The 70,852-nt window shown below is 35.6% G+C and overlaps 7 protein-coding genes across 9 annotated transcripts; 1 reads left to right on the top strand and 6 right to left on the bottom strand.

Moving 5' to 3' along the window:
- Nucleotides 1-12,080: 12,080 nt before the first annotated feature.
- LOC125213199 (NC domain-containing protein-like protein) lies at nt 12,081-14,970 on the bottom strand. Its single transcript, XM_048113597.2, has 2 exons — nt 14,811-14,970; nt 12,081-13,013 (listed from the first exon to the last, which is right to left on the bottom strand). Exons 1-2 carry the CDS (start codon nt 14,905-14,907, stop codon nt 12,301-12,303), a joined length of 810 nt encoding a protein of 269 aa, XP_047969554.1. The 5' UTR covers nt 14,908-14,970; the 3' UTR covers nt 12,081-12,300.
- A 920-nt stretch (nt 14,971-15,890) lies between these two features.
- On the bottom strand, nt 15,891-20,968 carry LOC125209633 (auxin response factor 8-like). Of its 2 annotated transcripts, XM_089068053.1 has the most exons (14): nt 20,464-20,966; nt 20,243-20,374; nt 20,060-20,172; nt 19,872-19,984; nt 19,729-19,785; nt 19,483-19,638; nt 19,323-19,407; nt 18,786-18,876; nt 18,528-18,692; nt 18,332-18,454; nt 18,024-18,099; nt 17,589-17,736; nt 16,287-17,328; nt 15,891-16,195 (listed from the first exon to the last, which is right to left on the bottom strand). In XM_089068053.1, the coding sequence occupies exons 5-14, from the start codon at nt 19,750-19,752 to the stop codon at nt 16,066-16,068; spliced, it is 2,040 nt and encodes a 679-aa protein (XP_088924179.1). In that variant the 5' UTR covers nt 19,753-19,785; nt 19,872-19,984; nt 20,060-20,172; nt 20,243-20,374; nt 20,464-20,966; the 3' UTR covers nt 15,891-16,065. The 2 variants fall into 2 exon arrangements, with proteins under 2 accessions (XP_088924179.1, XP_088924178.1); XM_089068052.1 differs by lacking the exon at nt 20,243-20,374 and having other exon boundaries at nt 19,886-19,984; nt 20,464-20,968.
- Nucleotides 20,969-24,474: 3,506 nt separating this feature from the next.
- On the bottom strand, nt 24,475-31,276 carry LOC125213198 (auxin response factor 8-like). Its single transcript, XM_048113596.2, has 13 exons — nt 30,608-31,276; nt 30,269-30,387; nt 30,077-30,175; nt 29,917-29,973; nt 29,654-29,809; nt 29,492-29,576; nt 28,561-28,651; nt 28,311-28,475; nt 28,126-28,248; nt 27,696-27,771; nt 27,231-27,378; nt 24,742-25,703; nt 24,475-24,669 (listed from the first exon to the last, which is right to left on the bottom strand). The coding sequence occupies exons 1-13, from the start codon at nt 30,675-30,677 to the stop codon at nt 24,475-24,477; spliced, it is 2,346 nt and encodes a 781-aa protein (XP_047969553.2). The 5' UTR covers nt 30,678-31,276.
- Nucleotides 31,277-35,222: 3,946 nt separating this feature from the next.
- LOC125209634 (uncharacterized) lies at nt 35,223-35,846 on the bottom strand. The gene has a single exon (XM_048109223.2). It carries the CDS (start codon nt 35,844-35,846, stop codon nt 35,223-35,225), a length of 624 nt encoding a protein of 207 aa, XP_047965180.2.
- Nucleotides 35,847-38,781: 2,935 nt separating this feature from the next.
- LOC125214790 (kinesin-like protein KIN-14E) lies at nt 38,782-49,233 on the top strand. Its single transcript, XM_048115947.2, has 24 exons — nt 38,782-38,909; nt 39,388-39,648; nt 39,800-39,872; nt 39,983-40,114; nt 40,211-40,449; nt 40,623-40,950; nt 42,915-43,011; nt 43,110-43,291; nt 43,469-43,584; nt 43,753-43,855; nt 44,194-44,346; nt 44,461-44,607; nt 44,699-44,908; nt 45,104-45,268; nt 45,363-45,467; nt 45,845-45,985; nt 46,068-46,262; nt 46,428-46,554; nt 47,035-47,237; nt 47,324-47,506; nt 47,728-47,823; nt 47,969-48,166; nt 48,260-48,531; nt 48,687-49,233. The coding sequence occupies exons 2-24, from the start codon at nt 39,506-39,508 to the stop codon at nt 48,877-48,879; spliced, it is 3,801 nt and encodes a 1,266-aa protein (XP_047971904.2). The 5' UTR covers nt 38,782-38,909; nt 39,388-39,505; the 3' UTR covers nt 48,880-49,233.
- Nucleotides 49,234-49,605: 372 nt separating this feature from the next.
- Nucleotides 49,606-52,479, bottom strand: LOC125215334 (putative L-type lectin-domain containing receptor kinase S.5). The gene is made up of 2 exons (XM_048116723.2): nt 51,181-52,479; nt 49,606-50,617 (listed from the first exon to the last, which is right to left on the bottom strand). Exons 1-2 carry the CDS (start codon nt 52,406-52,408, stop codon nt 49,800-49,802), a joined length of 2,046 nt encoding a protein of 681 aa, XP_047972680.1. The 5' UTR covers nt 52,409-52,479; the 3' UTR covers nt 49,606-49,799.
- A 9,003-nt stretch (nt 52,480-61,482) lies between these two features.
- On the bottom strand, nt 61,483-62,294 carry LOC125212555 (uncharacterized). 2 transcript variants are annotated; one of them, XM_089067656.1, is made up of 3 exons: nt 61,918-62,294; nt 61,712-61,828; nt 61,483-61,651 (listed from the first exon to the last, which is right to left on the bottom strand). In XM_089067656.1, the coding sequence occupies exons 1-3, from the start codon at nt 62,215-62,217 to the stop codon at nt 61,550-61,552; spliced, it is 519 nt and encodes a 172-aa protein (XP_088923782.1). In that variant the 5' UTR covers nt 62,218-62,294; the 3' UTR covers nt 61,483-61,549. The 2 variants fall into 2 exon arrangements, with proteins under 2 accessions (XP_088923782.1, XP_047968720.1); XM_048112763.2 differs by having other exon boundaries at nt 61,483-61,627; nt 61,918-62,293.
- Between the last annotated feature and the right edge of the window lie 8,558 nt (nt 62,295-70,852).

The raw sequence follows: 70,852 nt of genomic DNA, 5'->3' as shown, positions 1-70,852 counted from the left end.
CTCAGAAATTAATTAGAAGTATTTTTGTGGGGTCTACCGTGTGGACGTGGATGTCTCTATCTCATTATGGAGGTAGGTTTCCTCAGTTGGACAGCAATGGGAATGCTTGTCGGTTTGATTTTTGTTTTTAGTGCTCATGATTTTCTCATGCTCCCTTCTTCTGCTATTGACTCGACTATTTACACTAAATTTAAATCTATTTTTGAGTATATGTCATGCTAAAATATAGTTTTATTCCAATTATTTACACCAAATTCAAAATTTACACCATTTTTTAGTTTTGTCTCATAAAATTTTTGCAGTAACACCATATTTGGTGTTATTTCACCAAAAAACACAAAAAATGGGTTTGAATTTGGTGTATGATTAAAGAAGATTTCTATATCAAAACTCATTTTTCAAGTATGATTGGAGATGGTCTAGGAGTCCTATTTATGAGTGGTATGGATCTTAGGAAATATGAAAAGTGAGAGGAAAAGAGTTAGTAGAACAGGATTTCACATGTATATATTAGTTTTAAATGAAATGTGAGTGAAATGAGTTAGTAGAAGGTGAGACTCTATTATTATTTATATTAAAAGTGAACCGAAACTCTTATTCGCGGACATACTAAAATGAAAAATTAAGACTCTTGTTCATGGATAAGGGAGCAACTCACAAGGTTTGGGAAGGATCTCATTTTTGTGACGGGACGTCGAAATCTAACAACCATACTACGATGCTAGGTATATATGTCCCGTTTTAAATGAAGCTTATAGCTAGAGTTGCTAATAATTTAATGATGCAATGATGTAGGGATTGGAATTTCTCTTCTGCCGGCTAATATTTATTATGATTTGCACTAAGCATTAAATCTCTCCCCTATAAAATTAACTGAAGATAATAATAGTAGGTTGGAGCTATAGTAGTTGATTTAGCACAGGGGTTGGCTGTGAAATCTACTATCGATATAGATTTTTTTATTATTATTAATAGCAAATGCTCACACCACGATACGACGAGCTATAAAGAGGCAAGTTCAAAAGTGGAACCACCAACAAAAGCGAAATCCCCTACCTCCCAAAAAAGAAATCCAAAACAAGCAAAAAACTGCAACCCCAACAAATCAACAAACCAACCATCCTCTCACTGAGCCAAAACCCAAAACAAAGCCACAAAAGAAAGAAAAAACAACAAGAGCCACAAAAACAACTATCCATATAGATAGTACTAATACTATCCATATAGAGATAGTACTAATAACGAAGAATTTCAATATGATTTGCATGCTCATCGTATACAACATATATAGAGGGGCGAATTTACAACAATTAACATTTCCTCTACGTGTGCTACATACGGAAATAGTTCGATTAAATAGAATTTCTTCCCTCGAGACTTTGAGATTTTTTTGAGCAGATGCAAAATCTTACATGAGGATTGAGGAGTGATAATAGAGTTGTCAACTAGGCTGAACACGACTCAAGCCGAATGTGAGTTGATCCAAGCTTAGCCCATCAGTGAAAAGAATCAGATCTAGCTTGGGCTCACTAATTAAAATAGGTCTATCTATACCCATCATAAACCTATACCAACTCAGCCGGTCCTAGGACCAGTCTATATATGACTAATTGTTGGGTCTCGGTGGCGCACACCCGAACTCCACATTAGTATGATATTGTCCGCTTTAGGAAAAGCCCTCACGGTTTTGATCTTGGGGTACTCCCCAAAAGGCCTCATCAGATTAGGGATGGATTCACTAATTACCAAGACCTCTTTGTTCTTGTACAAGAGAGCTCAGCCAAACTCTCACCCACGCGGCTGATATACACTATTAGAGAAGTGTAAGTGTACAAATGATACAAGAATTGGAACCCTAACTATTACAGATCTCTCAGCCGAAACCCTAGCTGGTTCATCTTCCTTACAAAGAAGACTGCACAACCTTAATAGTTTTCAAACAAGGTCCCATAATAAGCATATCATCCACATACAGCAAAAGAAACACAGGAACAGAATCAAGATCTTTAATATACATGCATGCATCAAACGTACTTCTAACAAAGCCTAACTTATGCATACAATTATTGAACTTGATGTTCCACTGCCTGGGAGATTGCTTCAAGCCATACAGGGCCTTCTTCAATAAACACACATGATTAGGAAACTTAGGGTCAACAAAGCCTTCAGGTTGTTTCATGTAAATAGGTTTATCTAACTCACCATGCAGGAAGGCAGTCTTAACATCCATCTACTTTAATTCCCAATTAAAATGAGCACATAAGGCAAGCATTAATCTCACAGTGGTAAATTTAACAACAGGGGCAAAAATCTCTGTATAATCTACCCCTCTTGTTGGGTAAAGCCTTTTGCCACTAGTCTAGCCTTGTACCTAAGGCCCTCCACCTCATTTTTCAATTTATAAAGCCACCTGCAATCAACCACAGATGCACCAGGAGGCAAAGGTACAAGAATCCAAGTAAAGTTAATTTTTAAAGAGTGCATTTCCTCCACCATGCCTTTATGTCACTGACTCCAAAATTTAGATTTAGTAGCTTGCTTGTAAGTTTGGGGTTCATCCCCATCTGACTCATGAACATTGAAAGCTAAGTTTATAAGAGCAACTAAACCAACAAAGCCATCAAACTTAACAGGTTTCTTAACATTAGTTCTTCTAGCTCTATCTCTAGCAAGCACATAATCCTGTAAGTTAGGAACTTCAATGGCATTCTGAATACCAGCAGGGCTATTAATCACATTTTGAACAGGGGCAGGAGGAAAATTTCTAGCAGGACTATCATGCATATCAAACAGGTTGTTACAAACATTTTGAGCATTCACATCATTTTGAACACCATTTGGGTGTCCTTCATTAGGTGTCTCATCAGGCATATAGGCTGGATAGGTGTTCCAGAAGGACTGCTCCACCTCACTTGAAGCATCATTGAGAGGCTCCACAGCAGTGAGTGAGTCTGTGGACTCCACCTCACTAAGAGGCTCATTGTCCACATCTATGGGATCTGGGGTACTTGTCAATCTTAAGCAGGGGAATTCATCTTCATTGAAGACTACATCTCTGCTTATGATGACCTTAAACCCAGGTTCATCCCTAAGCCAGACCCTATAACCTTTAACACCCTCAGGGTACCCTAGGAAAACACCTTTCCTAGACCTAGGCTCAAGTTTATCAGACTTGTGATGCACAAAAGCAGAGCAGCCAAAGACCCTTAGGTGAGAAAAATTAAGAGGTTTTCCATAGAACACATATTCAGGACACTGACCAACCAAAGGCACAGAAGGAGACCTATTCACCAAATAAGTAGCAATTAATAAAGCCTCACCCCAAAATTTTTTAGACAAACCAGACTTAGATAGCATGCATCTCACTTTTTCAAGAAGAGTCATGTTCATTCTTTCAGCAACCCCATTTTGTTGGGGAGTATATGGCACAGTTTTATGTCTTTTAATTCCAAAACCATCACATAAGTCATCCATCGGATTATTGCAGAACTCCAGACCATTATCAGTTCTAATAGCCTTAATTTTCTTACCAGTTTGAGTTTCTATCAAGATTTTCCAAGTTTTAAGCTTTTCAAAAACATCAGACTTGTGTCTCATCAAAAAACACCAAACTTTTCTTGAAAAATCATTAATCACAGATAAGAAATATACACAACCAGAGTGAGAAGACACAGAAGCTGGACCCCAAACATCCATATGCAAGTATTCCAGAATGCATTTACTCACATTAGCAGGTGCAGGAGTAGTAGGAAATGAAACCCTATGCTGTTTACCCAGCACACAAGAATCACAAAAGGGAAACTCACTTTGGACATCATTATCAGATAGGATGGCATGCTTTTTCAGAATACTCAGACCTTTAGCACTCATGTGACCAAGCCTATTGTGCCACAACATGGTTCTATCATTTTTAACAACATTGGCATAAGCTTTTTCACATGAAAGAGGCACAGCAGTACAGACATATAAACCACACTTTTTGTTAGCATTGAACAGACACATAGACCCTTTGCAGATTTTCATGCAGCCTTCTCCCCACTTTCCCCCCAACCCCTCATTTTCAAGAGCAGTACAAGACATAAGGTTATAACACAGATCTGGAACATATCTCACATCCTTCAAGTTAAGCACATAACCATTTTTAAACTTCAAACACACAGTGCCAATACCAAGAATTTCACATTTCTTGTCATCAACCATTGACACAAAAGTTTTAGTTACAGGTTTTAGCTCAGAAAACACTTCCTTGAAAGGACTCACATGATAAGTACACCCAGAGTCACATAACCAATCATTAGTAGTAAAGGGGCAAGCAGGGGAAGCATTCACAAGAGGCAGATTATGCACCATGAACACAGAATCATTCATGTTATCATATGTAGCCACATTGACAAGAGGTTCAACCTGGGAATTATTATTCTGGAATTTATTCTTTTTAGGTTTAGTGCACACCTTTTTATAGTGCCCAACATCCCCACAGTTAAAACACTTCCTATAGGTCTTAGGATCCTTACTTCTGGACCTAGATCTATACTTTTTCTTGCCATTATTACCTGAGTTAGAGCCACTTCCTGATTCATTCCCCCCTCTAGTTTTAGACCTACCTCTAACATTTAGGACTTTGTTATAGGCATTCTTATCAGCAGCTCTTTCCCTGAGTTCAAGTTTCTTAGATTTTAGGGAGCTAACAATTAAACCCAGAGGAGCAGAGTCTCTGCCATACTTAATGGCAGCTTTTACATCAAGAGTCAGGAATGGCATTCATTAGGGCAATACTAGTATAAGCATCTATTGTGGTGTCACCAGATCTCTTAATATCTTGAACAAGCTTCTGAAATCTATCAACATTGTCATCTATGTCCTTGGTAAGGTCAAGCTTAAACTTAAACAATTATTCAAGCAAATACATCCTTGAGGACATAGAGGTTTCAGTGAACAAAGTATCAAGCAATTTCCACATTTCAGAAGCAGATTCAACATGATCAACTTTCCTAATCACAGAATCAGACAAATTTAGCACAATAGTGGCCCTAGCCAACTCATTCATTTCATCTTTCCTATCCTGAGCAGTATCCTCAGGTAAGGAGTCATCAACAACTTTGAAAACTGTTTGTTGAATCAAAACACACTTCATTTTCTGTTTCTAAATAGCAAAATCATTTTTACCATTATAAGGGACCAAACTCACAGGCTGAGACATTTTTACAACAATTGCAAGAACACAGGAGGCAAGACAGAAACACACAAACTTACACACATGAGAACAAACAGACATTCACCAGCAAATACAAGAATAGGTACAGGGCTTTCACACACAACAGAAAGGACCTCAAATTCTTGACTGTCACGAGCAACACTGGCCAAGGCTATCCCAGCTCGCAATCACTCACTTGTGGAGGGCGCAGGGGGTCACTTGGGCAGTAAAGGTGCTTGGTGGTCAAGTAAAATGAGATCACAAGATCACAGAGCACAAGAACCAGCGGAAGCAAAACAGAAAGAACAGAAAGCACAGAGAGACCTAAGTCTTTGCCAGAGACTATCTACCAGAAAACAAGACCCCAAGCCTATAGTGGCACTAAACAGAGAAAAATAAAGAAACCAGGAGATAAAGCCAATTTACCAGAGCGAACCCTCACTCGAAGGAGGATTCCACTTGCCCACCTCCTTATGCGACTTGGCGTGCCGCCCTAATCCCCCCGTGGCTCTGATACCACTGTAGGGATCAGATTAGGGACGGATTCACTAATTACCAAGACCTCTTTGTTCTTGTACAAGAGAGCTCAGCCAAACTCTCACCCACGCGGCTGATATACACTATTAGAGAAGTGTAAGTGTACAAATGATACAAGAATTGGAACCCTAACTATTACAAATCTCTCAACCGAAACCCTAGCTGGTTCATCTTCCTTATCAAGAATCCTGCACACTCAAGAAGAAGGTCAGTAACTTCACACATGATCCATTCGGATCAGAAAACCAGAAGCTATCACAAGGGAAACGAAATAGATCACAGAAAATGGCTCAGAGCCCGCCACATAGCCCAGATCTATTCAACTAGAACCAAATCCAAGAGAGCATTGATGAATTGACTGGAGATTACCCTCTAACCGTCAATACCTTCACCACATCACCCTTATACACCGGATTAGGTCACTGAAACCCCTTAGATCAGAAACCCTCGTTCTCACACCACAAGCAACCGAAGCAGTTGCCTTCCTACCACTCAACACTTGGATATTCACACAAGAATAGTGAGTAACCCCAAAGAATTAACCAGAGAAGCAATTGGAGAAGTAGAGAGAAGTCAGAGAGCGGTGAGAGAGAGATGAGTATCAAAATTATGAATCAGCAAACCAACCGTCTCACACATCTCATAACCACACATCTCACAAACCCTCCATCCAACGGTCAGGAGACACCATCCGAGTGAAAGGGACACATGGCAGTAATCCAGCTGCTCTCACTTAAGAGATTGGGCTTCTGGGCTTGGCCAATAAAAAACAACATCCCACACAGAAATAAATCAAGCCCAAAGAATAATAGGCCACAATTAATTCAACACTAGTAATCCTATATTTATTTCTACTTTAATTTTAATATTCCTACCGTCCTGTAAAAATAGAGACATTTGGGATAGTATGGATTTTAATGCATAATTCGTAAAATAAGAGAAATAGATAGAAAAAAGTAATAGTATATTAGTATTGTTAATGGAGAATGACTCACCTCAATAAATAGAGAACAATCACCAAAAATAAAAAAGGACTATTGAGACAGATCAAAATAGAAAAACTCTCTAATTTAGTGGGATATGAGAGTATAATTTACCCTAGTTATATTAATTTATATTTTGTAAAATCTCTCCATACAGTTAAGTTTTTTAAAATAATTGCAATACGATCTATTTTAATAATATTTAATATAAACAATAATATAGTACTTATTTCATAATAATTTTAAAACCATTCATTAGATATATATAAACTATCTTTCAAAATAGAAGATCATTATAAATAGTTTAATTATTGATATGAAACTTTATTTATTTTATTTTATTTTATTTAATAAAGTAGTAAACAAATTCTATGAGAAATTAAAAAAATGCATAAAAATAATTTTATGTGCAAGCTGTAAGGTCACTTATAAAATGGATCTGAGTTGGGCCTGGATTTATTAAAAGAAACTAACCTAGTCCAACTCGCATGAAAGTATACCCAATTAGAATTTAATGAGTTTATAAAAATTAGTCCTTATCAGTTGTCCGCTAAAATTAGTCTTAATTAAATTACAACAAAAAATTTCCCGTGTGTTTCGTTTTTTTACCTAGAATACTTTAACCATTTATTCTCTCTAATTATGCTTTAAAATTCATACTAAAATTATCAAAATTACTTTTTATGAAGATAATACTAACACTTATTTTTAGTCCCCACATGTCTTCTATGAGATAGACCAGAATACTACTCCCTTCGTTCCAGATTAAGAGTCACTTTTTGCCATAAAAATTCGTCCCAGTTTCACTTTTAGAATTTCTCATATTTGGTCATATAATTTTACCCCATTCTTCATCAAAATTACATAAAAATGTCATTATCTATATTAAAATAAATCAAAACAAAAATCAAAAGTCAAAAGGGATCTACCTTCAACCAACTCCACCATCTCACTTCATTTATCACACACTTCAACTCTTTCTTAAAATCCGAACCATAACAATAAGTGACTCCAAATGTGGGACGGAGGAAGTAATTCATAGTACTATGTTTTTCAAAACTTACAAGAAATCATTCACTTATATCGTAATGAAAAAAAATACTCCGTATGCAAAAATAACTTAAATAAAAGTGGCTGGTTGCTAATAAGTTGTCTTAATCTTATACTAGAATTAGATATACGAGCTAAGTATATAATGAAATGCCGTGTTGTAGATGACTATAAACGTGTCGGACCTAAGAGATTAGAGTTGCAACGACGACATTCTATCCTCTCTTTTTTACTCCATATTCTATTTTTTGGTGTCTTATTCGTGGTTCATGTTTACCTACTTTTAGTGTAACTTTAATAAATTAGAATTATACCGTTTAACTAGATTATTTACAGTTAAAACTGATTATTAAGATCGGCATATGAATGTTTTAATACAAGTTGCTTAAGCAATCTCAAACTAAAACTAAATGTTAGCCATTAGATTAGAAGATCTAGGAATATGCTATATGAATTATATTTTTAATTAAAAAAATTAATAAATAAAATTAGAGGGTATTAATGTCAATTCCCTCTCATTAAAATCATCTTAAAACTTTAAATTTACGTAACTCTCTCGATTTAAATTATTTTTTCGCAAAAAATATATCAAACTAAAGATAATTTTATAAGGGTTCCAACGAGATCTCAATTGCATATGTTCCGACGACGTTCAAATGATGAAATTTGATATTTTTTATTTTAGTTTTCGTAAATGTTGATAACCAGATTTTTCTCAACAAATACATCAAAAAATCTCAATAAAACCATGTAAAAATCTCAATAAATGTGTTGATATTTTCTTGTACTAGTGTTGATATTCTTATGTCATATTGTTGATATTTGTAATACACTATGTTAATATAAAAAAACATTCACGAAAATTATCATATGATAACATAATGACGATATTACCATTTTGTTGATATTTTGTCTACTATTTATTGATATTCATAAGATTTAATCTCATCCATTCATTTTAAAATCTAAGAATGGAAATTTGATCTTGATTTTGAAATAGGGTGCTATAAGCATTAGAAGATGACCCTTAATATACATATTCATTGAAGTTAATTCTTTGATAGTAAAATTTTATTTTTATAACAAATTTAATATGGGACGTGACTTCAATTCTTTGATAGTAAAATTTTATTTTTATAACAAATTTAATATGGGACGTGGGTGTGAGTCGTGTGACATAAATGTTGGGATAGATTCAAGATTAGCCATAACTAATTCAAATACTATATTACTCGTACTAAGAAACTCATGATTGTAAGCGGCATTCTCTCTAGTGTTTTAGTTTTTAGAGTTAACTACGTAAATGGTATCTGATCTTTCACTTTCGCACGTAAATGGTACATGATCTTTATTTTATATTGTTTTTAGTACCTATAAATCACATTTTTGGTATCTGATGCAATTTTATTCCCAAAATGCCCTTTAAACAATTATATTTCTCATTTATGTCGTATTTTAGACATACATAAAATTAGTACCAAAAGTGATATTATAATATTTTTTCTCATTCTCCTCACTCTGTATACCGTTATTATTAATCAATATTAATATTATTATTTTGATGTTATAAATTAATAATTAATTCATTTTTAATATCATTCAAATGTACTTAAATATGATTATAGTTATAATTATTTTTAATTATTATAATGATATTATTGTTATAATACTAAAAACTATTAGTAATTAATAAATAATTATAGTATAATTATATAAATTATGAAGCACAAAAATATTATGTAATAATAATAATAATAATAATTATTATTATTATTATTATTTTATATTAAATTAGTAACTAATCAATATAGGCTTCATAAAAATTTACATGTTGAATTGTATTCATAATCATATAAAATGTTAAATATTTTTAGTCAGGTGTTTCAACCTTAAAATGGGTATAAAATAATTTAATAAAAATATTTAATTTAATTACTTTATATAATTAATTTATTTAGATATTTTATTTTGTATTTTATATTATGAATGCAATTAGATGTTGTATAATATACTAAAAAGAAAGAAGAAAAAGAAGAGAATAGAAAAAAGAAGGAAGAAAAAACATAAACTTAAGGGAAAAAAAAAAAGAAAAAAGAAAGGAAGATAAAATACTAAAAATAATGAAGAAGAAAGAAAGAAGAAACTAAAGAAGAAAAAGAGAAATAAGGAAAAAAGAAAAAATAATTACATATTTGGTAGTACTATTTAATTGAAGAGTGAACTACAAAAATAGTCCTTGGACTATGCGTTTATCTCGCTAATAAACCCTGGACTTTAAAAATATCTCCAGACAACCCTGGACTAAGTGTTTATCTCGAAAATGGTCATTTTCACTGTTTCGTGACGAAAATACCCTTTTGGGGGGTTTTGAGGGGTTTGAGCAATTTGGTCTTTTTTTACATTTTAAATCTGATATTATTTCAGTGATATACTCAATCTGATATTATTTCAAAATTATCATACTTCTTCCCTTTTGTCATCCTTCACTTTGTTTCTTTATTTCAATATTAAATTTAATTTTATAAAATTAAATTTTAAATTTTGATTTTTAAATATCAATATTTTTTTTTAATTATTAAAATTATTATTAAATAACAAATTAATAGTTTTAATCAATATTTGATAGTGTCTAATATATAATCAATAAGGTACGACGACACCTTAGTTTTAATCAATATTTAATAGTTTTAATCATAAATAGATCATATAACACGATTTATTCCGAAATAAATATGCATCTAATGTATAGGAGAATTTGACTAAAAATATTATGAAATTGACTAAATATTTGATACTACTAAAAATTTGATATAGGAGATTTTTTAAAAAAAAATTCTAGTTAATTTTGATTGTTTTCAAATTAATAAACGAAAATTATATTAGTCTTACATTAGATGCATATTTATTTCGAAATAAATCGTGTTATATGATCTATTTATGATTAAAACTAAGGTGTCATCATACCTTATTGATTAAATATTAGACACTATCAAATATTGATTACAACTATTAATATGTTATTTAATAGTAATTTTAATAATAAAAAATTTATTGATATTTAAAAATTGAAATTTAAAATTTAATTTTATAAATTAAATCTAATATTGAAATAAAGAAACAAAGTGAAGGATGACAAAAAGGAAGAAGAATGATAATTTTGAAATAATATTAGATTTAGTACATTAGTGAAATAATATCAAATTTAAAATGTAAAAAGACCGAATTGTCCAAACCCCCCAAAACCCCCAAAAGGGTATTTTTGTCACGAAACAGTGAAAAATGACCATTTTCGAGATAAACGCTTAGTCCAGGGTTGTCTGGGGATATTTTTGAAGTCCAAGGTTCATTGGCGAGATAAATGCATAGTCCAGGGACTATTTTTGTAGTTCACTCTTTCCAAAAATATCCTCCATTAAAAAAAAATCACATGTTTGGTACCTAGGGTTATTTTTGTCACATGGTACCAAAAATGATATATAAAATAAAGATCAGGTACCATTTTTATGCGAAAGTGAAAGATCAGGTACCATTCACGTAGTTCACTCTAGTTTTTATTATTTAACGGTGTTTCAGTTTAACTATTCATTTCGAACTCGTTAATGATAATCTATAATCTATACGTTTTTGTCATTATGCATTAGAGAGATAATGCATCCCTTTTAGGATCATTAACATTAACAAATAAAAAGGATAAAAAGTGTGTAATGTATTAAATAAAAAGATAATAAATTAGGAGAGGAGGAAAAAAAGAGAAAAAAAGTAAGAGAGAGGATAAAATAAGAGTGAAAAAATGTATTACGTCTTATTAAAAAAAAGACTCTACTACCATAAAACACCTAATAATGGAAAAATGACTCTACTAGCATGAAATGGAGGAAATACTTTCTCTGTTTCCTCCGTTTTTTGTTAATGGAGACACTTCTTTTCGGTAGAGAATTTAAGAATAGTGTTTTATGTGGATAGTAAATAAAATAAAAGAGGATAAAATAAGAGAGATAATTACTTTTGACAAAAATAAAAATGACTAAATTAACTTGAAATTTACCAAAATAGTAAAACGATTGTTTTAATTCGAACTGTGAGAGTATCTAATATGCCCAAAACTCATATGTAGGGTAAAATACGTCGTAATCAAACGAGAAATTTCATTATTAGGGGTTAATTTAATAATGAAATTTCTCGATCAAACCTCATTAGTTTTCTAATTTCTATCTTTATTTTCGATACTGTTTTACTGCCTTTTAAAAGGCAGTAGCCGGCTGCAAAATATGAACCAGCACAACAAAAGCACAAAGTCTCAAACCACAACAAAGAAATATATCAAATCACTACATAAAGTAGACGATGTAATACATTTACATTAACATCAACCAATTAACATCAGAAAATGTCCGTACAAGTGAATGGTTATCAAAGCAGCCAAACAAAGTCTGATTGATAGATGCCATCTTACATCAATGACAGGTAAAATGGGAAGCACCATATATATGCAATGAGATAGAATACATAACACAACTTAGCTGCAACAAGTAGTTTTTACTTTTCTTTGGGAGTTCTGGTTTCAGCCTCTGGCTCGTCAAGGACCGGATGGCTCACAAGGCTTTCAGCTTCAGGCTCGTTGAGGCCCGGATGACAAACGAGCCTCTCAACCGGGATCTTCATCACATCACGTCGTACTCCAATATCAGAGACAAGTCGGCTAATGCAGTAAATGCCACAACCCATTGCTGTGAGGCCAGCAAAACCTGTAGTCAGAAATCGAAGTGGTGATGATACAATGGCACTGGCTGCAGCTATGAACGATGTCGCTTGACCACTCCGTCCTACACTGACAGTTGTGAAGATGAGCAGGCCTGTCTTGCAGTAGATTGCAAAATCCTCACAGTTGTTCTTGAAAATGTTGTAGCCGCCAAAACCATTCTGAAAGAGGTATTCAGCACGATGGATGACATCTTCGGGTGGGTCAGCACGGGCAAGGGTACATGTGCCACCACGAGCTTTAGCAAGAAACACGGCTGGTGTGACACCATACTGAAACTGATAGAGCTCTCCATCGGAAAGGAAGCATTCAAGGCAAGAAGATATGACACCATCATCTTTAGACTGGTCACCGCATCTTGGGCAGGGAGAGTCCGAGGGGTTTGATGGAGAGGAGCTAAATATGAATTTGTCTAACACCGTTCCTGTCCCAATCTCCTGCCCCGCCCCACGAGTGAAATGGATCACATTTCCGTTCCCAACATATATTCCTGATGTTTAAATGTTGAAGGAGAGCATGTCAGTAACTGGAAACTTCCCCATGTTGTACACGCCAAAACTTAAAGTTCTCCATGAGTGAGTGAAATAATTGCATAATTCAAAACAAAAATGAAGGTCCAAGAGGAGGTACCCATCCACAACAAAAAGCCAAATAATCAATGCCAATCTTTAGCCATTTAACAATATGCGGTAAATAAATAATAGGCATATAAAACTTGTTGGCGCGGCATAACACAGAGAAAGTAACTTGAGACAGCTAACTTACAAAAGAAAAACTATAGATTCTGAAGTTATTGACAATAAAGCCCGGAAAGGGGATGGAAGAAAGGATGCTAATCAATCCTCTTCATTCATAGACAAAAACTTGGAGATCGTGGGAAAATCGTATAAAATGCACAACAGCACGTTTCGTTATAAAATACCCTGAAACCATATAAGAGAACAAAAAACAACTAATTGTACGAATAGCGAACTTCAAATATATCCTCAAATCATATAAAATAGGAGTGTGCACCTTTTAGGTCCCTGGAATTTGAAAATTATCACCATAATTCTCTGGAAAATGAAAAATAACACCACATTTAATTTTTTCCTATTTTGCCCCTGAGCCCATTAAGGACATCTTTTTGTTCTCTAATTATTTTAGGTTGAAGATTGTTATAAGATTTGATGGTCAATTAAGAAGAAATAAATTTGATATGTTCTATAATTAATTAAGTATTTTATCATTACGGAAAATATTTGAGAACTATTTTATCACCAAAAATTTAAATAAAGCTTCAAAATATACAGCAACCAAACGGAAGATACTGAAATTCCTGTGTCAAAAACCAATTTGTGTTCGTACAAAATAAGTTTAAGTAAATAAGGACAACAATATAGAACTATTTCAAGGGAAAAAAACAACTAACATAATGCACTTCACATAGCAAGATATATAATTCTCAGTAAAAGAGTTAATCACAAGAGCATCTGGGTTCTTCTCCTAACTGCTCAAAAACAGAATCCTTTAAACTAGAAAAGGTTTCAGGTTCTTAACTCAATTCCTTAATCACTACTAATACAAGAGCAAGGAAAGCAATGGGTTGCATGACTCTGGCCACCACAGTCAGCTAACTGTGGTGATCAACAGTGTGAATGTTCATATTAGGTTAAGTATAGAATGACATACAGCTAGATAACATATAAATATGGAGTATTTAAACATCATTCACTACCTAATATTGGTCCGACTCCATACACTCGATTAACACGTAGTCTCTAGAATGCAACTTATTAAATATACCTGCAATCTGATCTCAGAAACAGGACCATGGGAAATGCAAGAAGTGTAGAATGCCCAATCAACAATTACTGGCGAATCAAGAACACTTTATTATTGGTAAATTCAGACGATTATAGTACTATCTGTCTGCAAATTGCAAGTAAGGTTCAACAACCTGAGATGCACATTGCTAAAAGTATACCTTTAGAAAAATTAAACAAGAACAAGACAAGGTATTATCTTTTTGCTCAAAAACATTGTCATATTTCGCTAACAAATTAATTCCAGCAAAATCCCTTCGATACTCCATTCCTAATACACGATTCCCAAATATATAAAAGTAAACAAATTGACAAAATTGGCATTCTCCTGCCACCCAAATTCATCAAATATCAACAGAATAGTGAGAATCAGACAAAAAATGCATAAAATCGAGAGCTGCGCGAACTGAAATGGAGATTTCATTTCACACACTGATATTTAAAAAATGCATAATTGTAGAGAGCGGGAGAGGGGAAAGGACCGTGGTGGGCGTAGAGATAAGAGTGCCTCCAGGAATAGATATGGTCGCCGGGTTTGAGTTCATCCTTGGCGATCTTGTTGGAGAACAGTGCCACCATCTTTGCTTAAGAAGAAGGGTTTCCTCTTTCGGTTAGAAGAATTTATGTTTTCTGAGAAGAAAATCACAAAGTTTACTTTATCAATAAGTATTAAAATAAATAAACGTGTTGAATCAGCGTTTCTTAATCCAATCACAATGTCTCTATTTTGAATTTTAAGATTAATTACCATTGCATCATAATATTAAAAGGTCATCAACTTTCTTAATTAAAGTGGGCATAATCAGAGCAATCCATTTCTTTGGAATTTAGATTACTTACTTATTTTGATGTAAATTTATACTGCTATCACTTTTTTTGTTTAATTCATATGATCTTAATAAGCATGTTAAATGCTCTAATTGAATTGGTGAATCAGATAAATAACTTTTTCCATCTTTCGTGAAATCATGATTAGAGAAAAAATTAAATAACAAATGGGTTTCTATCAATAAAGTAAAATGTTCTACATTCAGACTCAATCAAATTTCACTATTTCTTATGTTGAAGTGTCTATCAAATTTATAAATAAAGCCTTAAGGCCTTGGTGATTGACTTCGTTAGGCTTGAAGTTTGAAATAAATTCTACATGAATCGAGTATATTGTGAATCTAAATTTAATTATAATTAAAAAGATAAAACTTTTGTAATGTCTCATTTTGCTTGTTGGACATATTTTGTACTCTTTTCGTCCACAATATTGCTCAATTTTACTATTTTTGGTATATTTCACATTTTGATAATATTCACAATTATAATTTTCATATACCTAATAAACGGATCTCACATTCAAATAAATAATTATATTCATATTTAATAATAAAACAATAACCCACCTTTTTAATTATCGAATCTATTTACTAAGTTCAAACTTTTTATACCAACATACAATAATAATAAAATATTTTGCATGAATGATATAATTATCCCGAAATATATCTGTTTCTACTATTATGTCCCTTCACACTAATGACGTATGATATACTCCTACTTGGAAATCTGGATCAATATCACATTCCAACCATTAATTCATGAGATTAGTTTCCTTCCATCATCATATCAATCAAAAGAGTGGTCAATGGTTGCATACAACAGCAATGTATCAAATCTAGCAAAATAGGTAGATATCGTCGATACTACATAAGTTGTGCATTGAAGGAGAGAAACAGAGAAACTCAATCAGTAATGAAGATTGTGAGCATCCCTCTCAACTGAACCAGCATTCAAGGACTCGCCTTCTTGCTTCCCAAGCTTGACTACATCTTGAGGTGAAAGGATCTTTATGTACCACACATTGTTCACAAACGCCCTGCATATTTCCCAAACACTACTAATCAACCCCAAAGAATTCAACTTTACAAACAAGAAGACAACGAAGAAACAAATGCATAAATGCTTACTCCCACGGGTCGTCTCCAAGGAGAAGAATGTCGTTCTCCCTGTCTACGAATACAAGCTGCCAGCCTGATCTCTGAGGATCTTCAACCAACCCTTCAACCCCGAACATCTGACCAAGTTCCTGCCTTAGCTCCTCGTAGCTGCTGAAACGGCCGATATCCACTGACCTACCAACAGATCCTGTTTTATACACCTTCACATAGGTTCCATCGGGCGCTGGTTGGTCCACTTGTCCTGTGTTCTGCAACAAGTTGGAAGAATCTTGCACGTAGTCGTATACAGAGTTCTGGAACCCGGACGACCCTAACCCCATAGGGAACATATCTGCTGGAACCGAGGCAGTAGCGACTCTGGAGACAGTAGTGGGCAACAGGAGACCGGAGTCGATACTGGCTCCGAAGAGAGAGTGATTCTGCACATCTAAGCCGCAGTTTTCTTGTTCCAAGGAAGCATCTTTTCCAGTATATTTTGCCACCCAGGAATGCTGGGGCGACTGCTCATCAAGCGTGGCCTGGCCAGCTCCCGATAGATTTAAAAGATTGCCACTGCTTCCTTCGGGACAAAGTGAACCCAACATATTTTGCACACAAGGATGAGCCATAGGTGCTGCTGAGTTTGAGAATTCTGGTTTTGTAAATGAAGGGGAAGGGATATCTAACGGGTGCCTCACTAAATACGCTTCCGGATAAGTTTGATGATTGTCTTTAGATTGGTTGTCAGCTTGCTGTGGCATCGGCTTCTGCATATTATCCGACAGCATTTGGGTTTGAAGAGGAACTGATGGCTGGATTATATGATGCTGCTGTGTTTGAGGATTGTGGCTTCCTGAGTGTTGAAGATAGGCGACGGGCTGCTGCTGAAACTGCCCGGCAGCCATTATGGCCTGATATTGCTGGTTGAGATCGTTTCTTGAGGCTGTCGGTTCGTACCTCTGCTGCATCCAAGGTAACACTCCGACAGACTGAAAGTTTATGGAATTAAAACCTACCTCACCAGCTTCGCCTCTTAACCACGGCATGCCATTGATTGCTTCAGAGCCAGCATCTGAGATGAAAGCCAAAAACATTATAGTAATGGAGCCAGTCAAGTTTGAGAACTTAAGCAATCACCACAAAACAAGTATGATGATTGATGTGTCATATATCATTGCACATGCATTTCTCCAACAAAAGAGATTATTGAGTAAATGTGTAAATTGTACTAGTACTAATTAGTTTTAGTCATTCACTTTCTTTGACAAACTCAAACAGTTAATCTAAGTTTTAGCCAAATTCTGGTTTTGCATTCGAGTTTTGAACTTATACCTTGATATGATGAAACGCCAGGATACCAGGGCCTTTTTAATCTGAGAGGAAACAGTGAAGGATACATAGGAAACGTTGTCAAAGGCTCGATTTCCCATAATGATACCCTTGGTTGCCTCTCACCTGCTGTCGATTCATCCCAACCAACCTACAAACATACAACAGAGTACATAAACATTCAATCGAAAGAGGTCAGAGCTGTGGCAGAAGTGCATCTTTCGACTATACAGACTTCTGCAAGAAATGAGATCAACCTAATGTGCATGTTAGTAAAAAAATCTCAGTTAACGAAAACTGTATTAGTATAAATCTAAACAGATTGCATATGGAATAAACATAACTTTGAGAAAAAGAAAATAAACAAGCATGTGGCTGCTGCACTTCAAGCAAGAAAGTAAAAAAAAAAAATTTAAGCAAGAAAGTTAAGTTAAATACCTTAACAGAGCGCCAATGAGAATTTGGCCACCGAACAGGATCCAAGTCACCGATGCCAGTAATCGTACCCATGTATCTGGAACATGCACAAAAAGACCAAGAGTTGAGAAAAAAGTTTCCCTAAGTGACAAAAAAAAAACGATAATATTTATTAACCAGGTAAATACTCATTGATTAGATTAGATGCTTTGCAGATCTTCTTTCTACATGGACATACATTAGACATTTATATTGGTTTATTGCAAGTATAGACACAGTGTGAAAATGGTTCGGGAGTAACAGTAGATGTTCTGAACTGATAAATATACCTGCGAACACTAGATTCTTCAGTTTCAAACAGCATGCGGAAACGCATTCCAACTGAAATGCGTGTATGATACACAGCTTTGGCATACTTTGAAAGTGGTATGATGAACTCAGACGGACTAGCCCTGATGTTGCAAGGTTCTATCAGAAGGTGTGCACACGGGAAAAGAAAGAAAGAGGAACACAGTGTATTACCACCTGGGGTTATAGAAAACAGTGAAGCAGCTATTGGTTGCAGCAGCATGAGCTGCTGCAGCAAGTAGTCCGATGTGCATACTGTCACTTGAAAGAACAGAGGACGGCATCACAGTTTGAGGTCGAGTGGCACGACGAATGCCCAATAGGAGCTGATTTTTCTCATTCCTAAAGTCAAATAGATGCAATTTTACAATATCAGAACAAGATCTCAAGTGCATACACTAAAATGTGTACGGTTGAAAGCTATATGAGTTTTACCAGATAAATAAAATGGAATCGCCAGCAACAAGACGTTTGGCACTGACAAAGACACTCCAGCCGGTGGTGAGCAAATGACGCTTGGGCTGGCCTGAGTGTGGAGGTGCCAACATTGGTAATTAACAGGTCAAAATAATTGGAAACAAATATAAAATGATTCATAACAAGTGAACAACTAGCCATGTAATGATCATCATTCAAGGAAAGTGTTAGTTTTTTTCACCATTATCAAGGCATACACATTCAACTCTGTTTGGACCTTCTGGAATTTGAAGGAAACTGAAACATAAGCATATCTTGGCATTTACGTACGTATCTCTGAATGAAAAAATTCTTACAATTAAGTGTTATATCTTATCTTTCTGCCAATTTTATACTCACTTCTGCAGTTCAGGACAATAAAAAGACAAATTCATGCCAAATTAGCTTAAAACCAGAATTACAATATTCACATATAGCAACTATTGTAAAGCAATAACATCAAAGGATTTAACTGTAAACATTAAATTGGTCTGAAGAGTCGACAATGGAACCTACCCCGAAAAATATGCCTGAACTTCCATTCGACATCATGGAGATCTCTTGCCATAAGTTCTTGAGCAGGCGGTGTTTGTGAGAAATCCTGAGGCACCATAGGAAATTGTGAATAACTGTACAAGTAGATTTGCATCGAGGATGATTAGACAAGATAGGATACCAGGGGTGGAAAAACTCTCTCTGCAGCACGACGAGGAACAGAGAAACCTCCATGCGTACTAGTATCACTTGCAGTGAGAGTCTTGCAAAAGTAATTGGTTGGTTGCCTGCTAGGAAATCCCAGCTCCACTGGGAGACATGTGTCTTTTTGTTCTTGCTGCATCCAAGCAGATTCAGGTCAGGTTTCTGGGGAATGAGTAGAAGAAAATAACATTAAAGACTCGAGCGTTCCTAAATAAAGAAATACCGGAGTCAGAGGCTGCAATGTCATCTGAGCATATACTTCATCAGTTTCAACATCTGCCTGAGAATCAACAAACAAACCAACTACTTATTAACGTTCATTCGACTAAAATGATTTAGCTAACAAGATAGGCCATAAACGTCTACCGAAGAAAACCCACATGCATAGTAACATTGTGGAGTTGACAGATTAATTGGGGCGACAAGCTGGGGTAATTTGGTATGTGGGCATCCACTTCTTTACTAGTTGTTGCAGAAACCTGCCAACATTTCACGTTAAGATCTATGACAAATGCATAACCTTAAGCAAGGGTTTTGGAAATATTCAGAAAAACCTGCTCACTGTGACCCTGAGGGAAGTAAACCACACGAGTCCCAACTGTTGGCAACGACACTAAAGGGCCAGCACAAGCATGCCATAGCTCAGAATTCAAGAACTTCTTCTCCCCTTCCATATCCCAGCATCAATTAGAAAATCCATCAATCAAAAAGTAAGTCCAATTAACTAACTAACTCACTGAGTTCTGTTTCTTTAATTGATTGACAAGCACTGAAACTGAGAGCCCATTCAAGAAAAGGACAAATGCATACTTGAGGCGACAAAAGTTTCAACGACAAGGACAAGCTGAACGAGATATATCAAAGGAATTCTACCAAAGAGAAAGGGAGAAAGAGAGTTCAATTCACATAAAGAAATGAAAAAAGTATTTAGATAAAGATAAGACATAATTAGGAGTACCTTCTTGAGCCTGCTGACCCAACTCTGATGTTGAAAGCTTCATGCTTCTTTATCCACACTTCACCAAAATCCAAACTTTTGTTAATATTTTCCTTTCCCTATCAACAAAGTTGTTCGTTATAGTCAAGCAAGACAACCCACAATGACAATTCTTGGAAATTAAAACCTCAAAACCTAAGCCGCCCATGACTCAATTCCAATATCTCTTTCCTTCCTAACTCACTCTTCTTCCCCATATTATAACTTCACTGCATTGCCAAGAAAACTTCAACCCCATGAAAGTATTTTCATGATTATTGAGCAGGGAGAGTGAAAAATGAGAGCTTTTTTGGTGAAGCCTATGGCTATCAGCCTCCACTTTCTCTCAAGAAAATGAAATGAGAGAAAATCAAAAGACTGGCTTTTCCTCTATTTTATAGTCCACCCGACCAAGGTCGACCTGGTGGCAGTCGTTTCAGGGGATGAGGCAGAGATATACAGACTCAGTGAGTGAGCTCTTTGCCATTTGATCAAGAGAGAGAGAGCATCTGAGCCGTGTATTTAAGCGTACGATGAATCGAGCCCGTTGGAAGTGAAATGATTTGACAGGAAGCATGTGGCACCATCATTCAATGGTCGCTGTCAGGGTACGGACAGAAAAAATATTATACTGGCTGCCCATGACAATCACCGGAAAAAGGGTTGAAAACGTGCCCATTCCACTCCCCCTTTTCTTGCATCACCCGTTTGTACACTACGCATATCGATGTTGTACCCGTGGTGGCAGTAAGAAATTTCATGGAATTTTACAAGCACCGTTATTATTAGTGTTCTGCAATAGACAGCACTCTCAAAGTCTGAATATTGCGCTCATTACTTTTCACTTTTTGTTTAATATTCCATACACATCAAGAAACAAGGTTAGTAATGTTTTTATAGTGTTGGTGTTTGAATTTGAGGGAGGGTTTAGGAATTAATGAAAATTTCAAGAAATCGATTGGACCAACTAACTTAAGCCCTTTTTTCCGGGCAGATTTAAGAAATGTGTATATAAAATTTCTTATCAAAACTAGAGTAATTTATAAATGTGGAATCCACCTTCCATTAACTTTTTTTTCCATTTTTTTTCACATTTCTTAAAATCTAGAACGAGACAGCCGTGGATAACATTTTGTGGATAGAGGGAGAAACTTGCCATCAACAGTAAATGTTCCCTCTGATTTGCTTAGCTCAAGGCCTGAAATCATTGGAGTTAGATAATGTTTAGCATCAAGCATCCTGGCTCTTTTCAAAAGCTCTTTAATATAGGCAACTTGTGAAAGTTGTAGGCCATGAGCAATTTTGGACACTTCAATTCCAAGAGCGAAAACTTGTTGTGAAGTTGATCCAGGCCGGATCCAGAAAATGATCATTGAAGGTTCAAAAATACATGTGGGGATATTTAAAGTGTTTGAGGAGGGACATTTAAAGAAGAAACTAATATTAATTTTTTTCTACAATAGAATTTATACATTGATATGAACCAAACATAGAATTTTTTCTCTAATATTATAAATTACTTCTTTCTCCATTTCATAGAAGTGGAGTCATTTCATTTTCGATACTCATTTTAAAAAATGATAAGTAATAAATAGTTAAAGTGGAGAGAGGGTAAAATAAGAGAGATAATGTAGATAAGAGAGTAAAGTAGAAAGAGAGAACTCTTACTTTGTTATTTCTCCACTTTAACTATTTATAATTATTTTTTTTTCAAAATGAATGCAGAAAATGAAAAGACTATACTACTATGGAACAAAGGAAGTATAATTCAATAAAAGAAATTATACACGTAGTATATAATACTATGTTATTTCGATGGCTTAAACGTGACGTCGTTTTGGTTGGCCTCCTATAGTGCCAAATCTAAGCTTTGTTAGCAAAATCTTGATTGATTGCAAAATCAGAACAAATTAATAATTTGATTGAAAAATCAGAACAAATTAATAGTACTAATTTAGTAACTTTTAGACGGATTTTAATGTTAATATACAAAACCAAAAGTTGCAAAAAAAATGAATTTTTATCGACAAATTATATATGTTTGTTGTTTGTCTTTTGATATTTAGTGATAAACTTTTTATCAATTGTCTTTTGATACGTAGCCATATAGTTGAAATAATAATTGTAAAGATGGATAGAGAACTCGGACAGCCCATTTCTTACATTTTCAAACCAAATTACAAACTATGATAATATTGTCATTAGATACTTATGTAGTACTTAGATACTAAAAAACATGAAATAATGCTTAAAAACTTGAGATAATAAAATATGGGAGCCATTAAAATGTGAAAAATCCAATCTTTTCTCATAGCAGTCATAGAAAACTCAGTCCCACATAATTATGCTTAGCTAACAAAAAAGATCAAACATGTCTAACAAAAAAAGGGTGCCGTTGATATGTTTTGATCTTGAAAATTTTTGTTTAGGTTGCTCATCGATTTGTTTCAATCACTTATAATTGTGAGATGAAAATTTGAATCTCAATGTCACCCAACTTAAAAAAACAAAAGGATAAAAATAAGAAACATAAAATTAAGAAGGAAAGAAACATGTGGTTTGGGAGAGAAAAATAATTGACAAAAAGTGGACCATATCCATATGAAGTGGTCCATGGCCTCTGACTGGAAAGGGAGGACCATTTGATTTAATTTGTGTGTGTCAAAATCTATGACTCAAATACTTAATTGAAAAGGAATTTGGGAAATCAGTTAACTGTACAGAAAAAGGGTTTCCTGTTCTTCGATGGAAACACTTTTTTCTTTATCAACAAAATGAGTCCAACCTATTCTGTTTCACATACTTCAATTATAATAGTGTGCTGTCGTGTTACCCATTTACTAGCCCAATTATTATACTACTACTACTATACAGTAATTTTCAATATTTTACATTTATGTGAAAATACCTGTGCATATATAGTAAGGAGTAATTCAAAATTGTTGATCAAAGTAAAGTCCTATTTATAGAATACAAATAGTGCAATTTTATATGTCAATTTCTAACCTTCAGTTAAAATATCATATAATAATCCAATCTAAATTCTGAAAACATGGATCTCCATCAAGTGGAACAATCAAGATAATGATAAATGAGTGAAAACTAGGTTATGGTGTAAGCGCAGATGAAAGACAAGTAGGGCAGTGACAACGGAACCCACACGATAACAATGACGACGAGTTCCAACATTACACAATCCATGTCGAAAGTAGTCCTAGATTATATCATAGTAATATCCTCAATCTCATGGAGTATCAATCAGTCAAGAGATTTTTGCTTCAATAATTACTAGTAAAAGACAGTTTCAGCAATGCCAAATGGGAAACCAAAGTACAACACTAATTCTACGAGCTTCTTGCTACACTCAGGAACACTTGCACGGAATCTACTCCCAGCTGCACGACTGAACAAACAAATTCATGAAAAACATTATAGTGGTGTCCAAAAACAAGGAGATTTGAGGTACTTGTGTTGGAGCTGATTGGCACAGAGCAGGCATCTCAAGCGATCCTAGAGACGGGAGTCCAGAGACAGTTTTGGGTGTTCTCCGCATTGTTCATCCTGTCCTCTGTACCTGTGCTCATGCTCAACGACTCTGCCTCTTGCTTTCCCAGCTTCATCACATCTTCGGGAGAGAGGATCTTGATATACCACACGTTATTAACAAAAGCCCTGTCCACATTTATAACGGTCAATTCAGTAGCACGCAATTTTTCATAAACCAAGATAATCTGATGTTTTGAGCCAACAGCCGAGACTCTGATTCTTGAACACACTCAAACTTTATCATCTTATTTCTATTAGAGACAATATCATGATCTTATGCATATGTGAGTGAAATGAATGGATGATTCTAGATTCTCAACACAGCACATCAAGAGGAATTATCAGACTGAAGGGAACTCATAGCATATCGTATCCTTACAACTGCAGATAATAAAAATGTCGGAAAATGATAATGAAAACCCATAAGGGAAACGTTTCGTGAAAAACTCACTCCCACGGATCGTCTCCAAGGAGAAGTATGTCATTCTCCCTGTCAACGAATACAAGCTGCCAGCCTGATCTTGGAGGGTCTTCAAGCAACCCTTCAACCCCAAACATCTGACCCAGTTCCCTTCTCAGCTCATGATAGCTGTTGAACTGGGTGATGTCCAGTGACCTACCCACAGATCCCGTTTTGTAGACCTATACAATAAATAAAGTCATCAAACTACTATTAAGGCTTGCAGTTACGGAAGACAAATTTCTCACAAGCACCTTTACAAAAGCACGGGTGTCTGTAGGTTGGTCGAGTTCTCCTGTATTTTGCAACACATCAGAAGAATCCTGAACGCATCCATATAGAGGATTCTGATACCCCGACGGTCCTGACTGCATATCAGCATGAACAGTACCAGCGACTGACACAGTGGTTGGCAATAGGATTGCAGAAGAGTCGATATTAGCACCAAAAAGGGCTTGAGTTTGCACATCCAAGCTACCACTTTCCAGCTCAACAGAAGCATCTTTTCCAGAAAACGGTGCACAAGTTTTCGGACTGGAACAACCATTTGCTGGTGACTGAGTAAATCTTGACATCCAGGATTGCTGCGGTGACTGCTCATTGAGTACCGGCTCACCAATTCTTGAGAAATTTAGAAGATTACCACTGCCTTCGGGACCAATCGAGCTGAGTAGATTTTGCATGGTAGAATGACCCGTTGATGAAAATTTATTGTTTGAAGTTGCAAAATCTGGTTTTGAGATTGAAGACGATGGAATATCGAACATTGGCCTTTGTTGGAGCTGATTGTGTTGGGCGAAGTATGCTTCCTGATAAGTATGTTCTTGCTCGCGTTTTTCAGCTTGATTGTCAATTTGCTGTTCAAGTGGTCTCTGCAGATTATCAGTCAGCATCTGAGGAGAACCCAATGACTGGGGCCTGTGCTGCAGCTGCGTGACGGGACTATGGCCACCTGTACTTGAAAGGTAATGAACAGGCTGCTGGAATTGCATTAATTGGTTTTTCAGCAACTCCCCGCTCCCAAAGTTTTGCAGCCCTCCCCCAGCCAGCATTGCCTGATACTGCTGAGTCAGATCGTTCCTTGAGCCAATTGGATCAAACCTTTGCTGCATCAACGGAATCATCCCAACAGACTGAAAATTCAAAGAGTTGAATCCTTGCGGACCAGCTTCACCTCTTAACCATGCCATGCCATTGATAGCTTCATTACCAGCATCTGAAGAGCAGTGAATGAATGCTTGGTAAAAGACTATACGAGGAGCATAAAACATGCAACTGTGTTCAGACTTATTACACATTCAACATGGAAACGGCAGAATAATTTAACAAAAGCAAGTGCAGATTCATCCTTAAATGTTCATGCTAATAGTGTCTATAATAAGGTGTGGCAGGCAAACACATTGTGGCTCCAATAGTGTGTAGGTATCTCATAAGTTCTACCATCCCTTTCTTTAATTCCTCGTCTTGGTTTTGATTGATTGAAGTTGAGCCAACAATAAATAAGGAAAAAAATATAAAGATAGCGAGGACTGAGATAAAGGAATTTGGCAAAGAGAAGTACTGACCTAGAAACTTGATTCGGACTTTTTCTTATGGGTTTAAAGTTATATGCATTTCTTTTAGTTATCATGACTAAGCTTTTAAATATATAATTCAGATACTATGAAGCCAATCACTAGGACCTTCTAAGTAGGAAATATTTCAAGTGGATATTAAGATATCTTTATTAATTAATTAAGTGACAGGCAACTAGGTCCCATCGAGGTATTTCAAATCAAGGTTGAGGATCTGAGAGGGAAAATTTTGATGTCCTTTCACATTATTCATATTATTATTATTTCAAATCAAGCCTCTGCCTTGGGGGCGCAAGTCTCTGCAGCTTTGCCAATTCACAAGTATTATTGATTTATATGTATCTTTAATACCATGTTTAAATGTATGTGGATAATTGTATTGTTCCTCACTAAGCATATAGGAACGACTCGCCCTTCCTATTTCAAATTCTAAGGTGACATCACAAGTATTATTTGTTTATAAACATGTATTTAGTACCATGCTTACATGCATGTGGATAATTGTATTGTTCCTCACTAAGCATATTTAGGAATGACTCGCCCTTCCTATTTCAAATTCTAAGGTGACAGGTGGAATATGAAGCAGACATGGAGGTCAAGAATGACTAATGCAAGGATCCAAGTCATGCAAATTATTTATCTTTCTTTGTTTCAATTCTTTAAAAATTAGGATTCTAAGTTCTTTTCAGTATTTTCATAAGGGTGCTCGGCACAATTATAAAATGTCATTAAGGTACTAACCTTGCGAATAATGATACAAAATCTATATGAAGTAGTACTAATAATCTACTCCCTCCATCCCACCATAAGTGAGTCGTATTCCTTTTTGGCCGTCCCACCATAAGTGAGTCATCTCCCTTTTTAGCAAAAAAAAAAACATGTTTACCTTCTCTTACTTTATTCTCTCTTCACTTCTTTGTTTTATTCTCTCTCCACTTAACCCACTAAACACTATTTTTCTCAAGTCTTGTCCCCAAAAGAATGTCTCGCCTATGGTGGAATGAAGGGAGTAGTTGATTAGAAAACTAGGTCTCAAAAGGCAACTATCAAATTACATATACAATTGTTGAAACGAGACTACCACTGGAGATAAAGAAAAACAAACGAGAAAAACTAATCATTCCATAAACCAAGGAAACAAGAAAAGCAATATTTTGGTGGTCATATACCTTGGGAAGATGATTGCCCGGGGTACCATGGCCGTTTCAGTCTCAGAGGAAATAATGAGGGGTACATGGGAAATGTTGTCAAAGGTTCAATTTCCCATAATGATACCCTTGGCTGCCTGTCACCTGCCGTTGATTCATCCCAACCGACCTACAAATTTAGAGAAAGGGGGTAACAACTAGCAAGTGATTATTGGGTATTATCTAAGTCAATGAGCCTCTCGCACATGCATGCACAGAATGATTAATTTAGTCTAACCATATCCTAGGCCCGATGCGAAAAGCTAAAGTCACTTTATCAACATATATACTAGATAAAACTAATTAACTATGTAATTTATAATGGTGATCATTATTGATTAATGATTTCACATTATACATATCTATTACATATTTACATATGATAGTATGTTCAAATAAACACCAATATTAAAAGTTAGTGGAGGTAATACAATATATGCAGTTTACCTTTACTGACCGCCAGTGAGAGTTCGGCCAACGAACAGGATCCAAGTCACCAATGCCAGTAATCGTGCCCATGTATCTGGATATGTGGTGATTGACGTGTAAGAAGACCAATAATTCATAAGACGAAGTTCATTAAAACCAATCTTAGGTAAGTAGGGTATTTTGGACATATTTAGGTCTAAGTGCCATTTTAAGTGAGTCAACCAACTGTTTGAGCCCAGAAATCTATCAGCAGTGAATGATGATACGAGTAAATAAGGTGAAGAAACAAGCCAGATATCTCATCTTAACATGCTAAATGACTTTGGAGTTTGGACATTGACATCCATGCAGAATACATACTAATCAACTGCCTAGATAATAGTAATATATTTTATAAGAGTTATAAAGATAAAGGCGTTGTCATATTGACCACGCATGTACTAGATACCTGCGGACACTGGATTCCTCAGTTTCAAACAGCATCCGGAAACGCATTCCAACAGAGACACGTGTGTGACATACTGCTTGGACATACTTTGAGAAAGGAATTACAAACTCTGACGGACTAGCCCTGATGAGAAATGCTTTTGTCAGATATGCTAAAACAAAAATTTAAGGAAAAACTACTATTACCTCGGGTTATAGAAAACAGTGAAGCAGCTATTAGTAGCAGCAGCATGGGCAGCAGCAGCAAGCAGTCCGATGTGCATACTGTCACTTGATAGAACAGAAGATGGCATCACAGTCTGGGGTCTAGTGGCACGACGGATACCCAGAAGAAGCTGATTTTTATCATTCCTAAAGCCAGGTCGGCGAAGCAAACATTGAATTTTTTTTAGTGCAAATTTTGAAAATTGGAATTGGAAATCAACAGTATAAGTACCATATAAAAAGAACAGAGTCTCCAGCAACAAGACGTTTAGCGCTGACAAAGACACTCCAGCCAGTAGTCAGCAAATGACGCTTCGGTTGACCTGAGAGAAGCAGCAACCACATTATAAAGTTTAGAATTTCCTTCAATATCAAATTGTCTACTGAATAAAGTTAAACTTATAGGGTTATGGCACACAAATGTAAAACCACATGACATCACTCATCAGCCAAGAAATTACGGCATAATTAGTGCGGAGCTTTCCCCACACTAATCCTACCAGTAATAACACCAAAATTCTTAAAATTTTCCTTTATTGGAAAGGGTTATTTGTACTTCAGAAACAAAACGTGGTACCCTGTACAAAATTTTTACACTAAAATATTGACTGCCGAATTGATCAAAAGCCAGAGAAAGGGTCACCTCCCTTTATCAGGTTGAAACCAAGACTCTGGCATACCATTGACCATAATCTTGAAAAGAGAAGATGTTTAACAACTTAAGACCAGTTCCCCCAGCTCATGTGTATGGTGTCCTAGTAAATCCTGACATGGAAACATTTTTGTAGTGATTAAGGAGTACCATTAGTTATGCTTCTTTCTAGTTTTCCAGTAAAATTTTAAAACTATTGACTTTAAAGCTTAAACCATGTTTTTAAGCAGAGAGATGACTGAAAACTTATTACCTTGTGTTGAGAATTAAGCTTATTGTTAGTTTGTAGGACTCCAGTTATGATTTGGCTGGGGTTTCAAGATATGTTTCTCTGAGAATGAATGCAAACACCACAATTTCTAAGTCCTGGCCAAAGCAATGCTACATAAAGAGATCTCTAGAATTTACATAGGCAATGCTAAGATAGGGTTGCAATTGCATTTCGCACTAAATCTCCAAGCATCAAATTCCAACAGTAAGACAGTTTAACAAGTCAATGGCTAGTATTTACCCCGAAAAATATGCCTAAACTTCCATTCCGCATCATGTAGATCCCTGGCAATAAGTTCTTGTGCAGGTGGTGTTTGTGAGAAATCCTGAAGCACCAATGAAATTATGAACTGTTTAATGCCGGAGTTTCTATTAGAGCAATCAGACACTAAGATAATGGTACCAGAGGTGGAAAAACTTTTTCTGCAGCTCGACGAGGAACAGAGAAGCCTCCATGTGTACTAGTATCACTTGCAGTCAGAGTCTTGCAAAAGTAATTAGTTGGTTGTCTGCTGGGCATTCCCAGCTCCACAGGAAGGTATCCATCTTTCTGTTCTTGCTGTATCCAAGCAATATATATTATGCTTACAAATTCTGAGTCAACAAGTAAAGGACACCAATGTTAAGCAATCAAGCATTCTATTATAGTTTGAAATTTGAAAATACCGGAGTCAAGGGCTGCAATGTCATCTGGGCATATACTTCGTCTGTTTCAATGTCTGCCTGAAATTAAACAAAATAACAAAAAGACCAACTTCTAATTAAGGCTTATAAATAAGCTTTGCCAACAAGATGGGACCACACAAATCTACTGAAGAAAACCTACATGCATTGTAACATTATGGAGTTGGCAAATCAACTGGGGGGGCAAGCTCGGGTAATTGGGGAAATGGGCATCAACTTCTTTATTAGTTGTTGCAGCAACCTGCACAGCATTTCCAGAAAATATCTATTAAATCTAACCTGAACGAGTACTTGATGTAAAACAAACATTCGGTGAAAGAAGGTTCCGGTAAACCTGCTCGCTGTGACCCTGAGGGAAGTAAACCACACGGCTGCCTACCGTTGGCAGGGACACTAACGGACCAGCACATGCATGCCATAGCTCCGAGTTCAAGCACTTCTTCTCCTCTTCCCCTACCAATCACAAATTAATCAGGCTAATCTGCTTAAAGCAAGATGAATTTCTCTTGGACAGCAAACATAAGAGTCCTTCCAAGAAAAGAAACAATCTACAATTTCATGCATAGACGGCTCAAGACTAGACAAAACCGAAAAACATTGTTTTAAAAAGATTAAAAAAAACACAAAAGGGAAATGAAAAGTAAGCACGAGAAAAAGAAGAACAAATAAGCACCTTCATGACCATGTTGCTGACCCAGCCCTGATGTTGAAAGCTTCATAGTTTTATCCATGACTTCACTCATATAAAAAGGTAGTACTTCAACAATCACTACTAACTACTACAATAAACCTACAATCCTACTCATCCCTCTCAAACAAAACCCTCACTTCCAACCCTCAATATCTCAGCCCCTAAAAATCCAATCTTGCTAAGCTCCAACACTCCCACGCTCCCAATTCCACTCCTCCCCATCTCAATTCCTCGCTCACATTCCACTCCACACACCAAATTCACCACAAAACCCCTAAAACCAACCCTAAACCTCATAACCCCAAATCCCCCCTAATCATCAAGACTCAACAATGAAGAACACATGAAAATGGGAAATTCCCCTCTTTTTTTCATATTCTAAGTAAGAGCTAGAAAGTGGGTAACTTTTGATGGTCAATCGCTATCAAGCAACAATCTTCGAGAGCGAGAGAGAGAGAGAGTAAAAAACCGAAAGACTGTTGCAGATTTGTTGAGTTTTATATCCCGGCCGACCGAGGTCGACCTGGTAGCAGGGGGTATGATATCTATCGAGAGAGAGAGAGAGAGATGGAGCGTGTAACACAATTCGTGTATCTAAAATGCTAGATACGGTACTGCTGATACAATGCAATGTGGCTCAGTCGCTGTCCCCCTCTCTCTTCTCTCTCTCAAGAGATAAAAAGAAATGGGGAAAAATGTGAGCGGTTGATTGGATCGTACGGCGGAGGGTGGCCGTGGAATGGAAAAAATGATGGTGACAGGAGCATGTGGAGGTGGGGCCATGGTTGCTCAGGGAGTACGGACATTAAAATATGATGTAGTGAAAGTGAAAGCATTGCCACTGCACCTATCCCCATTTTATCCTCCATTTTTATTTCACTCTTGGATCCAAATCTGTGCATCTCCCTTTATTTCCTCATATTTTCATTTCCTCATTTGGAGACAAGAGGAAAGCCGATTTGCTGATTATATGTTGAAATTTTTTTAATTGAGGTCTGCTCAAATGAGGTTACTCATTCCCCTCTAATTATCAGTCATATTTTCAAAATTAATTTAGAATCTAGGATAATTTGGTTCATATATCCGGCTGATTTGATTGGAAAATTGCAGTTTTATTTATTTTTTTTATCTTAAATTTGGGAATTTAGGATTGGTGAAGTGGATGTGTGTAGGTGAAGTCAAAGTGTTTGCATGTTAAATAAAATACTACTACGACTTTAATTAAATAAAAAGATTTTTTCATAGTTTATAGGAGGAGTATTACATTAACCAAAATTGGTAGATTTAATTTGTGTTCATTTTGAAGACCAGATTTACAGCAATTGGAGGTGACAGACACATTAGTAAATGGTGTTGTTTCATATTTGAAGCGAATAAATTCAATTTTGAAAAGTATGAACGACCACGTCATCTAATTTTCTCCATGATTCTAGAATATAATTAGTATTATTTTTATTATCTATTCCCATAAGTTGTTAGGATTATAGTATTTGATTTAGTTTGTTAGTTCCTTTATTTTAGGAGATCCTTTTGTACACACGTGTTATAAATATGTTTTAAATATATAATATATAATTAAAAATGAAGAATTATATTATTTTATTATTCTCACGTTGTTTTTCTCAGAGAGAAACCGCTTCTCTCTAAAATTACATTCCCGTGGAAGCAAATTCTCCATAAAATTCTAATGTTTATATCATGAATAATCGTCTTACTTACTTTGTACAATTACCTGTGAAACAAGATGTAAAAATAGAAGAACTAGGAGTATTATTTTTTGTCAATGAATGGAACAGCGATAGATCAATTAGTTGTCCTATTTTCTAACCATACCACATAATACGAGACGACGCAGGAATATATATAATTTTGCTTAATAGTAAAAAACTATCCCTAAGTTAAAAAGAGCAATTTTCACGTAACAACTAATTTAGAAATACCGTATTTTACCTTTTTAAAAAAATATATATACTCCTATAAAAGTATAAATTCAATTTAACATGTTAGATGGCCTCTAACCAAACATATGTCTATGGCCACAATCTTGTTACTACTATTAACCTCGACAAGATAATATTGAGAATACCAGCAACAAGTGATAATATTCAAAATAACAAATTCGTCTCCATTATTGGTCTTTTTTGGATGAAAATTATCATTCCATTCTTTATTTTTATATTTCATTTTTTCTTTTAAGGAAAATCCCAGGCCTTGAAATTATTCATACTTATATAAGATGGATGAAATGGCCCATGACGCCGCTAGAGTAGAGAGGGGGACCAATTTATAAACAATTACATAGTATATCGTCACGGGCCAAATTCTATGATAGGCATTGCTATTGGTCCATAAGTTTCTGAACCCATGTTCTTGGATAGTCAATATAGTTACCAATTTTTATTAAAAAATATTTCCTTCCCTCCAATTTTATTATTTTAGTCGAATTGTATGTACCTAAAACTCACACAATTAGCCAGTTCCCTACCAAACACATCTTTTTTCAAAGTATTAAAAACAATGAGACATAATTTTTTATCACAACAAAATGACATCATTGTAACTAAATTTACCGTAAATATGCCATTTTAGAAGAACTTAGAAGTTAATATGTTTTGCTTCACTTGATAATATATATGATACCAATATGGATATTTTGTAATTCTTCTTGATGATCGAAATTAGAACATTGTCCAACATTTTAAAGTTAAGCATGATGTAGTACTTCCTCTGTTCCCTCATAGTTGAAGCGGAACTTTTCGGCACGGAGTTTAAGAAATGAATGTTGAGTGTGTTAAATAAATAGATAAAAAAGTTAGAAAGAGAGAAATGTAGAGAGAATAAAGTAAAAGTGAATAAAGTAGAGAGAATAAAGTAAGAGAGAGTAAAGTAAGAGAGAGGAAAATGTTACTATATATGGAAATGACTCAACTATGAGGGAACTTCCCAAAATGGAAAAATGACTCAACTATGAAGGAACGGAGAGAGTATTTTTTTACTACTAGTATTCAATCACATGCTTTGCGACTTGCATTTAACTAAACAATACACACTTTAAACATCAAACATTATTATTAACAATTATCGTTTTCTTATCTTTGAAATAAAAAGAAAGCCTTAAATAGAATTGTCAATTGGGTCGAGTCGATTCAGTCCTGCATGATCCAGACGTGTATGAGCTCATAAGTTGAAGTTAGTTTTAATTAGACCGTTTTTCAAACTCAAATCCATTAGAAACCCAATCCAGCTCATGCACAAACATAGCTCAGTCCATCCCAGACCTAGGACGGGTATAGTCTAGGCCCAAATAAAACCCATAACCATAAATATTTTAATATAATTGTTTCTCCTTAGTTTTAACATACCTTTTTTTTTCCTCCACAAACTCCATGTATAAAAAAATTCTTCGTCTTCTTCTTTATGCTATAAAATTCTTATGCTGACAAAAGAGCAATAGCCATCCATTTTGCCTCATGTTGTGAAAGTGAGTACACATGAACTATATATAGAGTTTTAAATTCTTGAATATTTTTTAGTGAGCTTCGTGGGTCAATATATCTCATGTTTATCTAAAAGGATGAGCAATGAAGGTTGGAGTTTCTAAAATTGATAGGGGCTGCATACTTTATTTTATCCGTACACTTGTTGGAGTTTCTTGCTGCCACTAAAGTAGTTTAAGATATACAAATTGTTTTGATCTCGTTAATATAATAATAATATGATATATTAATTCCAATTTATGAGTTATTCGGTTTGAGTAATTGATTTTGCATGAAATAATTCTTGAATGATTAATATCTAGTGGGGCTCACCAAAATGTATGTATCTGCATGATAATCGTGTAGGGGTAAGAGAAACTACAATACCGAATACTACGTTCGAAGAAGATGGTCTTCAACACTCTCGTCTCCTTCTCTCTCACTTCTCACTTCGGCGACTAGCGCGACAACTGAAGTCGCGGTTTCTAAACTGCCGTAACTCTCCATCTATCTCTCATGACCCTCCGTCCGCTGCTGGTTGGATACCATCCTCCCCGACGAGGGCTGCAGCCGAGAGCTTAGAGAGAGAAAGAGCTCCAGCTTGTTCAGTTGAGAGTGATTTTGGGGAACGCCAATCTTGGGGGATTAGAATTTTTCAGGGGCAAAGAAGTAAACTCAATACCATTTCTTGCTCCACTGTGTGAACTGTGAACATAGAAACTAATATCAACTAATTCACCAGAAATGATTTAGGTGATAGCAACCGTGCGGGCTTGGGGGTTTTCGTAGAATTATGTACTGAACACCGAACTTGTATAATTGTCAAGTTTTCAACCCAATTCTGCCCATTTATACGAGCCCTAAGGGCATCCACAATGGATGCCCTAGTGCATGCCCCAGTGAGAGCCCTAGTGGTTGCCACGTCAGCATGCCCTATCTTTCTGCAATGGTGGAGCCCTAGTGCATGCCCTATCTCTTATCCACTTTTCATTTCAATTTTAGTTTTAATTTTTTTTATGTTTACCAATTATAAATAGCAAAATTAGACTTCTAAATTAAAGAACTAGCAAAAAACATACATTACTTAATTTTTTTTTAAGTTACAAAAAAGAGGTACAATTTCAACGACCACTACGTGTCCAAACTTTTTCAATCATGTCGTTCATGAGATCAAGATGGGCATGTTGGTTGCGCATGCTCTCATGAGCTTGTAATCTCTCGTTGAGTCCATAGGGTAAACCTCGAACGACCGGCGGGGCTGCATGACCTGCGCTCGGAGCGGCTTCATCGTCGGACCACTGGCTAGCTGCACGACCTTCGTCGTGAATAATCATGTTGTGCAAGATGATGCACGCGTACATGACATTGGCGATATGATGCCTGTACCAGAAACGAGTCGGGTCTTTCACTATTCCCCAACGCGCTTGAAGCACACCGAATCCTCGTTCCACGTCCTTCCGTGCAGCCTCCTGCTTTGTCGCAAAAAACTCTCTCCTCGCACCCGTTGGACAAGAGATCGTCTTCCAGAAAACTGGCCATCTCGGGTAAATGCCGTCGACTAAGTAGTACCCCATATGATGTTGTCGTCCGTTGACAGTGAAGCTGATAACCGGACCGTTGCCATTGCATTGCTCGGTGAAGAGACTGGACAAGTTCAGCACATTGATGTCGTTGTTGGACCCCGCCACGCCAAAGTGAGCATGCCAAATCCAAAGACTGTGGTCAACGATTGCTTCAAGGATCATCGTCGGGTGGGTACCCTTATACCCACTGGTGAATTGGCCTCTCCACGCTGCAGGACAATTCTTCCACTCCCAGTGCATACAATCAATACTCCCTAACATTCCAGGAAAGCCGTGCACCGTATCGTGCATCCGCAGCAGGTCCTGGCAGTCTTGGGCATTCGGCTTGCGCAAATATGTGGCGCCGAAGGCGTCAATAACGCCCGCACAAAAATTTACCAGACACTCCCGGCCAGTTGTATCCCGGACGTGAAGATACTCGTCGAACACGTCCGCCGTAGTGCCGTATGCCAACTGACAAAGCGCAACAGTGCACTTCGTCAGCGGGGATGGACCCTTTCTATGGGCCGCATCTTCCCGCCACTGGAAGTACTCGTCGCGCGCCTCCAACGCGTGAACAATCTGGAGAAACAACTCTCGCCGCATCCTAAGCCGTCGGCGAAAAACCGGCGCGCCCCACCGGGGATGTTCGGCGAAGTAGTCCTCGAACAGACGTTGATGAGCTAAGACATGCTCTCGACGGACGGATGTCCGTCGGCGGATGGGCCTCGGGACCTGCTCTTGGGCCTACTGTTCGGCTTGCTCTTGCTCATGTATTGCACGAATACCGGCGAGAATCTGGTTCCCGAAAGCAAACATTGCGCGTTCCATAGACCGACCAATATCTTCCCCGGGAAACATTTTGGAAAAGTGAGTGAAAGAGATATTGCTATGGAGAGAGAGAGTTGAGAGAGATGTGTGAGAGTTGTGTGAAAAATGAGTGAAATGAAGGTGTATATATATAGAATTAAAAAAGAAAAAAAAAAAAAAAAATCAAAAACGCGTGATCGGGCTCGAGCGTGATCGGGCGCGCCTCAGCAATGGGCGCCCGATCGATCGGGCTCGGGATCGGGCACGACCGAACTATCGGTCGCGCTCGGGCATGACCGAGGGCTGCAATGGATGCCCGACCACGCCCGAGCCCGATCTCGGCCGATCGGGCGCGCGATCGGGCATCCATTGTGGATGCTCTAAGGGCTTCACTTAGATTGCATTTTCACAATTGTCTATCACTATCACTTATTTCATGGATTTTGCATGTTATGCATGAGAATAATATGCATGGGACCGCGGTTTGAACTTACAACCCTTTGTGCTACAAGGATGGATCGAGAATCTAAATGACATTGCACAAAGATCTTCTTATACCAATAATATATCACACAAATACTCTTAGCTATATTTACTCTTCTTGCGTAAATAAAAACAATAAAATTATTACAGTACATACTTTTATTTTAGGGGATTTTAATAGTGAACTTTTATTAGTCGCATTTGTAGTGTGTTCACGTATACACAAATTTGCGATCCAAATTCGCTCTGCAGTAATTTTAGGGAAAATGTCTAAATAACTCATTCACACATATTTGAAAATTCAGATATAATCTCATTGACTTACGGAATGTTAACATTTTCGAACAAATGAAATGCAAAATGCCTTTCTTTCTTTCTTTTTTATTTTTTTTTTATTTTTGATTTAATCAAACACCTAAAGGTATTTGAACATTGTATAAGCACTATGTTTGTACTTCGCAATGTTGCATAAAAATTACTCCTTCGATTCCCACTTCAATGCGATATTATATTTAGTTACTTGCATGTTTCATTTCAATATCCCACTATCTAAAATTAAAATCCAATGCATAACATATTCAAATGTAACTAAATATTGTTTTCACAACATGCCATTGAAAACTCTTTTAATTTATTCACTCTCTCTCTCTCACTTTATTATTTCCATTTCCTACTTTTGAACAACTACTCTTTTAACAAGAAGGTATGCTTATAATGTTATACTACCGTCTGAAATTTGAGAACCATTGTAATGAAACTTGATCATATATGATTAAACATAAATCCACCAAATATACTTAATTTTATACTAGTATTTTGTATTGTATTTTTAGAGTTGTGCAATCATTGTGGAAGCATAAATGCTAGTACTCTGTACTCCTACTGGATGACGCTCAATGAGTCAAATACTTCCTACTTTTATTTTATTAATTTTTATTGATATATATATATATATATATATATATATATAGATCTATAATACGCCTATGGGCTAAGAGCTTTGAATCCTTAAAAAAAAATATAATTATAAAGTTAATATGAAGTTAATAAACAGATATTCGTTAATCAAGGCATTAAGTGCATAATTATTTGCATTGACATTCTTTCGTATAAAGGTGAGGAAAATAAATTGAAGTAAAGAACTTTTTACTAAATGACATTAAGAAACAGCCAAACATGAAAAACAAACGAATTTTCATGTATTCATAAAAAAGGAAAGTAGTAACCCTATTTTATTCGGGTCATAATTTAAAGATATAATGTCTTTGCCGGGATTAATTTGTAATTTTATACTTTTATTTTTAATTAATCTATAAATCTATAGTATTTTGTGCATAGACCTTCTTATCCTCTACCACCTAAGATTACAGTAATCTTTTAACCAAAAATAATATTTCATCTATTACAATAAAACATACTAGTACTATATATCGTAAGCAATTTTAATTTCCCCCTTTTGGATTGACAAATATAGTAGTTAGTAAAAATCTTTATTAAATTTTTGATTCACATTATCTCAAACACACATTAAAAGTACAAAAATTTAGAAGAAAAAAAAACTCTTTCACCTATGTGCTTGGATTTATAATTAATTTTGTTAGTCATAGACACATAGATATTGTGCTTCAATATTGTTTTTTTATTTATTTTAAGTGTGCTAATCAATAATACTATCTTTTTCTATAGCGATACAACATATTCACACAATTTAGTTTGAAATTTGAATATCTATATTGTTATACTGCATTGTGAATATTGAATAAATTTGTAGGAGTACTACTACTATTTTTATAAGAATATTCAATTGAATTTAATTTTAAAAAGGACAAATGTTATCGTAGAAGAAAAGAAAATTTAAAAATCCAACCTTTACCCACCTTCTTCTTGCTTCACTCTCCCCAGTTGGATTTGGGCAACCGAAATTCCTCCATCAGACATTGATTAGCTCACGCGGTACATTCTGTGCTCTGATTTACTTATCGCTATTCCTTGTTTCACTAGATTTGTTTCGTGCATTGACTTAACTTCCTTCAATTTGGGCATTTGCGGAGTGTTTTTCCTTCACTTTCTGCTGCCATTGTTGGCGTTTAGTGCTTACTATCGTCTATCCGTACTTCATTCTAGTTTAACTTTTGTGATCTTAATTTTTTGTAAATTCATTCGGTCTTCTCAGCTGCAATTTTCGTAGTTAGATGCTGTTAATCCACTGTTTTATGTCTGGAATTTGTGCCGGATCTCAGAGATTGGGGTTTATCAAATTCTGATCTTAAATAGGGTATTCTTTTTTGTAAATGCGATTCGTTACTTCTGCTTAGGTTCTAGTCTGTTCCTCATTTCTGGGCTACTTTTAAAAAAATATAAAATTCGGTAGCTTTTATTATTGTTATTGTTGGGATTTATATGCTGATTGTTCATTGTTGTTGCTGTACAGAAATTTTTCCCGAGATAGACAAAGGGCTTGATTGATTTAATTCTGATAAGAGAAATAGAAAAAGAGAAAGAACTATGGTTTGAATTGATCTATTGGGCATTCGTGCTGCTTACAAGAAATGGCAACTGATATGGCACACAGTTTGAGATCAAGCAGGTCTTCATTTGGCTCTAGCAATGGGTTGGGGACCCCTTCACACAACTCTTTTGCCACCTCAAACGGTGATGATTATGACTCCGATGGTTCCAATTTTGCTCCACTGTAAGTTATTTCATTTCATCGCATGTGCTACTTTTGAATTGCGTTTATATGTTTTTGGTGCGTAGTGAGAGATTGAGTTGGATGTAAATCTAGATTTTTAAGATTACAATGCGGTTACGCCAACCTTACTGATTTGTCATTTGAGTTGCAGTACACCGAATACACTATCTTCAGCTATGCCACCTGAACTTGCTGGTGCTTTACCACTGATTGACAAGTTCCAGGTGAATATACAAAAGTTTCTTTTTTTTCAGATATTGCAATGAATGATACCCATTGTATTTGGGTGTGGATATTCAACCTCGTTAGTCTGTAATGATTTTTCTTCATTTAGGTGGAGGGATTCTTGAGGGCTATGCAGAAGCAGCTTAATTCAGCTGGAAAACGTGGTTTCTTCTCAAAAAGGACATCTGGAACACAAGTTCGAGAAAAGTTCACCTTTGAGGATATGCTATGTTTCCAGAAGGTATTGAGCTAAAATATTTGTATAGCTAAAATATTTGTATATTAATGTTCATCTTTACCATTTTGTGTGCTAAATGTAGATTATACCTTTTGACAGGAACCTATACCAACTTCGCTGCTTAAAATAAACAGTGATCTTATTGGCAGAGCAGTTAAGCTGTTCCAAGTCATCCTGAAGTATATTGGGGTTGATACCTCTGATCGAGTTTCTCCAATGAGCTTAGATGAACGCATTGAGCTTGTTAACAAACTATACAAGCAAGCTTTGAAGCGTTCTGAACTTCGTGATGAATTATTTATGCAAGTGTTGAAGCAGACAAGAAATAATCCTGATAGGTTTGTTTTTAGATTCCCAATTTGAAGTTCTCAAATTCTTAATCTAGTTGTTGTTACTCATCACCCTAGTGCTTTTATCTAGGTGCCAATACTGGTTGATACACTCTCCTTTATTACCATTGCTCCACGCAGCTTGCTGATATGTAGTTGGTCTTGTGCTGTGTTGTAAACAGGCACTCATTAATTAGGGCATGGGAGCTGATGTGTTTATGTGCATCCTGCATGCCCCCTTGCAAGGAAATCGGTGGGTATTTGTCCGAGTATGTACATACTGTGGCACACAGTATCAGTAATGATTCTGAAGTACACGTCCTTGCCATGAACACATTGAATGCATTAAAGCGTTCTGTTAAGGCTGGACCACGGCATACAATACCTGGACGTGAGGAGATTAATGCTGTGCTGACTGGGAAAAAACTCACAACTATAGTTTTTTTCCTGGATGAGACATTTGAAGAGATTACATATGAGATGGCCACAACTGTTGCTGATGTTGTTGAGGTACTAATCACACTTCCTCATGTGTACACTGTACACATACATTTCATATTTGTCAGTCGATGTTTTTATTTTGTTTAAACAAAAAACCAATTTCTCTACTACGATCTCTCATGAGGTTATTAAAGGATCTTCCCAGCCTGAACTGTTATTCACAACTTGGCATTCATTGGCTCTTTTTATTTACCTGCTTGTTAGTGATAGAGCGAAAGACGATTGGGACAGTAAACAAATGAACTTGACTGAATGATGTAATGATAAATAATATTTGACCTACTGCCCTAGTGTCCCTGCTGCCCCCCGCCTTAAGTGAATGATGTAACGATAAACAAAATTTTGTTATTAAATAATAATAATAAAAATAATATATAGTAATAATAAGAATAAGTTAATATAATCAATAATATTAAAATTATATTAAGATTTTCTTAATAAGTTGGTAGTATTAGTTTATAACATATAATCATGAGAAATAGTATAATAATGTTTATAGTTATTAATTAGTATTATAATTGAATATAATTCATAATTTCAAATTTTCATTAAAATTTTATTAATTAGTTTTTACTAAATTATAATAAAAACATAAAATATTGATAATAATTATTATTATGATGATGATGATGACGGCTTTATATTTTGAAATTTGAACTAAGACTTTAAGTATTAGGCATATTATATAGTACTAATGACTTTATGCTTTCTTTATTGTTTTAATAGTTGATATATTACATTTTTTTATTATTTTCTAATTTTTTGAATTGATATATGTGTATATTAATAATATTTTATTAATTTATTTATCAACCGCCACACCGATGCGCCATATCCCTTTCGCGGTTTTTCAGCTGGCCGCCGTAAGCCGCCATACGCCATCCATAACATTGTTCTTAAGCTAGTAGACACGAAATATGAGATTCACACGTGATTCCATATTTGGGTTTGCCAATATGCTTATTTTGCTTTCACCTCGTGCAATTGTGCTCTCTATGACACAATAAGCAAACCTTTATTGTACCCTAATTTTTAGAAATGTAGATAGTGTACGGAATTGTTCTGGCTTATTTGTTTCATTGGAACAGCAATTCTACTTCTCACTGCATTTATATTGCAAATTTGAAGCCTGCAGTAGTACAAGCACTTCTACTTCCTTTGCCTTCATCTGTTCATCATTGTCCAATGTCACTAGGTAGTTGTTTTGGAAGTTATAGTTTATCACATAAACGTTCTCTCTATCCCTCTTTGTAGAGAATGGAAAGTTGTGTGCATACCAAGAGATTTTGCAGATGATGAATCATGGGATGACACAATAAATAGTGTACATGATTAAGAGAAGATTTTCTTTGGGGCCAATGGGGCGTGATAAAGAAGAGCATAGTATGGTCTACCGACCACATAACTAGTTTTTCTCTTATTGGATAGCAACTCTCTGTAGGGTAATTAAGATGATTTGGTCACAATTGATCTAAACTTATTGACGTATATCCTAAAAAGCCAATAGGACTAAGATATGTTTAACTCCATGAGGATTAAATTACATCAGCATAGGCAATCAATTGGATTCAAAACCTTGAGTAATCCAATAACACAGATGACAGACCAAGATAATAATATCATGCTTCTCTTGTGGTGTATGTCCTCTATGGGAAGATTGCTCATAATATTCAAACTATTAGTACATGATGCTTCTTGTCTAGCTACAAATATTATGGGCCTCTCTCTCCCTCTCTCTCACATTCAGCGCACGGAAAATAGATATAGTTGGTAGTTCTTGATACAATACAACATGAGTATACAGATATGTAAGTCCTTTTTTTTAATTTAAAGTTTATATTTTATTAAGTGTAGTTTCTGATTTTGGAAGCTGGTTAATTTTGTTATGAATTAGAAATGGGGAGATATTTATTTACTTTTTATGGTCAAAATGTATTCTTTACCAACTATTTGTCGTTAATTTAAACTCACAGGAGCTTGCTGGAATAATCAAATTATCGCCATATTCTAGCTTCAGTTTGTTTGAGTGTCGCAAGGCTGTTGTTTCAAAATCAGCGGACCCTGGAAATGGTACTCATGTTGATGTAATTTGTTTAAATTATCAAGGAAAAACGTGCTTCTAGTTATCCATCATAAATGCTAACAATCCATTCTCATATGTTCTGTAGAGGAGTATATAGGTTTGGATGATAATAAATATATTGGTGATCTACTTGCTGACTTTAAGGCTTCAAAGGACCGAAGTAAGGGGGAAATTTTACAGTGCAAACTCATACTAAAAAAGAAGCTATTTCGGGAGTCAGATGAAGCTATTACAGACCCAATGTTTGTGCAATTATCATATGTCCAAGTATGTCCCCTCTCCTCATATCTGTCTTTCTAAATTTGATTATATTTATATACTATATGATTTTTTATTGCTAATTCACTTGCTTCTTTTGTTGAACCTGATTGGCTCAATTTCAAGTGTAATGCTAACTAATTCTTGACAGTATCTTCCTCTGACATTCTTTGTTCCTTTCTACAGCTACAACATGATTATGTATTAGGAAATTATCCTGTGGGAAGAGATGATGCTGCACAGCTATCTGCTTTGCAAATTCTTGTTGAAATTGGATATGTTGTTTCTCCTGAAACATGCACGTCAGTGGGCTGACTCTGTTTCTCTTTCCCTTTGACTTTGTGTTTTTAATGTTTCTTGATTTAGTCTTCAACTTGTTTATTTATCGTTATTTAACTTGTAATCTTGTAAGATATGGTTACACTTGTTGCTTAATTTTTTCTCTTTTGTTTGTTTATTCACATATCCAGAGATTGGACATCGCTTTTGGAAAGATTTCTCCCAAGACAACTCGCCATTACTCGAGCCAAGAGAGATTGGGAGCTTGATGTTCTTTCCCGTTATGGTTCCATGGTGAGAAGGATTATTTTAATTTCATTTTTCTTGACTACCAGTAAATATTGTCTTTTCTTAAACATCATTATGCTTTTCTACATTTACAATGAATTGGGTAACTTTAGGCATTTGTAGTATAAAATGGACAATAATATGCTTATAATTTTTCTACTTATCAATAGCTTGCGTAACTTCATTCTCTGCCACGTTGTATCTCCGGATTATTCAAGTCCTTTACAATATTCTTTATTTCATTTACTTTAGATTCATGCCATAGGTATTTAGGGGTATAAGATTATACTTTTAAATACTATATAAATGGCGTTTATATTGTTGTAAACTGTGTCAAACTTCAGGAAAATTTGACAAAAGATGATGCTAGACAACAATTTTTGCGGATCCTGAGAACACTTCCTTATGGGAACTCTGTGTTCTTTGCTGTCCGTAAGATTGATGATCCCGTTGGGCTCCTTCCAGGGAAAATTATTCTAGGCATTAATAAGCGTGGGGTAAGTCTGATTTCTAATGGTATTTAATACCACAAGTCTGATTCCTATTTCAAAATGGCATTTAATACCACAAGATGATCCAATGCCTAACTATGAATGCTTGTTTCCCCAAAGGTTCATTTCTTCCGTCCTGTGCCAAAGGAGTATCTTCACTCGGCTGAGTTAAGGGATATAATGCAATTTGGAAGCAGTAATACTGCTGTATTTTTTAAGATGAGAGTTGCAGGTGTCCTTCATATATTTCAGTTTGAAACTAAGCAGGTCAGCTGTTCGCGATTTTTGTTCATATATTTTGTTCTTTGTATTCCTTTGTGTTGTTACTCAATTATCTCTGTCAATCTTATCGAATCAGGGGGAGGAAATCTGCGTTGCCCTTCAAACACATATCAATGATGTAATGCTTCGTCGGTACTCCAAAGCACGTGCAGTTGCTAATGGTTCAGTTAATGGTTCGGTCAATGGAAGCCCTTCTAATAATGTTCGACCTCCTTTGGACGCAAATGAGAAGCGTGTTCTGGAATTGTCAAGATCTCTTCAAGAATCCGAGAATAAAGTTAATCAAGTGAGTTTGTGAATGTCTCAAGTAATTGCTAGTCAACTCTAACATATTGACTGTATTTGTTCCCACGACTAACTTCTGCTATTTTTTTCTTGAAATCTCTGCTTAACTAACACTATGTTACTCATTGCTATTTTACATTACAAAGTATCCTATATTTCTCTTCAAACTCAGACAATTCATACTTTTGGTTTTCAGTTGCAAAAGGATCTGCATGAAATGCAAAAGCAAGAATTGGAGATGAAAGAAGATTTGGAGGGTCTGAAAGGCAGACTAAGGTCTGAGAAAAATTATTTAGAAGAAATCATCTGTGAACGTGACAAACTGAGAAACTTGTGTGATGAAAAAGATTCAGCAATTCAGGTAGGAATCTTTGAGAAGAATGTGCTCAATCTCCATTGATGTTTGCCCAATCTCCATTGATGTTTGCCAAATCTCATCCTCCAATCGCCTGTAGGCTGCTTTATTGGAGAAACAGAAGATTGAGGTGAAGTTGGCAAAGCTGAATAGCCAAGGGGCGGAAAACAATATGAGGAAAGAGTTGCTTGAAACAAATAATAAGGTATACATGCGTGGCTTTTCAATATCTTTTTTCCCCTAAGAGTGTTCTTTTTGGTTGCAAATATATCATATGAAAAGGAGGGAAATTTTTATCACACTAATACCTATGATAATAATAATATTATTAGGAATCGGAGTGAACAAGAAGAGGGAAAATGGGCTGACCGGGGAAATTTTTTTCTATCCTAGGGAACATGTGAAAAGAGTAGAAAATGAGTGAAAATATATGTTGCCCACCCTTATCCATCAAAGAGAACACACCCTAAAAGTGTTGTGATTACATGTTATTTTATTCACTTCAAATAATTGGTCAATCCAATTTGCTGCATTTGATTTATTCTTCAATATTGACCATCTTGTTTTGATTTTTATGAACAGGTCTTGCATAAGATTCAAGATGATTTGAAAGCACGCACAACTGAGTTGCATGATGCAGAAGAAACCAATAGAAAACTTGCGAGTGAAAGAGCATCTCTTGAAGAGAAACTTTCAAGGCTTCATAAGAAGAATGCTGATGAGGTAACGATATCGTATTTTTCTTTATTTGGACAACTCTTTATAGCTTAAATGACCTTAAACTGCTGTGGCACTTCGAATGCAGATTGCTATTTTTGAGAGTAACTTTGAACAAGAACGAAAGAGCTTGAAGCTTCGCGTTTCGGAGCTTGAAAGGGAACTGGAAGTGGCCACGCAAAATTTGGTTGCAGCAAAGTCATCTCTTGCCCTTAAGGACACAGAGATCTCTGCAGTGCAAACTAATCTCAGAGAATTGGAAGAACTTAGAGAAATGAAAGAGGTGGGATCTTCATGTCACCAGTTTTTTCCTTTATTTAAATTCTGAGACTTGTTATGTGTGCATGAGAGGTATTTTTATGAGTTGATATTAGTGTTGCATTATTCAAAAGATAATAGACTATAATGTTACATTGTACATACATTTAACGGTTGGTTCCTTGAGCAGGATATTGACAGAAAAAATGAGCAAACTGCTGCAATTTTGAAGATGCAAGGAGCTCAATTGGCTGAGATGGAGGCACTTTATAAGGAGGAACAAATTATGAGAAAAAGATATTTCAACACGATTGAAGGTACCACTGACACTCTAGCTATTCTTGATTCTGTCCTCTGGCATGTTTCCGTTAAAGGAATAATATTCAACCATGCACACCCATATAATCCCCCTATATGATGCTGTTGAGCTATTCCTATCCTGATCTGTTTTGTGCTTGGATTTAATATAAAACTTAAAAATGTATAGTTTTTGTGTCATTACTCTTCTGCCTATAAAGTCTTAGATTTGAGAATTAGTTGGCTTCATAGTTCATACATTAGTTTAACGATACAATATTTTTCAGAGGGAAAATTGCTACATCTTAGATGAAACTATAACATCCCAGAACCCAAAAAAGGAACTTGAGCATGTTAATATAAGAAAAAAGATATCTAGTTTTGTTTCAAAGTTTAGTGGTCTTCCTTTGGTGTCAAAATGTCTATGGTATTAGGAATGTCCTTTTCCAATTTCCTTATTTTGTCAACGACTATGCTTTGACACTTCTCTTATTATCCAGATATGAAAGGAAAGATTCGAGTCTATTGTCGACTAAGGCCTCTCAGTAATAAGGAAATATCTGAGAGAGAAAAAGATGTTCTGAGAAATATTGATGAATTCACTGTAGAACATACGTGGAAAGATGACAGATTGAAACAACATTTGTATGATAGAGTTTTTGATGGATATGCCACTCAAGATGATGTTTTTGAGGACACCAAGGCAAGTCTTATAGAATTTTGTGTGGTTGGCTGTGACATACATTCTCACTAATTTGACTAACATGGTTGACTTTTCCTTTAATGCAGTACCTAATACAATCTGCTGTGGATGGATACAACGTTTGCATATTTGCATATGGGCAAACTGGTTCTGGGAAGACATTTACAATATATGGATCCGAAGAAAATCCTGGGCTAACTCCACGTGCTATATCAGAACTTTTTAGAATTATGAAGCGGGATAGTAAAAAATTCTCATTTACTCTAAAGGTAACAAACTTTGTACTTGCAGATGGAGTTTTCCATTCAACAAAATATTGTCCATTAATAGAACCAAATTGTGTGATTGTTTTATGTTTGAATAATCTGAATGATTTTGTAGCTGATTTCTTCTTAATAATAAAACAAAATCTGAAATCAAAAGCAAGAAGCATGTATTACCAATTTGTATTTGTTGTATCATTGTCTAATATATTTAAGAACATATGCAGGCATACATGGTGGAGTTATATCAAGATACCCTAATCGATCTCCTGCTCCCAAAGAATGCAAAACGTTCGAAATTGGAAATTAAAAAAGATCCAAAGGTATTGCTGATATATGCATAAATGAATCTAAACTTAACTCCTTATGTTTGGAATTTATGATTTTCTTTCATGCTACATTTAGATATATTTCCTTGGTTGATATCCTGAAGTTGTTTAATGATTTTGTACTGTTTTTTTCTAATAGGGAATGGTTGTTGTCGAAAACGCGACGGTCTTATTAATTTCATCATATGATGAATTGAGAAATATTATTGAAAGAGGATCTGAACAGCGTCACACAACTGGGACAATGATGAACGAGCAAAGTTCGAGATCTCATTTAATCTTGTCCATTATAATTGAAAGCACCAACCTTCAAACTCAGACAATTTCCAGAGGAAAGGTATTGTATGATTGTATCAATCTGATTGTTCTAATTGTGTAAACTGATCAACTTTTTTTACTAACGTTAATAAGCATCCTAAACTTCGTGCAGCTAAGCTTTGTTGATCTTGCTGGATCTGAACGAGTGAAGAAATCAGGTTCTTCTGGTGACCAGTTGAAAGAAGCCCAAAGTATAAACAAATCGCTTTCAGCCCTTGGAGATGTTATTGGTGCTTTATCTTCCAGCAATCAACACATCCCTTACAGAAACCATAAACTGACCATGTTGATGAGCGATTCACTTGGTGGTAATGCCAAAACATTGATGTTTGTCAATGTGTCCCCCGCACAGTCCAATCTGGACGAGACCTACAACTCTTTAACGTAAGTTAGCTTTTGCGCCTTACTTAACTAGGACAATATTATCTTGTAAAGAAAGCAATCTAACAACTCATGCTTATTTCGTCTGTGTAAACTACCTTCATTGATAAAGCCACAACGAAGTTAAGTCTTGACACTTGTGATTCCTTGTGCTTCAGGTATGCATCTAGAGTCCGTTCAATTGTGAACGACCCTAGTAAAAATGTGTCGTCTAAGGAAGTAGCTCGACTGAAGAAGTTGGTAGCTTATTGGAAAGAGCAGGCGGGCCAAAGATGCGACGACGAGGAGCTAGAAGAGATCCAAGAGGAACAGACCCCCGGAAACAAGTCAGATAATCGCCATTCTATGTGAGGTAGGTATTTAAGCTCTATGCAATGCTTTGGCAAAGTTTCCCGTCTCGTTGGCTAAGGATATACGTATTCTTGGAAATACAGCAAGTGATACATCTCGTAGCATAGCTTGTCAATAGTTGTTTGCATTGCTTCCTTGCTGGTATCTACGTCCTCAAATTTTGTTGTGGCAAGAATGCTTTCTGTAGGGATACCTACCGGATTCCTAGTTTTGTATAGTAGAGATGTATGTATATTGTTGAGATTGCTACCAATATTTGGGACTACGCCTTCCTATCTCTCATATCATTGTACTCAAAAGTTGTAAATATGATATCCTACAATTATTTATTCTGACCGACTCAAGTTCATTTAATTCCCTCAAACTGTCCACATGAATATTAATATACTCTATTATGCTTCTGTAAGGGTTAACGAACATTTCAATTATTGGTGATTGCATTCACTGAAGTGATAAAAAATGTCAGAATTCAATGTCATTATAAATTCTTAAAGAATTGACACCCCACTTAGATTTAGGTATTTATGGCTATACAAAATTTAACGAATTCATATTCAACGAAACATGTTATGTAGTTTGAAACAGAAAATCGTTATGTTAGATTTGACTTAAGAATGGTGCAATGGTTTTATAAAGGCATCACCAAATTTATCTAGGGGTGGGAAGGTTTCGATAATTTTTTTAGTACGATAAGTGAAGTATCTCAACAAGTATTGAATTCTCAGATTTAACTATGCACATGTGGTATTTTATCATACACATTCGTCAAAAATATACGTGTTACATGACAACATGGACTGCACTTTGACTGCTGCTATCTGGATAGAAAATCTTGGGATTTCCCATCCAACAACAAATTAAACTAACAAATTTGTATGCTAAACAAACAAGAGATAGAAAGAGATCGCTCATCCAATGCACTAGACCAAGGAGGAGTCAGTGTAGCCAGTGTAGCTCTCCCTGCTAAGGTACTGCCCACTCCACTCGGACCCCAAATGTGAAGTGGTCTCGGTGGCGGAGCCCGTGTCCAAACCCATGGGCCCCGCCGCTGCAGGCCACACGAATGCTGGCTTAAACGGTGGGACCACGGGGGCAGCCACCGTCCCCGATATGATCTGCACTATCGCCTGCGTCTTAGGCCTCTCGGCTGCGATAGGGTGCGAGCACGCCAGCCCCAGCAGCAGCAGCCTCTCCGCCTCGGGCCCCACAAAGTCTTCCCCCAGCCTCGGGTCCACGGCCTCCAGCAGCCGCCCGTCGCGATGCAGATACCACACCCAATCGACCAGCAGCTGGAACCCGCCGATCTTGGCCCCGGGCCGCCTCCCGCACACGAGCTCCAGCACCACAGCGCCAAACGCGTAGACGTCCGACTGCTGCGTGGCCTTGCCCATGTGGAAGCACTCGGGCGCGATGTACCCCATGGTGCCCAGCACCCCCTCTGCCTCGGCGTAGGACGTCTTCTCGTTGTCTAGCGCCCTGGCCAGGCCAAAATCACCGAGACGGGCATTGAAGTTGGAGTCGAGCATGATGTTGCTGGCCTTGAGGTCGCGGTGCACCACCCTCTGTTCGTACTCGTTGTGAAGGTACTGCAAGGCAGAGGCCACGCCTGATACGATCTTGTAGCGAACGTGCCACCCCAGCGGCTGCACGTCCGGCCCCACGAACAGGTGCTTGTCTAGGCTGCCGTTGGGCATGTACTCATACACCAGCAATAGCTTCCCATACTTGTGGCACCACCCTAGATAAATTAACATAACACAATCATTATTTACTTTTTTTTTACATGGTAAATTTATGGTAGCATTTCGCCATCAAATATGACTCACCGTTCACGACAAAAACACAATATATATTGCAAGTTGAAATATTTAGGGGGATGCACGTTTGAATAATGTCAAGTTGTTGGTTGAAGAGTATGAAAAATAGTCGCTTTCGATGTTTAGTTTTGAATAATTTGGTTTGGACCAAAAGAAAGGAAGGTTCATCAAAATTGGATGAGGTCAGAGGATTTGGTCACCATGACAAGAGACGACAACATGGGCTTTTTCATAAATTTTGACATTCAAGACATTCCTATTGTTAACCATTAAAATCTGAAAAAAAAAAACCTGAAATGACATAAAAACCAACTAATTTTGTTATGAAATAACATCAACTTATATCAAGAAATCTCATAAACATACTTGGAATCCTATTCAAACACAAAATCAAGTTGCAGAACATCACATCATTGCATATTTAATTTTCAGATTTTAAAAAATGTGGGACTAACTAACTAGAATATGACATTATTGTACGTACCGAGTAACTTGACAAGATGGCGGTGGCGGAGACGGTTGATGATGGTGAGCTCGGCCAGGAAATCGTCCTGGCCTTGAAGGCTTTCCCTGGAGAATCTCTTGACGGCGATGTCGAGATTCTCCTTGGCCAGATTCCCCCGGAAAACCTCGCCGTAGCCGCCCTGGCCGAGCTTGTTCCTCTCGTCGAAGCTGTTGGTGGCCTTCTTCAAGTCCTTGAACTCAAACTCCTGCGGCGTCCCGGGAAGGCTCCGCAGCGCCCCCACCAGATTCGGATTTGAAATCGCCCGCCGCTTCCGGCAGTAGTAGACCAACCCCACTGCGCCCAGCGCCAACACCACCGCCGCCCCAATCCCCGTCCCCAGCCCGATCACCAGCCAGTTCGGATCCTTCTCAAAGTGCTGCACAGTCAGATTCCACCTCCGAATACAGTTGAGCTGCGTCATGTCCCCCGTCGACGCCGCGAACCCGAAATACGAGTACTGGCTCACGTGCTCCGTCAGATTCAGATCGCGCTCGATTATCGCGTCCCGTGGCTTCAGCGGGGTGGAGGCGTTCTGCCCATGCTGCTCCGCAATGTAGACCTGGATGCGACGGCCGTCGTATTCAACCCAGACGTTGTAGAATCGGGGGGTGAATGAGGCTAGCGTGATGTGGTGCGGCGTCAGAGGCTTCGCCACCACAGATCTGACGCTGTGGAGATTCAAACCGATGTGGTTGCTGTCTGGATCGAAGCCTTGCTTGGAGGTGTCGAGCTCGACGGCGACTAATTGATTAGCGGTGGAGTTACTGTCAGTGGAGGCGTTGGTGAATCCGAGATAGCCGCCGGTGCTTCGTGCCGGCAGGCCGGCAGGGTGGTCGGGGACGATGACGAAGGCCAGACCTCCACCTTCAGTTCCAGGATCTTTGGGAAAAATGTTGACAAGGAAGGAGGTGCTGAAGGAGGGCTGGCGAGCTCGATCTTCCCAGAGGCGAAAGCGCTTGTTGAGGAGGATGCGACCGGAGAGATTGGAGATGTTGACGACAGCGGTATTAGCGGAATCCTTGGTGACCTGAAGAGCATCAAGGTGGATTGATGCATCGCCTTGTTGAATCAAGGTGTCATAGTCTCTAACCGGGTCGAATTTATCGTAGCTTGTTTTGAACGTTTTCACCTTTTTGCCTTGTGCAACTACGGTGGCCAGCAATATCACTACAACGGCGGCGGCGGCGGCAGCGGCGGAGGAGACCATATGGAAATATTTGGAATCGGAGTTAGGATTTTGGTTTTAGACTGCACTATAGTTTCATATTTTCTATAGTATTCATTTAAATAAAGTTGAATGGGAGCTAAAGTTTGAAGTTGCTATAAATAAATTAAAATACAGTCATTGGTCGTCTCACTCTAGCCTGCATTTGCTTGGAACTTGCTATTTTCCAGTTTTTTTTAAATCTGGTTTTGTAATTTGCAAAGCTGACTTTCCAATATATTTCGTAACACAAGAAAATTATACAGTACTAGGAATTTTTCTAATTGAGGAATACACATTCCGTCCCACGCACTTTGACCAAGTTTTAAGAAATATAAAGAAAAGTTGATAAAAAAATTTAGTGGAATGTGAGACCTACTTTTTTATATTGATTTTATAATAAAATGTGAGTGAAATGAGTCAGTGGAATGTGAGACCTACTTGTAAAAAATGAAGTGCTACTCTTAATTGGGGACGTACCAAAATGGAAATTAGTAGTAACTCTTATTCGGGGACGGAGGGAGTACTTATTTGTACAAAGTGAAGTAGTCCGGGTCCGGATCTTGGTCAATCACATGCTCAACTCGAATCTCATCTGATTCACGAACCGTTATACGTTGGTAAGATGTATCTATAAAATACTCCATTTAAGCTAATAAACTCAAAATTAGGTTAGACAATTTTCAACCTTGTTCTTTACGTTATAAGATATAGAAATACTCAAACTCAAAAGGAGGATTGGTAAATCACAGTAAATCTAAGTAAATATAAGCATGTTCTTAAAAAAAATAATAAATCTAGCCCGTGCACAAAGAGAGTCACCACAATGATGAAGCGCGCACAAGCCATATTACAAAGCCCGATTTCAAAATAACTTGATTAGATATAGTTTTTGGAAATATGATACTCCTTCAATATATCAATAACTATCTCATTTTTACCGGTTCAGATTTTTAAAAAATTGTTTAACTTCTTAAAGAAAGAGGTAGAAAAAGATAGTAAAACATGCATCCTATTTTTATATATTCCCTCCGTCCACCCAATATAGAAGTTTTTGAAATGACATGCATATTTTAATGCAAAATTGGTAAAATAAGAGAGATATAAAAAAAATTGTGTTAGTGAAAAATGAGTCTCACCTTATTAGAGAGAAATAAATATCCTAAAATAGAAAATTTCTATTTTTAAGAACAGATCAAAAAGAAAAGAGTTTCTATTTTTAACTGACGAAGGAAATATTAATTATATAATAAAATATGAATTAAGTGAGTTATTAAATTGAAAGACTCACTTATAAAAAATGACTCCACTAGAAAAATGGTTATTTATAAAAATATATACTCCACTAAAAAAATGGTTATTCATGAGCGGACGGAAAAAAAAGGGATAAATGAGATATTTAATGATTGAATAGGGAGAGCAGAAAAGATTAGCAATTCAATCTACAAGGACGGCTGATAGATTTATTAGAATTTTTTTCTAAGACAATTACCGTATTAATTAAACCTATTTGGTTGTTTGAAGTTACTATATAAGAATATAGAATGATTTTTTTAATCGCGAGTACTTGTGAAAGTTGAAGAGTTGAAAACATCATTTATAGAAGAATAATTTCATAAACAATAGGAGTAGATCTTTTGAGATACTACGAGTATATATAAGCAAGCATCGATTTTATTTGATTTCGGATTCCGACATCGCCATCAATAACGCATAATTAAGTTTCTTTACTAACAAGGCTTATCTTCTTAGATAATTAAAAAATTAGCCTATAGGCTATAAATACTTTTTTAAAAGCTTATCTTTACATCTCAGGACCACCAATGGAATATAAAAAATTCTTCAACACTAGTGAAGACCAGGCACAGATACTGATATTAATTATTCTTGCACATGAAATCACAAAAAATAATTTATTTATATATGGAAGGGTTGTTTCGTTAATTCGTTTGATGCTTGTCTAGAGACAACGAAAAATCATTGTTTCTTAAAAAAAATTAGTAGGTTATTTTTATCAGTCAATGACTAATTAAACTGATGATAATACATTACGTAGTGTAACAGTGTTCATTCATTCTTTTCCTCCTAAATTGAAATGTCAATTAGTATATTAATCAAACTATTTTTACAAGAGGGAGAAGGTAGTAATATAACAGTAGTATGTTTCATTATTTATACGCAAAATATTTTCTTACATTACAATTACATTTATATATATATTCACCATCATCATGACATGTCATATCACCATGTCTATCAAGCATGAAAATAAAGGGAAAAGAAAAGGAAAGTCGAAATATCCACTTATCTAGATGGAAAATCCTAGTCAATATTACTATTCAATTAATTTGTAAATTACCAAATTGTATAGTAGTGTAATTACTGATTAGACTATTCAATTGAAAATATATATTGCTTCATTATAATTTCCCAACGCGTTAAAAAATAATCTCTGACTTGAGACAAGTGTAGACATGTAACTACGCAACCGTTATTAACAGTGGAGTACTGTTTAAGCGTGGAATTCCATAATATTAACATATTTTAATTATGTTAGGGGGTGTTCGGTTGGTAACACTAAATCTCATGATTAAATATGTATCATGTTTGGTTCATAAGATTTACTCCCTCAACTTAATCCTAGATGGTAGTCTTATGATAATTAATTATAGTTTTTCTCTTCCAACTAAAATAATCCCACAACTTAATTCTAGATGGATAGTTCTATGATAATTAGTCATGACAACCGAAAACCACCTTAATATATTAGGACATATTATTAAGTCTATACTGTTAATTAAATTTAGATGAATTCATCCATGATCAATTTAAAGGTAGTAGTAGTACCATTCTTTTACGAGATTAATCTAGCTTAAGACATCTAATTAAGATAAAAGTAAACGGCTAGCTTTTATTTCTAGACAATGGAATAGTATTAGTACCTTCCTTTTATGACGCAGGTGCATTACATAGAGTGAATAGAATTATTGAAGTATATATATTAGACGTGATGTAATCAATTGCTAACTAATTACCAATTCTAAATTGAGATTAATTTTCAACCATTAGATTAGAAGATCTTGTGGTTAATATGACGTCAAGTGTAATATATTTTAAATTTAAATAATTATCAATTAAATTAAAAGGGTATTAATGTCAAATCCTATATGTAGTAATTATAACTAAGTACTTTCGCTCTCCTTAAAATCATCTCAAATCTTTAAATTTACGTAATTCTCTCAATTTAAATTATTTTTTCGCAAAAAATATATCAAATTAAAGATAATTTAATAAGGATTCCAACGAGATCTCAATTGCATATGTTCCGACGACGTTCGGATGATGAAATTTGATATTTTTTATTTTAGTTTTCGTAAATGTTGATATCCAGATTTTTATCAACAAATACATCAAAAAATCTCAATAAAACCATGTAAAAATCTCAATAAATATGTGTTGATATTTTCTTGTAGTAGTGTTGATATTCTTATATCATATTGTTGATATTTGTAATACACAATGTTGATATAAAAAAACACCCACGAAAATTATCATATAATAACATAATGACGATATTACCCTTTTGTTGATATTTTGTCTACTATTTATTGAGATTTGTGAGCTTTAATCTCATCCACTCATTTTAAAATCCAAGGATGGAGATTTAGTCTTGATTTTGGATTAGGGTGCTATAAGCATTAGAATAAAACCCTATATTGGATATATATAAATTATATTTACACACCATTCAATCATAATAACATTGGTTAGACTGAGACACATACATATGAACATAACCTTGTGTTTGCCATGATTTTATGCACATTTTAAGAAATATTTTAAAGTTCTAGGAAGTTTTGAACTTCTTATTAGAAAAAAGTGGCATTTAGGATGAAATCATGAAAAGGACGGAGAGTTGTTTTTTTTTGTTAGACTAATAGTGTCAATTATGCATTAGAAAAAATGTCACTATGAAAGTGATATATTCACTCCAACATTAGTGTATGCGAGACAAGTATTAGAAATGAAATGAGTCACTCACTTCTTAAATGCCCTTATAAAGTGGAGGGTTATCCATATTTTTATAGATGAGCTAGGATCGTTACTAAGTCGATGTAGAATAAGATTTAAGAGTTTTTAACATGCCCCCTCACGTGTGGGCCGGAATGACACAATGGAACTTCAATCACATGGGTAGGCAAGAGAAGAGATAAAGAGATATAATCCATCATCGACTTGGGTCATACTATATTAAAAATGAGCTACTCACCCCTTAAAAGAACTTATGAAAAGGAGGTTATCCTTATTTTTATAGATAAGCTAGGATCGTCACCAAGTTGACGTGGAACAAGATTTAAGAGTTTTTAAAACAATAAGCTTAAACCTGAGCATATAAACCAAACTTCGAAATATAGTTAATTTTGAGTATCAGATTTGCGTGGAACTAATAAACAAACATTATAGCATATTAAAATAGATATTCTTGATCATAAATTTTTTACTAAACTTATATTATACGTATAAAGGATGAGTATATTGAAATAGAAAGAGAGAAAAAGGGACCAAATACACCACTTTTCTTTACTCGGTGAATTATTGGAAGCTTTGGTTAGTGGATGCTATTATTATTATTATAGATTAGATATTTAATAGTTACTTTTATAAAACATGCAACTTTATTCGATCCAGCCACAGCCAGTCTTCACATGTCATTTATAATCATTTTTTTGCTGCAATTCCTATCTTTTGAATTTGTCTTCTTATTGATTGAAAATGACAACTTTAATCATTTTATTTATTTTTCTTTCAATAATGTCGGATAAAGCAAGGATTTGAAAATGAATCGCAAATTCGTAGTACCCGAAAATTAAATGGGAAATAATATTATTTTCTCTATATGGACACTTTTGTTTTTTATCACTTAATTTCTGTTCGAAACTAATATTGAATCCGCCTTATAAATAAAATATTATAAGGAGTTTCTAGCTAGAATGTAATTTGTCTCCGAATTGTGTTAAATATCTATGCATTTTTAGTTTGTGAAAGGTTCCATGCGTATTTAATTACATAGTAGTACTAATAGATTTAATGGAGAATGAGTCGTATTAATAAAGAGAGCACGAGGATTATACTTTAATACATGCATACACGATCAAGTTAATAACATAAAATTTGTGACACGACACATCTTTAAGTCAATTATGCTTTATTTTAAGTCAATTAATTCAGACGTAAATTATTTTGTGGATTTTGACAATGTTGGTGCATTGTCTCGCGATCCTTCAAAAGTTTCGCTTCGATTAATTGCATTTTATATTAAATTAATACATAATATTATATTAGTCTAAAAAAATAGTTTTGGTAGTCGTAGATACGAGTTTTAATATAAATTTGTAAAGTAAGAGAGATAGAGAAAAAAAATGGTAGAAGTGTTGTTAGTGAAAAATAAGACCTGGCCACATTATTAGAAAGAAAAAATTACTATAAATATACTAATTTTAATGGATGATCCAAAAATAAAAAACAAAATTATTTTTCATTAACGACTGTAGTATATATGTTATGATAAAGCGATAATAGTTGAAAGTATCTATTGGATGAATTATGAATATGTTATTAAATCAAAGGGGATATTTTGGTTGACTAGAGAAGGAATTCTAGAAGGATAGTAGTATACTAGTAATATTGAATAATGTAAGCTGTAAGAAGAGTTGTTAGGGATCCGATCATAACTAATTATCGTTTGAACTAGTTGATTAAGAAAATTGGTTTAAAAATTTTAACCAATCAAGGCTAAGTCGACTCGACTAGCTAAACATAAACTAAACACGTATTTTATTGTTTAGTTTTAAATCATTTTCAGAAGAAAGTAGGAGTATTTTTTATTCTCTCAATCAAATTTTATGGGTAGCAAGAATAAATATTTGATCTTGAAAGTGAAGTGAAGTTACTTGACATTTAACTTGCATCCAGATCTTGTACGTTGAAAATCAGTGTTTATTTCTTCAAAAGACTAGATGCTTGTTTTTTCTTCTTTCCCCAAAAGAGAGAGTATTATTGATATGAGACTACTTTTCTGTGCCTTTTGTTAATTAGGTAAACATGTCCACTTTTGTTAATTAGGTAAACATGTCCACATTCAAATAGTTAAATATTTTGTGTAGTGGAGGATTATAAAGAACATCTTAAGTCTTAACATAAGGCATAAAACATGTGACTCATAAATTAAACGTCACACACAATATTTACACTACAATTTTACTCTCTTACATAATCATGTAGCTAAGTTAAATGTAGGGAGTACTTCTTCTTCTCAGGGAAATGTTAGCATAGTGTATTAGTGCATGTGACATTTTTGAGCGATCTTTCCACAAATTTCGTGTAAAATTAAATTGATGCAAATTGTCTAAAAAATAATTTTATCACATGGGAGAAAAGATTTATGGAGTAATATTAATTCTTCGAGGCATTGTCCAAAATTAAGTACCCAATCAAATTAATGGGGCTTAAGTCATGTTGAATTCATAAAACGAACACACAATAATAATACTCCTACTACTATTATGGAGTAATATTTAAATACAAAAAAATTATCACAATCTTTATACATTATTAAATGTTATACTAATTACTAAATCTAAATAAATATTCTTTCTTCACTAGTAATCACTTCAGTTTTTTAAGATCAAACCCAACAAAAGAAGGTATGGTCAAAGAAGACTGGTGGCCGAATTTCAAAGGCTCCACTCACTCTCACTCATGTCAACTGGCTCCACCATTTATCTTCATTTACCCACGAGTTTAATATTTATAATATTATATACTCCGTATTAAATATAACAAGTAGATTCGCGGAAAATGCGTCGAATTTATTTATTCGATTCCACCAAAAACAAAACCAACTCGATTTCTCCAAAAGAGAGAGAAAGACCCTTAAATCTAAAAAATCAAATCCTCAGAATTCCAATAGAATATCTAAAAGAAAAGAAAATGAAAGAAATGTCGAACCCACAACCATATTTACTAGGATATGATTTGATACTTTGCAAGGTTTTTGAGCATGATTCAGCAATTTGTAATCCTACAGAATTTGTGCTTGATCAATGCTTATTTAATTGGAAATCTTAGTTTTGTCAATTTACATATAAGAATTCATTAGTAAATAAATTAATCTATAACAAATTGAAGTGTAAGTTCAAGTCAAAACTAGAAAACGAGGATTCAGAGTCAGGAGAGATAAGTTTGGACAATGAGTCATAAATTCGTTAAATAATAAATTAGGTAATAAACCAATCGAAATTGGAGATTTCATGTTTTAAAATTTTAATCAGAACATTATTAATCTTTGTGGAGTTGGGCTCTACACCTAGTAGCTCCAAAGAATAAAATCCTTCGATACTATTGTTAATAGTAGTAATTTTTTAAGGTAATAATGCTCAGTATATTTCTTGGTTATAATTTTGTGTTATATTCCTTGTTTCTTGTTTATTTCTTTGTACTTCTACATGTTATGGCTTTGTTGATTTAGGATGTAATCTGTCTTTTTTTAATTTCATTTGCTCTGTTTCTAATAGACGTATTTTTTTTATATAGTTTGGGATTTATATGTGTCTGGCAATAGTATTTTTAGCTTTTATACTTCCTCCGGATACGGTAGGAAATTATGTTTTACTGAAAGTCTTGTTAATGTGCTCTTTTTATCCGTTGTTGAATTTCAAGTCACTAATAATTTCGAATTTGATTATTTTGTTCTCATAAGATAGAAAACATATAATCTATGACCGAGGGAGATTGTTGTGTTGAAACTAGAAAGCATGCTTTGCATCTTATCAATAGTTCTAATCTCATATTGTGTCAAGGACTCAGGATCGAAAAAAAATTGGTTATCACTTGACACTTATCACTCATAGTCATAATTTGAAACAAAAAATAAAACCATCAATCTCTACGAACATATTGTAAAATTGTTTTTCTATAAAACACAAAGTGAATATTTATCGTATTTTTGGTAATTTAAAAAGTGTTTATTTTTTAAATTTTTATCTATTGATTTGGGATACAATTGTGAGAAGGGGCAGGGACGGAGCTAGACTTTCAAATAAGCCAGTGCTGAAATCTTTAAAAAAAAAACAAAAAAAATTGCAACATTAATTCTTTCTTGATTCAAATAAGCCGTAGCCCCGGGTCACTAACTATGTTTTTCGGATTAACTTCAACATTGACTCTTTCTTGATTCAAAATCGCACTCTGGTCATTAACTATGTTTTCCGGATTAGCTTCAACACTTGAATCATTCCTTGATTTTAGTAGGAGACCTCTGATATGATTTTGCCGTTGCTGACCTGTTGTAAATTGCGGTGCGTCTCTGATGATTTTAATAGGAGAAGAAAATTAATTGTATTATAAATTTGGGCTTCGATGTTCAAGTAAGGCTATTTTAGTTTTTCTATCATATATTAAAGGCCCAAGTTTTATAGTCTAATATACAATATAATTAATGACCCAGTTAGAAGCCCAATTTCATCAATGTTGTCTTCTCCAAATTGGGATCTGCTCAGACTACTCTTTTCCAGTTTTGCCGTCGCAGACTCGCAGAAGTTCAGGCCATCCGAACTCCGGGTCACGGCTGCATAGGGGTGGGTATGGGTCTGGTTCCGGCCAAGCCCCCGCGGCTGCATAGGGGTGGGTATGGGTCTGGTTCCGGCCAAGCCCCCGCTGGAGCGGTGGCTTGGCCACCTCCCTGAGAAGGGGTGTATTGTAATAATAACTTTTCTTGCTAATTTGCTAACTCATCGACGCATTATGCAGTGTATTGAAAATGTCAACATGATCACGTTAAAATATCAACTAGAATTAAGAAAATCAGCAACAAATCACACCTCATCCTAAGAAAGTACTACTACTATATAGCACCTACCACAATTCCTCCTCCACCCACACGAGCATGTGTGATGGACCCCACCATCAATCGTGTAATATCTCTGTCTATAGTAGTCTGAAAATTTCACAGAGCAACCAACAATGTTAAAACTAGGACAAATCTTGAGATGGGTGAATGCAAATCAAAATGGTGGGAATGGGATCGAATGCACAACAAAATTGATATATTATGGTATATACATCCAGCCAGAAATACAAGTAAGTTCAGAGAAATCCATCCCTCCGATCTTGTTCCTCCGCCTCTTTATTAGCTGCTTCAACCGATTTGTACCAAAGAAATGCCTGCATTTGAATCATCAACCAATTCTCATAATTTATTATACGGAGTACCATTTATGTTGAAAATTGAAATCAAATTTAACTCACCGAAGTGGGGATGCCAGTGAATACAAAGAACCCCAGCACAGGCGCATACAATACACTGTCCGAACTCAATACCCCAAACACCGGCTTCTCATTCACGTACTCAAAAATTGACCCAATCTGTACAAATCAGGATAAAATTCTAACTCCAAAAAAGAGCAATCTTGATTCAATTCCAAAGCAAGAAAGAAAGAATGTAAGTAAAGTACCGCAGCAATGGCGGTGATGCTGGATGCGATCAAGTAAGCGTAGAAGGGAACCTCCACGCCCGATGAGCTCTCTTTCTGGGTTTCTTCTCGGGCCCACGGTGGAGGCTCTTCCGAACCGGGCTGGGCCCACTGAGGAATTGAAGGGTCTTCCACACTGCCATCGTCTTTCCCTTTTGAGGCGGCCCTCACTCGAATCCCAACCTTCAAATTCTGTTTCTTTGGATAGGCGAAAGCTGGTGACTTCAATAGCTGCCGAGCTGCTGATAAGTGGAGACAAGAAGAGGCTAATGCGGCGGCCATGCCGGAATTTCAACAACACAGGGGAGCTTTCAGATATTTCAACTTGTGGTTGTGTGAAACTGCCAATGGATAAATTATGATATTCAGATATAAATTCAAAATTATTTTCGATTTAATATTATTCAACTTACAATATTAGTACAATGATGGGAGATATAATAGGCAGTCATAAAATGCAAACTTTATATATTGTACAAAATAGTAGCAATAGAAAGGTCAACACAATATCAACACCGTATTAAAATGTATTGATATTTTTTGTTGGTATTAAATAACAATCCAAATCATAATTTAAAATTTGTACAATAATTAAAGTTTGCATTTTATACATTTCTATAATAATATCCTTTGTTCTATTCATTATATGATTCATTTTATGCAATAGTATTTTACTATTCGTTGCTTCCGATAATTTGTAAAGAATACTCATAGGCCATGTTTGGTTGCCAGGATTCTGTCTGCGAAAGTAATCTGATTCCTTAAATTTTAAATTCTTGTGTTTGTTTCAGTTTTTAATCAAACTGGGAAAGTAATCAGAATCCGATAACAAGGAAAGTTAGTACAACTTTCCAGGATTCTGAATCCTAACTTTTTTTAGGTATTCTTTTTCCCAGTTTTAGGATTCTTACATATTTAAGCAATATAGTATAATTTTATTATTAATAATGATAATAATAATAACATAATAATAATAATAATAATAATAATAATAATGTTTTTAAAATAATTTAAAATTATAAATCATACTTAATTTCACTATAATAAAAAAACTATAATTAAAATTATCATAATTATAACTTATTTTATAATAATTCATAATAATAACAATAATTTATTAAATAATTAAAATACAATTAAATAATATAAATTTTATAATAAATAGTAAATATTTTATTTTATAAATTAACAATTAATCAATAAAGGCAATTTTAATTTATAAAATTTAGGAATGATGGTATAGTGTTACTTTAAGAGATGTTGACATTTTAACGCACCTTTATCCATAGATTATTAAGTTTAATAAACATCTCTAATTGGGATGAGCTTCTAAATCATGAATTACTCTATCCTTTATATTTTAGAATGCAGTGACATCTTATTCAAAAGCTTGTTTATCTGTTTTATAACAATAAAAATATCACTTTCATTCTAAAATTATGTCAAAGACGATACTAAACACCAAATACTCACCGCTAAAAATGAGATAAATACTTCAAACAACATTTGTAGTTGAAGAAATGGCTGCAATCCTACTCTTTTCTTTTCCTAGTTCAAAACAAATCTATCCACGAATCAGATGTTGCAGACCGAAACAAATAGTATGAGACACAAAACTTACAAATAAGAATATTGATAGTGGAAATACGAGAATTATAATAAATGTACAAGTTCTTTTATTGCAATAGGATGATTTCGTAAGAGAATAACAAGTTATAAAACAAAGTAAACTCAATAATAGTAAAAATACGAAAAAAAGCCCAAAGATGATCAGAGACTTAAAATTCGCACTGTGGCCATATAACTTCTTTTAGCGAGCGAAAAAGAAAATTTAGGTTGCTTGAAATTTGCATGGAGGCCATATGACTTGAAATTTGCACGGTGGTCATATGACTTGAAACATCATATATGTATTGTTACATCAACATCAGAAACGCGTAATTAAGTTCTTCACTAACAACAAAATTGTTGCTTGGTTATTTATGGAATTATTTTTCTATATTTACCAACTTTTCACCTTCGATGAATAAAAATCGATACTGTTTTCAACTTTTCAAAACCAGATAAAAAGAACTAGCAAATTCAAGAGACCAATGATGTAGAGGATCCAAACACAAACACCCCGAACGAAAATCCAACTCCATATGGTGTACTTCGCCGCTGCCGCCGTTTTAGTCATATGCTTGGAAGTCGTGGTTGTGGAAGACACAAATATGAAAATGTTCACGGGAAGCTACACTAATTTCGATGCAGCTAGAGACAAGGACACGTTTATTCAGGAAGGCAATTCATCAATCCACCTTAAAGCTCTGCTAGTAAGTGGTTCCTATATCATCATCACCAATCTCTCCAGCTGCATCCTCCTCAGCAGTCACTTTCGCCTATAGAAAGATCCAGCTTGCCAACCCTCATTAAACACATCCTTCCTTCGTTTTTTTATGTGGGGAATATGTTGGGGATAATCGCAGCGGAAATTGCAAAACAAATAAATTCACAAAAGAATCTATTTAGGTGATTATGTGGATCGATTCAATTTCATGCTTGAACATGTAGAAACATATAATTGCGCAATTAATCACATAATTTAATTTAAATTATGTTGTTAAATACTTACAACAATGATTCTCCAAAGAATCGAAGTGGCTTGCTACTTCTCCACGTGTAGATCTTGAAGCTTGATTATGAATGCAAGACCAAAGATCTTCTAACCTATGACCCTTAACTCTATAGATCTAAATTCCTTGTGGGAGGAATCTCTTAGAAATTATAAGAATCTTGAAGGAGAGGACAAGAAAGCCAAGTGTGGAGGCTAGGGTTTGTGATAACATTTGTCTCATCTCCTTACATTCTTATTTATAGAGTTTATGATGGGCTAGGTTAGGGATCTATGGGGCTTGGATTGAGCCTCCCCCATTGGACCTTCTTTACTAATTAAATTATAACCCATAATTTAATATAAGGCCAATGGAATATTTCTTGTGCCACTATAGAAGAAATATTGACCGCCCATCCAATCCGTGATTACAAGCAATCCGGGTTAACCTCTTTAATATATTATTTCCCGTGTCTAAGACTTTCTATATCCATTAATTAATTTGTAGTCTGCTATAGAGTTTAAATTAATTAATATCTTTATTTCCAAGAGTTTGTCTAGTACGAGATGTATATTAAAAATATACTTTTCCTTTTCTATTTATTCTTGGATTAAATCCAAACCGGCCGGGTTTCCGAATAATAGAACTTCTCTCGAACACCTCTTGGGGATATAGTCAAACCGCGCAGGCACACGATTCAATGTAATAATAAAACTGACACCATACTAGTTATTAATTACTACTACCCAAGATATCAGGAATATTGGGTTACGAAAAACCCGCACCTATTGATAAGTCAAAGCAGCGTATGATTAAATAACGCGTGTCCTATATTATTACAAAGATTAGGAAATATTAAATCTCCAAGACATCGTCTTACAGTAGATAGCAACAAAGACGTGTCTATACTTTAGATCCATTCAATGCTATACCACACCAGTGTCACTAGTCATTCTCAAGGTAAAGACGACTTTTCGGATGGGCACTGCAACCTTTCACGATAGGTAGCCAAAGCCTATCTAGGTTGTGAAAAAGTTTTACTTCTACAAGGTACCGGTTGGGCCACCTACTGTGATGACCTGTTCCACGACCCAACCTTCAATGTAGAAGACTTAGACTGATTTTACTTTCCGGCGCTTTAATTATATATAATTTAATATATAATTAAATACGGTCAATACCCATTAAAGTAAAATACACAGTGTGAAGAAAACATTTATTATTCTCATTAAATGAAGAGTGTATACAATATACAAGCAATTTATCAAATTCAAAAACTCGAAAAATGCTTTTTAGTATATATGTTCCAACAGAATAAATGTTGATCAGGAATATGTTGAAAGAGGGATTTTCGCTGAGGCGAAAGCGCTTGTAAAGGAAGATGTGATTAGAGATATAGGAGATGTCAATAATGGAACTACCAGTATCGGTGGTTACCTAGGTTGATTGATGCAAAGCCTTCCCGAATAAATGTGTCTTTGACTGCATTGAAATCCTTATAGCTTACGTCGCACATTGTCATCTTTGTACCCTCTGCAACCACGGCGGCCAACCATATAGAAATTTGGAATTGGAGTTTGTTTTTGCATCGGGTGTTTGTGTTTGGACTGCTCATCATTTCATATCACTCGTATTCAATTAAATAGTACTAGTAAATTGTCTTTTCACTCCCTAAACGATGTCATGTGGTCACCATCCGAATTTCAAGTCATATGGCCACCGTGCAAATTTCAAGCAACCTAAGTTTTCTTTTTCGCTCCCTAAACGAAGTCATATATAAGGCCACCGTGCGAACTTCAAGTACCGTGCAAATTTTAAGTCATTCTGATCATCTTTGGGCCTTTTCTCATGGATGGAGAGAGTGTGATGATAGGAGCTCCGATCATACAACAACATCGTCACCCTTCCCAATGACCACGTCACCGCAAAGCAACATGGACAAGCAACCAAACAATACCGATAAGCCTCCAGCCACGGCCTAAGCGACACATTTGGATTGTCTGGTTCACGCTTGAAAAAAGCCCGCCCGCTTCATGGTCGATAACTTCAAATAGTTAGGATCGTTCATGAATATCTTTTGTAGGAGTATTATTTTATTGTAATTTTCATTTTAATATTTTCGTTACGATGCGAGATAGCGTTGAGTCATAGTTTATGTCTATCCTTGGTTTTTCTTGACGTTTATTTCCCGAAATGAACTAGAAAGGTCGAACCGTATAGGATTGTGGATTCTATAAATATTAGAATTTCATAGGAAAATATTCATTGAGAAATGCTACATCTGTCCCACAATAAGAGTCACATTTTGTCATTTCGGCCTGTTCCACAATAAGAGTCACATTTCACTTTTACCATAAATGGTAATTAGGACTCACATTCCACTAACTCACTTCACTCACATTTTTTTATAAAGCCAATATAAAAAAGTGGGCCACATATTCTACTAATTTTTCCAACCCACTATTGTTTACATTTATTAAAATTCGTACTCACACCAAATGTGACTTCTATTGTGAGACGGAGGTAGTAAAAGAAATACTCCCTCCGTTCTTGAAACTTTGTTACTTGTTTCCATTTTCGTACATCCCTATAAATTTGTCACCTTTCACTTTTACCACTTTTGGTAGTGGACCTCATATTCTGCTGACTCATTCTCATTCACATTTGATAAACTCGTTATTTTGTGATTTCTGAGCATTGAATTGACTTGTTTATTGTCGAGTTTAGTAACTTGAAGCCCATATTTGTGTTAATTATGCAGCAATTGGTTATATGATGAGTTTGTTGAGGAAATGTTGAGAAATAGGTGAAAAATGGATGAAAAATGGTGTCAAGTATCAAATGAAGTCGAAGAAAGGAGCCCCGAGCGGCCCGCTTAGCCGAAAACCAAGCCCCAAACGGCCCGCTTTGAAAGGAGTCGAAGCAGCCCCATTCCAGAGACATGGAGCGGTCCGCTCCAATCCAGACCAACACCTCGAGCGGCCCGCTCCGGAGTGCAGTCAAGGCAATCCCAGGCAGAAATATCGAGCCTTCACTCCTGTGCCGAGCGGCTTGCTCCGGAGAGGCGGCAAAGCACAAATTCTTTCCATATTTGCGGGATTTTGATGCCTATTCATGTTTGGAAACTTTGGGTACTGGGAGATTTTCACATCATTGGAGATCATTCCTACAATCCGAGAGGCTGAGAGAGAGGGGGGAGGGGGAAGAAACAACTTTGAGAGCAAGGACTCAAGATTAAACTTCTCCATTTCATTCCAAGGTTTGAAGAAGGAGCTTCCAATCAAGATTTCCCAACTCAAGGGTGTAGTTAGTTTAGATTTATGATGTTTCATCCCTTTTGTTATTTGACTTTCATGATGAACATTTGTGGCTAAACCTTCCATAGAATTCTACAAGGGAGATACAATGATTCTTATGTTTAATTAAATTCTTTTTCCTATGTCTTGGCTCACGTGGTTATTTTGATTTGTCTCGTACTTATACATATATTTGACTGATCACCTTATATATTATGCATGTGGATTCTACTACAATAATCGTGAGATAGAGTAGTTTAATTTGAAAGATGAGAAATTGACGTCTTTGCCAATATAATCGAGAGATTTGAGCCTTTGAACGAAGCTAAGTATCTTAGGAGCTTTTAAGGGTTGTTGCCTTAGTTCTAGGAAGGAGACTTCGGTTGTAGGTAGCAATCTACAAATTAATTGTATGCTTGAGAGAAGATATAGTTTTACCTTAGTGATAGCTTAATAACCCATGAGACCCTTTGTTGACATAGTTTGAAATTTAGTTGAGCATATGATAGTTGTTATCAAACTCGTAGGATTCTACCTCTCCAATTCTTGATCTATAACCTACATCTTTTTTTTGCTTTCCAAGTTGTTTTTATTTGATTTTGTTATTCAAATTATTGTTTATGCTTTTGCTTTCAAACAGATTTAGAAAAAAAAAACCTTTTTGATTCGTCTATTGTAGTGAAGATTGGTTTATGGTATTTAGGTTGACACATACTGTCTCTCCGGATATGATACTCTTGCTTGCTATTTGCTACAGTAGCCTCATACACTTGCGGGTATATTTGTGCTTAAGATAAGCTGAGTCAACATTTTATTTTAAAACTAACATATAAAAGTAGGACTCACACGCCATTAACTTTTTCAACCCACTTTTCGTTACATTTTTTAAAACCCGTACCGAATCAAATGATGGAGGGGGTACCTTTTTTCAGTCACATTGCAAACCATAGCACCTCAATTAGGGCTATATTTTTGCTTTCTCATTCAAAGTCCCTTGTACATATGTTCGTGCTCTACGTGATAGATCAGGGATCAATCATATGATTTATTTTCCAAGGTTTTTATGCGTGACTCGGCACTAAGGGCATCCGCATCGCTGCGCGATGCAGTCTTGATCTCGTCTCGACGAGACGAGACGGTATCGAGACAGCGATGCGGGCTCCGTCTCATCTCGACGAGACGAGCTGTCTTGACACGTGACGCGTCCCGGCGAGGCCGGCCTTGAGCTCGCGAGACACGCGCGCGGGCGGCTGGTGTGACGCCCACTCGCTGATCCGCGAGTGAGCGTCGGAATTATGACGTCATAATTCATATTTTAAAAAAAAATCAATTTTCCAAAAAAAAAAATTTAAAAAAAACGGTAATATGATCGTTCAACGGTAATATTTTAAATTTTTTTATTTTATTTTATTCTATATATACTCTTCTCCATTCTCCATTTTACACACAAACACACATCTATTCTCTCATCTCTCTTTCTTTCCTCTCCAATCACTTCTATAAAATCATTCCTTTATTTTTTTCTTCTCCCAAATTTAATCCATTATGGATCCATTTAAGCAAATGCGTCGAATAATGGAAGAATCGCTAGAAGAAGATCGACGTAGGGAGGAGGAAGCCGCCACGCCTCCTCAAAGGCGACGCCGGACTTACTTCCATCGTAACCGAGAGGAAGCCGCCGCAAGGTTGGAACGTGATTACTTCAGTCCGAACCCGGTATGGGGAGATATCTACTTCCGTCGACGAATACCTGCACGTCGGAGAATCCACTGGGAGACTTTGTTTGTTGAACTTCTGCAAAGACGTCCGGGCATAATCTTGCACAACATGATTGTCGCTGACGAAGGACCTGAGGCGGGAAATTGGTTCAATCCTGAAACCCCGGGAAGCTCAACCGCAAGTAGTCCGCCTCGAACGGGAGTGCATCGGTCTTTGCAAGAGCGGTTGTCTATTCGGGCAAGGACACGTGATTCTAACGCCCACGCCCAACTCCAGGAGGATCTAATGGAGCATATTTGGGCAAAATTTGGCAACCGTTAGATGATCGTCACTAGAGAACTCCTTTTTCTGCTTCTTTGCCTCCATTTTTTTTTTTTGAGTTTAAGTGTGCAATTTGTAATTTCTAGTTTTTTAATTATGTCTTTTTTATTTTTTTAGGTATTTAAATTGTAATTTTATTTTATTTAATGAAGTGTGTTTTTTATTAATTGAATTTGTTGGAATTAAAAATTAAAAATGAAATTGAATGAATAGTTAAGAGATGGTTAAGAGATGGAGGGATGCAGGTGCTGTCTCTTAGTTAAGAGATGAGCTGAAAAGTACAGTGGGGCCCATGAATAGTTAAGAGATGAGACGGTTAAGAGTCGGATAAAAAACAGAGATGCGGATGACCTAAGTAACCCTGCCTAGAAGTTTGTGCTTGATCAACGTTTATTTAATTGGAAATCTTACTTTTGTTGGTAGTATAAAGTTGGAAAATCTAGTTTTAAAATTGATAATGACGGATAATTCATGTTATTCACAATTTCACCTATAAGTAGTACTTAAAATTTTATAAAATGATGTATATTTAGTATATTAATTAATTAATTAATTTAATTAATCTATGATAATTGAAGTGTTAGTTAAATTCAAAACTATAAAGTGAGGACTCTGAGTCAGGAGAGACAATATGGGACAAGGATCCAAACCCTATGTGACAATGAGTCATAATAGGAGATATCATGTCTTAAATTTTTAATCAGATTTCTCGGAACATTATAATCTATGTGAAGTTGGTCTCTTATGGAGTACATAGTAGCTCGAAAAATTAAATATAAAATCCTTCGATATAGTAATACTAGTACCTACTATTGTTATTTCATTTGTAAGGTACAATACATCCTTAGTTCTAATTTTTGGTTGGAGTGGCTGACTCTTTGGTTTGTGATAGGTTGTGATTATAATTTGGTGTTATATTCATTGTTTCTTGCTTGTTGTCTTTGGCTTTGTTGATGTGGGAGTACTTTGTTTTATCATATCATTTGT

This window comes from Salvia hispanica, chromosome 3, assembly GCF_029641045.1.
Source record: "Salvia hispanica isolate PSC_SH4W2 chromosome 3, Shi_PSC_v1, whole genome shotgun sequence".
NCBI lineage: Eukaryota > Viridiplantae > Streptophyta > Magnoliopsida > Lamiales > Lamiaceae > Salvia > Salvia hispanica.
This window is presented reverse-complemented; position numbering and strand designations above follow the sequence as displayed.

What these genes read in the sequence shown, in the direction of transcription:
- LOC125213199 (XM_048113597.2), bottom strand. Translation starts at nt 14,907, where the DNA reads ATGGTGGCACTGTTCTCCAACAAGATCGCCAAGGATGAACTCAAACCC. An exon ending in TTATCTCTACGCCCACCACG is followed by an intron (nt 13,014 to 14,810) that starts GTCCTTTCCCCT and finishes TTTAAACATCAG; the next exon opens with GAATATATGTTGGGAACGGA.
- LOC125209633 (XM_089068052.1), bottom strand. Translation starts at nt 20,506, where the DNA reads ATGAAGCTTTCAACATCAGAGTTGGGTCAGCAGGCTCAAGAAG. An exon ending in GGGTCAGCAGGCTCAAGAAG is followed by an intron (nt 20,173 to 20,463) that starts GTACTCCTAATT and finishes GGGATATGGAAG; the next exon opens with GGGAGAAGAAGTTCTTGAAT. An exon ending in AGAGAGTTTTTCCACCCCTG is followed by an intron (nt 19,408 to 19,482) that starts GTATCCTATCTT and finishes ATGGTGCCTCAG; the next exon opens with GATTTCTCACAAACACCGCC.
- LOC125213198 (XM_048113596.2), bottom strand. Translation starts at nt 30,677, where the DNA reads ATGAGTGAAGTCATGGATAAAACTATGAAGCTTTCAACATCAGGGCTG. An exon ending in AAAAAGTTTTTCCACCTCTG is followed by an intron (nt 29,577 to 29,653) that starts GTACCATTATCT and finishes TTGGTGCTTCAG; the next exon opens with GATTTCTCACAAACACCACC. An exon ending in CGGGCAATCATCTTCCCAAG is followed by an intron (nt 25,704 to 27,230) that starts GTATATGACCAC and finishes ACTGCTCTTCAG; the next exon opens with ATGCTGGTAATGAAGCTATC.
- LOC125209634 (XM_048109223.2), bottom strand. Translation starts at nt 35,846, where the DNA reads ATGATCCTTGAAGCAATCGTTGACCACAGTCTTTGGATTTGGCATGCT.
- LOC125214790 (XM_048115947.2), top strand. Translation starts at nt 39,506, where the DNA reads ATGGCAACTGATATGGCACACAGTTTGAGATCAAGCAGGTCTTCATTT. An exon ending in ATCAGCGGACCCTGGAAATG is followed by an intron (nt 43,012 to 43,109) that starts GTACTCATGTTG and finishes TATGTTCTGTAG; the next exon opens with AGGAGTATATAGGTTTGGAT. An exon ending in TGCTTGAAACAAATAATAAG is followed by an intron (nt 45,468 to 45,844) that starts GTATACATGCGT and finishes TTTTATGAACAG; the next exon opens with GTCTTGCATAAGATTCAAGA.
- LOC125215334 (XM_048116723.2), bottom strand. Translation starts at nt 52,408, where the DNA reads ATGGTCTCCTCCGCCGCTGCCGCCGCCGCCGCCGTTGTAGTGATATTG. An exon ending in CCATCTTGTCAAGTTACTCG is followed by an intron (nt 50,618 to 51,180) that starts GTACGTACAATA and finishes TAATTTATCTAG; the next exon opens with GGTGGTGCCACAAGTATGGG.
- LOC125212555 (XM_089067656.1), bottom strand. Translation starts at nt 62,217, where the DNA reads ATGGCCGCCGCATTAGCCTCTTCTTGTCTCCACTTATCAGCAGCTCGG. An exon ending in GCATCACCGCCATTGCTGCG is followed by an intron (nt 61,829 to 61,917) that starts GTACTTTACTTA and finishes TGATTTGTACAG; the next exon opens with ATTGGGTCAATTTTTGAGTA. An exon ending in TCACTGGCATCCCCACTTCG is followed by an intron (nt 61,652 to 61,711) that starts GTGAGTTAAATT and finishes ATAAATTATGAG; the next exon opens with AATTGGTTGATGATTCAAAT.